Here is a 72,089-nt window from a genome sequence, read left to right as displayed (position 1 = left end):
TTTATGCTTGCTGAGGATCCAATGTCCTTTACAACACATAGGATTTATCAGAACAACAGGATCAAAGCCAGAAGGCACAAAGTCACCAAAGTCTAATTTCTCTGGACTCTGCTCTAGCTAGCTTAGTCAATAACCTGTGCTCCTTATTGCATGAAAGTGAGCACAAAGCATAGCTTTAGAGCACAGATGTTTCCTTAGTCATTCGCTAAACAGGTCTCTTTCAGATGAATGTCACAGTTATCTATATATTTTCTGTACCTAACAAATTGCACTTCATTTCTCCAAGGTTCCCCTCTCTAGCCACCTTGTAAAAAATATGAAAAGTAACTGAGAATGATAGTTCAGGTTATTGGTTCGATGCTGTCATGCCTTTGTGCTCAGTGTTTATCATGCTGAAATATTAAGTCCAGACTCTCTGATGTGCATTTTTAATCCCTGCTGCAGTGAAGACAGATGGCAGTCAGAGGAGTCTGGAAAACAGATAATGTGGAATCAGAGAAAGCCAAATGCATGACACTGATGCAGACTTAAACAGTTTCCAAGTTGGGGAAAAGAACCAAGTCTATGACAATAGAATCTCATCAAGATCTGTGCCAGGTGTGTCATTAATGAAACTGGAGTGGATGGTGTTTTTAGACCCAGCACTGAGAAATAAGAGCTGAAAAAGCAAATAAAGTTCTTTGAAAAACTACTTTGATACTACAAAATCCAGCCCATGACTGGTATGTCAGTACCATTTAACAGCCATTTTGTGGTCTGTCTGAATTAGGCTTATGATGACAGCCAATTCCTAGCCCAGAAACCACACTAACTAACATTAATTAGAACTTTTGTTGTCACCTCAGCAGTGGTGTGGCTATGTGAATAAGTTGAAGAGGTTCAAGTGTCCTCTAAGGTCTCTCCAGGGCAGGCTTGAGGCATGGTGATGGTAGAAGATAAAGGAAGCTTCCAGTGCTGCTGCCCCTGCTCTCCCTACACCCTGGATAAAAGCCCCAAGGCTGTCTGTCTAGAATAGAGGCTCCCAGGTTTTTACTGTCAATGCCCCACTTACAGTCGGATAACATTTTGTGAGGCAAAGCACAAATTACTGCTATCCACGTGTCTGCAATTGAGAGGGACAAAAGATTCTCTGCACTTCACCTACTCCACAGTAATTGCTTCTGTGTCTGTTCTTACCTTACTAGGATACCCAAACCAAGGCCAAATGAAACAGGGTCAAATTGTCCTCATTTAGTTTTTATGCTAGGGTAAATAAAGGCACAGAGTAGCTCAGGTGCAACATGGGTAATTAAATGCTGGGACCTACACTGAATCACAACCCCTATGCTGGGAACCACTGATCTGCAGCCTTTAATTATTGCTGACTCCATTAAAAATGTAGCATGGATAAAAAGAAAGGAAAGAAATCAGATGCAGAAATGATTAGCTTGTTATGAAGTCTATAGTTGAACCCAGTCTTGCAGTTCTTAGTTACTCCCATTCCACTCCACAAAAGAAGGGTTCCCCACAGCTTTGGATGACTGGTGCAGAACCAGGGAGCTGCAAGTATGTGTGGGCTTCCTCCATATCTGATAGTCCTGTTCCCTCATACCAGGGATAATCTAAGGCTCGTGCAAGTCAGTGGAAAGATGCCTACTGAAGTCAAGCTTTGGGTCAAGAGAATCGGGTGACATGACGAGCTGAGTCCTGAATTAGGCAAATTCAAAACACTGACATGGCCTTTAAGTATTTCTATAGCACTGTTTGCAATAGGTTTGCATGGCACTCAGCAAGACAGAGAGTCGCTATCCTAGATCCCTTATATCAATGTGAGATATAACCAAAAAAAGAGAGGACTGGATGAAGGGCAAGGAGCAGGCGGCCCCAGCACTGGAACTTAACTCTGCATGACAGAAGGGAGTTTTGACTAGAGTTATGGAAGTGGGAAAGATTGTTGCCAGCCCGATGGGAAAGCTAGATGCAATACTGTTTGGTCCCCAAGCTAAGGATTCCTGGGAAGAGACCCATGAAGAATTGATTTCATATATACTGGGCCAGGCTCCCCCTGTCTCCCATAATAAAACCTGGGGATGGAGTAAGATGGAACAAATGACTATGAGCTTTCTTCTAGGGGAGATTGTTCTATATTGCTTCATCCCCACAGGACTTGCTATACTATATTGGAGCATGAAGATGATTAGAATGAGATGATTCATGCTATATATTTTCTTGTCTGATGAGTGGCTCAGTTTTCTGGGTCAATGTGTGCTCATCAGGAACAGGCCTGAACCAAAATTTACACTCTGAACATCCCCAAACTTTGGACCTGGATCTTGCTCTCAGTTGTGCAGCTTGGGCACTATGTCTGTAGTATCAGAACCAAAACCCTAGATTCAATCTCATGCACTCACTCAGAGAAACCCACATGTTCAAGTCCATAAATGAAGGTTATAACTTCTGTCCATTTCTTCTGCTTGCTTGTGTGATGGGCTAGCTGGCAGTGACCTAGCCCAGGGGTTACAAAAGGGCAAAAGATTGGAGGACTTGGGATTCCCTTTCCGCAGCAATCAGGCCCCAGAGACTCACCCCCCACCCATGTCCCGATTGGCCCCTTGGGAGGGGGATAAAAGGGGCAGCATGGACTGATGCAAGGAAGAGACCAGTGAGGGACAGCAAGGAAGGCGCTTCACAGAGCTGAGCCAGGAGGGGAGGAGCAGTGCCCCGGAAGAGCCTGAAAGAGCAGGACCCGCAGGCAGCAGTGGGACCCTCAGCAGCGCGGCGTGTGGCCGGCAGGAGAGGCTCCCCGCTGGGCTCCAGGATCCCCTGGGAGAGGCTGCAGCCAGCAGGAGAGGCTCCCCCTGCTCCAGGAAGGATCTGAGCAGCGACCTGAGAGGTTCCCAGCTCTGCCTCCAGCTCCTCCAATCAGATGCCAGGCAGCTGGATGTGAGGCCGGGGCTCTGGGAAGGTCAAGTCCCCTAGCAGGCTGGAGTAGGGGCACCAGTGGTAGTGGCTGTGTGGTAGTGTCCATGCCTACCACATAGGAAATCTGGGTTTAAGTCCAAGCTGGGGTGAGTGAGATAACAAGAAGCAAATCTTTTTGCAGTGGAAAAGGGCCATTGTGTTCCCCACCCCCCTTTCTCCCCCTCCAGGTACTAAGGCCCTATATTTCCTCATCATTTGACATTTTGCATTTTGTGCCTTTTTATATTTCATCAACCCGTATCATTTGTTCTGCTGTTTGTGTCTTATATTTTGTTAACCCTGTTTTTTGTCAATGATTGTAAGTGTCTAACCTTTGTTGAATCCTTCCCCCTTGGGGCACTGTAGTGTCCACTATACCCTCTGATTTATGCCTGTTATGTTCCCAGTATTAAAAGGAATATGGTTAAGTCCCCATTGGTGGTCTGGCTCTGCTCTATAGGGGAAGAGACTCCCTACACCTCCCACAGCGCTTGTGCACCTGCTTTGATCCCTTCATTTGGAGAGGGGGTACCTCTTGGCGTACTGCCTGGATTACATTTGGGATGTATGAAAAAGCATTTCCCTTCTGTTCATATTCAGTTCTCTTCTCCTTATTTATGACCCTTCCTCTATGCAAGCATCTTCCTTGCTTTGTTCCCTTATGTTCTCCTGTGTCTCAGTTTTCTTTGGTCTGGGGCTGAGAATTCTTAGCACAGACTGAGAAAGCTAAATCAACATAAGCAGCTGGCTCCTTTTCACTTGGCATATCTCCTACTTTCTAAGGCAGGAATTTGATAGGCGAGGCTGTCTTTTTAATTTGTAGAGTTATTTGGGATATTATCTCCAATTCTTGAATCATTTATTGTTTCCAAAACTGCCTTGGTCGTCACGTTGCTGAGTGTACTGGATTGTAAGGTTGTTCTAGAGAACTTTACAAAAGAGCATGCCTCAGATTGTTGGAAGATTCTCTTCTCTTCCCCTTTCTTCTCCTCTGTTCTTGGCATAGTGAATTTTGGGTTAATGTGACCTTCCTCTATATGTGTCCATATTCTCTTCTAAGTCCCTCACAGTTTAGGAGGGCAAGTTACACTGAGATGTATTCTTCAGCCCAGTGACTTATTCAAGATATGCACTGTGACCCCATACCTGTGAACTAATGCCCTGATCCTGGAAAGACTTACTCATCTGTTTGTGTTGTGAGAATTTACCTTCATACAATGTGTAAAACTAAGCAAATAAATAAGTGAATAGGGCCTAAAACAGTACTGGAGTTAAATTCCCACTAAAATCAGTGAAAGGGACCTGGTTAACATCTATACAAGTCAGTTTCATAATAGCATTTTTTTTTGGGAGCCTGGAGGCCTCCTAAGTGTTTTTTGGAAAATCTATGGTCTAGAATGATCTACAGTATAGGTTCAGTTACCACAATCTTTATAGGGGTTTTATGATCGCTTGAGAGAATCTTATCGGCATATTACTTATATTTGTGGGGTGTCTCCAGTCACTTCAAATAAGTTCTTTTGTATAACAGAGAATGTGACCCCCCATAATGTGTACTGTTTATTTTGGAATGGCCTTCATCTGTTTAAGGACTCAGTTCTGCCATCCTTCCTCATACAGAGTAACAACTCAGACCAGATCCTCAAAGGAATTTAGGCACCTGATTCATATGTGGGTAAGGTTCTTTGGGTAAATGTGATATATTTTATTAGACCAACTAAATAGTTGGAAAAAAGTTCTTTGCAAGCTTTTGGGCACAAACACCCTTCTTCAGGCATTGGGAAACTGCTGCTGTTATGAGGTTTCCAAGGTAGAAAAGAAGCTAGAGTAAATGAGAAGGCTGCGAAGGTGCAATTGAGTGGACGTTTGGAAGACAAAGGGTAGAGATAGGAGGCAGGAGAGGAGGGAGGGAAACGTGAAGGAATGCATGTGGGCAGCTAAAGGCAGTGCCTGGCTGTGGCAGGGCACTGTTGGTGCCTGCCACTTTAAGAGCTGAGACAAGCAGGCAGCAGGTGCTTGATTGTGGTAGCCATTTTAGATCTCTGGCTACCTATATAAAGAGAGCAGTTCACTACTGGCAGGCTAGGCAAAAATATTGCCTGTCTACAGTATCTTGGTGGTAAGGGCAGGAGCTTAAGGGTATGATTTGGAGGCTCTTGGTTCTAGGCATGACTTAAAACTGCACCCTGCTGGGAGTAGGTGGCCTAATGGGGCTCCCAGTGGCACAGGAATCCCCAGAAAATACTGGGCCAGTTACCACCCTGGTGAAAGGCAGGTTGGGATGCCTTAACCTCTAGCCCTCAACACTGTGGGTGAAAGGGGGGCCAGGCATGGCTGTGGCCACCTGAGCCCAACCAGGGAGGGAAACCCTGGCGCCTCAGTGAGGGGATGGTGATGTGGAGCTCAGTGTGTGAGTGAATGTATATAAAGTTGTGCCCAGTGAGGGGCCTGGGGCAGAATTAGCCCAGGGTTTAGCACAAGGCTGAACCATGCAGAGTAGGGGAACTTGCAAGAACTGATGGGACTGTGTGGTGAGGCCAGCGTGTGAGTAGCAAAGCCTGATGGCCTAGAGGAGTCACTCAAGGAGGAGCAGGGTGGTGAAGTGTGGCCTGGTAATGGGTGGTATGCCAGAGGCCCTAGTGAGAGAGGTGTGGAGTGAAAGCCCTGCTGTGAGAAGGGAGGTGGTATGGATGTCCACATGTGTGTAGTCCAACTTTGGACTTGGCTTACTCTGGTCTCAGGCTGGGAGTCATATTAACCTGGATGCTACCTGTGAGGCTTGGGCTGCAGGGTAGGGGAGGAATGAAGCCGCAGATAGCATACCCTGGCATTGGGGCAAAAATGGGCAACCTCCCACCTAATTAACACCATGCATCATCCAGGTGTGGCAGGAAAGGAGGTGGGTGTTTGGCCTAGAAACAGGTGAGTGGGCCAATAGCAGACCAACCCTGAGAAACCCTACCTGAAGTATGACACACCAGTGTAACAGGGGGCTAATGTGTTGTATATCCAATGTCTATATTAAGTCCACCCTTTTTTTTTTTTTTGTATTCAGTAGATTTATGAAGTGAAATTCATAGGCTCGTCTATGAAAGGTATTTTGTAAGTTCCCTTTAAGCATTAGAACTGAGAGATTTGGAGAGGGAGTGATAGTCTTGTGAGAAGTATGCACCCACGTGCAATTGGATATTTTAGCCTGTGATGGATTTTTCAATGTGCGTTCATTACAGTACACAGTTATTTGGCTCCTACATATTTTCTGTGCACTGGATGAGATGTAAGATCCAGGAATGGTGATGATTCTGTTGTGTAGTTATTGTGGGACTGATGGAGGTGTGTTGGTAGGTTTAACATTTGTTGTCCTGGTCTGGATCCATTTGGTGTGGCTTGGGTCATAAGAAGCTTTGCAATACTAGTGACACCCAAAGGTTTGAGAGGAGACTTTACCTCTGGTTACCTTTTTAAACCCTTTTAAAAGAATATGCAGAATTTAAATGATTGAGGTTGTCAGTCCTCTCAACTTAAAATTTTATTATAAAGATGACTTGTGCAGCCCTCACTTTAGAAACCTCTCACTGATAAAGGTGGGAGTTTTTGCCCTTGTCCTCCCAGTGCATAGAGTTGGGGGCTTCTAAATGTTTGCAAAGCCCTATGCAAACACAGAGGGCAGTCCAGAGATACCGATGAATAAACTAAATTAATATCCTCTTGTGTAACTGTACTTTCTCACCAGAGGTAAATCCAGGCCCAGACGATTCCTTTCCAGCTCTGTAACTATCAGCAGAGCTCCTTCTGCCTGTTGCTTCACCCAACAGCTCTGGCATAAACCTGCAGTACCAGCAGATGTGGGATTCTCTGATTACAGACTGTATGGCAGCCTTAAAGGGAACAGTCACTTTACAGTAACTTATGGCTGATGTGAGAAACATGGGTTTAAAATAAGGTTTTTAAAAACAGAAAGGGATCTGATGACTGTGAATAAGGGTCAAGGCCTCGGTCATTCACATAGCTTCTCTAGGAAGCCAACTGATGTCCTGCCAATGCTATTCTTCCTACCATGGTCTGGTTTCCCTTCAGCTGCATTGGCATCTCTCTGCTTGGAGGAAGCTATGACTCTGCCAGGGTTATCTCGCATTACGAAATCCTGAGCACTGAACTAAGAGGGTTTTGTTCCTCCTTCATCTTCCAAGAAATGTGCTTCATTTCAACATCACTTCTTGAATGTAGTGCGAGTTATTCTGTTTTATTTTTAAATGTGTACAGCATTGGCAACTCACATTAAAAATATCTTGATGATCAGTTTGTGAATGTTGCTTAACTCGCATAACTCTTCTTTTCATAAACAATCTCAGCTTTTGTTTTAAAAAGTAGGTTTCAATACTTCATGGCTGTAGAGCAGTAGTGCTCAATGTTTTCCTTGTCTGGGCTGGATGAGTGGCTCAGGGCCACTCTACAGGCTGGATTAGACCCATGAGCCTGCCCTGTGCCAGCTCCCTTTAGCTCTATGGTATCATGGTACTTCCTGGGGCTGGTGTCTCTAGCCCCAGATCAGGCCCTGAGATACCTAGGCATGAGAATCCAGTGTGCTATCCAGCCCTTCTGGCTCCCTACAAGTCTAGAAATTTAGCAGCAGGAAAGTGGCAGCTGCTGCTGCTTCTCCCCCTCTGCCAAACTTTCAGACCTGAGAATCCCCGTGGGCTAGATAGCAAGCTCCTGTAGGCCAGATCTGGCCTGTGGACCAGGGGTTGAGCACCCTTGCTGGGGGTGGGGGACCCACCCTTGAAAATGGGCTCTAGAGAAATGAACCCAACTGATTATTTTAATGATCTTCCTACATGGGGCACAACTTTGACTTTTTACACTTTCCCCTCTCTCTCCTCTCTCTCCCAAACCTACCACACAAGCAAAACAGTTTAAAAGATTTTCTTGTTTCTCATTGAAGTGCTCCCTTGGCTTTTGTGTTTTTTAACATTTGAAGCAACAGGAATATAGGGCACTTTTAACACATGCTCTGGGGGTGGGGAGGCTGGGGTGACACTTTAATTTGAGCTGCTTGGAGAGTCGCTATAATTAAAGCACTACCATGTCTCCTGTATCTGAGTCCTGGCACTTAAATAGTGATGGGGGCACTTGCACTAAAGATCATTGCATGCTCCAACACACTGGATTTAATCAAGTCTGCTCTCACACACTGTAATTCCAGCATGTTGGAGCAGCCTTAGTGCCTGTGTATAGGTACCCATAAAGTCCAGTCTCCCCCAGTTTCACTAGGGGACTTACTGTTTCTGTAGCCTGTGCACTTTCTCATCCCTTAGCTGAAAGGACAGAATGGCATTGGATCTTTAACATGCAGGACTCTTCTAAAATGTTTGATTTCAAGTATTTATTAACCTTATGAACTGACCTGGACTTCAGTGCCACACTGGACTTGAGCTTGCTCTGTGGGCCAGCAGGTGACACTTCATGGGTAAGAGCTGCAGAATTTGCCCCACTTGGTGATTCTGTTCCTTCTCTTGCTTACCTAGAGTGCATCCAGCAAGGGCAATCATGTAGTATGGGGTACTGCAAACACATTTGCAATGCCACATACCACACAGTCCAGTGTTCTCTGTGTTGCAAGGGCATGCTGCCCGTGCAAGCGCTGCTCCAGGGCTTTTTCCTTTTCTGACCCCTGAACATCCATGGGGTCAGAAAAAAGGGCAGGAAAAAAACTGGCTGGAATGCGCTGCTGGAAAGCAGAGCCAGGCTACCCAGAGCTGTGCTGTGGCTGCCAGCTAGGCTCTGCTTGGTAGGATTGCCATGGCTGCAGCCTTGGGAGGTCCCCAGGATCCCTAGTAAGGCTGCTAGAGTCAGCATAATGCTGGCCCCCGCCTCCTACTGCTTCAGGGTAACTTGTCATGTGCCAAAGCATGTGTGGTACTGGCATTCCCTGAGGACAAGTAGCCATGGCACAAAGTGCACTACTGCTAGCTGTTCCCAGTGAGCCAAGCATCCATGATTTTATACAATTGTAGCTCCATTGCCTTCACAGGGATTACTGCTGGCTTACCCTGTCAGAAGTAAGAGGAGACTCGAGCTTTCCATACCCATTAAGATCACCTTAACCCAACAAATCTTATTAGGTTAACCGGGTAAGATTTGGTTAGGACAGATTCAGAGGTTTCACTCTGAACTTGAAGCCTATCTTGCTATTTGCAGGCTTTTCTGTAGGGTTTTACAGCACCACATTTTTTTTTACTGCTGCTCCACAGCCTGATTGCTGCTTCATTTCTGCTGTCAGAGCTGGAGTCTAGCATTCTTCATTCCTGTCTTCCTGTTTTATCCCTCAAATTGGGCCCTTATCAAGACCAGCTAAGTAGAAAACATCCAGAGGTATGAAATGGGTTCTGTTCCTACAGCTACTTTTTCAGTATGCCTACTACATCCACTGCAATTGCACCTTTTTGCACTATAGACAATCTCTTTGAGAGATTAAGGAAAGCATCCATAAGCTCAGTGGGTCAGAGTGCAGGCACTTGTTCAGAGAGAGGCACCTAAATAACCCATTCCTCTCCGAGATCAAAATAACCTTGTCTTCAACCACCTACCAACAGTAGCCTTGTCATCCTTCACCCTATAATGCCACTTGGCTGTTGGGTTCCTGTCTGAAAATGAATGAATCCCTTCCCTCACTTATGGAGATAACCATTAGCCCTGCTTACCTCTTTCTCAGAGTGCTCTACACTAGCAGCTATGGTTATTACAGAGAAATGAAAAGTGCATCTCAACTATAATGGACACCAAGAAAAATAAAAGGTAATGGTGTAAGATGTGGTACAATCAGATTTTGTGTGTGCTGCTGAAGTTGTTCATCCCCTGAGCCCTTCACGCACAACATGGGGAATTATTTCTACCTCAGAGGGGAAGACAGCAGCCAGTACACTGTAAAACAGCCAGAGCAGGTCAGCTGAGTCAAAGTAATCTTGGGCCTGAAGCACTCCATTGCTGTAACGCCTTTAGCAGCTAAAGGGAGGCCTTCTATTAGGTTGAGATGAGTAGAGCTGTTTGAAACATTTTTCTCCATAGTATAAAGCTAGCAAAGGAGATCTCTTCTGACCCTGCTTGCAGTCCTAGCCTCCAGCAGGTCAAAAACATGACTATAGTGCATGGCATGAAGGTTTCTACCTGGAACCTACCAAGGAAGCTGAGGCTAATCTAGAGCACTGACCAAAATGTTTTGTTGTGTGGTCAGCCACTAAAAGTGCTCTACAGCTGTGCACAAACAGAAGTGCCTAACTGCAGAGTGTGTTTAAAAAAGTGTCTGATCACACAACAAATGAACCCTTATTACATGAAGGTTCACATGTAAAGTGCAGCACCTTCATAACTTACGTTAGTGAAGCAGCCCAGCCCTTTCCCTGGTGCTGTCTTTAGGATGGAAGGAAGAGGCAGGAGTTCCACCTGAGTTTGCACAGCCTGCTCTGAAGGGTTGGGTGGGTGGATCAGAGCCAATATCTGTTGGCTCCGAAAACTTGGTCTTGTTTAGGGGTTTTTGACCTCTTTTTAATAAGTGTATCGCCAGTGGCCAGACATGGAGCTGGGGCAGAAGGGGTGGTGCATGACTAGACATGAAGCTGGGAAGGGAGGGCAGAGTGGTGGCCGGCAGTGGCTGCTACATCGAAGCTCCCTCCCACCCTGTTGTGTCCAGATGGCTGGGCAGCCCCTGTGTAGCCCGCAGAGGGCTGTTGCTGCACCCCCCACTTGGCCCTGCTTCTGAGAAGCAGCAGTGTGGCGTGGTGGTGCCTTATCCCCACCCACCCATGTGTACCCCCTAGGGCAGGGGATGGCAATTATTTTGAGCAGAAGGCTGCTTACTGAGTTTTGGCAAGCTGAGGGCTGCATGAGTAGTTCCACCCCTTGACAAGTGCCCCACCCTTGGTCACCATCTTGGAACCAAAAGTCCCCCTAACCCCCCACCTTTGCCCCTGGAAATACTCCTTTCAGCAAGGGGTTTTGCCATCTCGGAGCCAGAAAAACACCAAACTATATTCTAAAAGTCAAACATCTACAGCATTCATTAATTTGATTTCAAAAAATACTTTTGTCCTGATTTACATGGATTTGTGTAGTGTACATAGAGGTGATCATACAATAGTTTAAAACGAAGTTTTATTCTTGTATACTGTGGGAGTGTGGGGGGCATGAGAAGGTGGATGTTTGTGGGGGTGGATGGGGGTGTGTGTGTGGGGAAGGGAGCATGTAGATATGAGGTTGGGGGGCCTGGGGTATGTGAGTGTGTGGGCATCTGCATGTATGGCAGTGTTGTTAGAAATATTGTTAGAACTGCACAATTTGCATCTTGTACCTGATAAGCAAAAACACTGCCAAGGACATTCCTCTCCCTTGGCCATTGCTAGCTTTTCTAATGCTAAATTACTCTCTACCCCCACACTCCCCCTGACTTTCACATGCAGATTACAGAAGCTGGAATTCAACTGACTGTGTCCTTGAAAGTGGGGGGGATTTCAACTCTTGAAGACCTAGAGAGCTTTCTGAGCGTGCGTAATTAGCTGATGCATATTTGCCTATCCGCCCCGCATACTTAAGTAGTTAATTATAATATACATGCGACGGATGAAGTGACGTAGTCACATATATGTTTGTATGAACCGGAAACGAGCTGTAAGTGTTCCTGTTTCTGCACACGTGCCCAGGAGGAAAGAGATAAAAACCCAGTTAAGAATTTCCTCAGTGGGCGGAGTAATCTGAAGTCCTCTGACTCTGCTCCGACCCTATTTGCAAATACACCTTTTGTGCTGCTAATAGTGTGTGCCTGAGAATTATTATTTGCGAGCCTCCAAAAGAAACGAACTGCAATATTTTGCATCAGTGTGGTGGGGTGCATGTATATAGTGGGGGTGTTTGTGGAACTCACCCTATGAACACACACACACTCTTCCTCCTTCATTATATACATCCACATGCTGTGTGCTTTGCTCACTAGATGCACGCTGTCTCTGTCTTTGTTTCCCCCCCACCCCATTGCACAGATGCACGTACACGATCCCCCCTTCCTCTCCTGGCCCTGGGGTACCAGTGTGCCCCTGCTTCTGTGGTCCAGCAATACAGCCATGGCCATGTTGTGTTGGAGCAGCCACGTGCAGAGAAAACTCCAGCAAGCAGAAACTTCTGGTATGGGGGTGGGGCCAGGCTGGCCTTTCTCTTAACTCCTTCCCCTAGGCCTACTGCCTCTGTCTCCTGTCAGCTTTGATGGGGAGCCAGGAGCAGATTAATATTAATCTTCTAAATGTTGTATGTATTCCGTGGGCCAGACTGAGCCCGCAGGCTAGATTTTGCCCACGCCTGCCCTGGGGCATACAGATTTAACAACCCCCGATTTAACTTGTGGCTTTTTCTGTGAAGCACTATAAATTAGACCGGAGACCTGCATGTTTATCCGGCACCCTTAGAGTACCCGTCAGGCTGCCTAAAGTTATACCTGAGGCTAGGTGGGCCTGTGCATAGCCCCAAATTACAGGTCTTTGTCTACCTCAGTGGTGCTATGCTGATTTACTGGAAGTGAGGAGCTGGGCTTCACGGTGTGCAGGTGGCTAAAAGCCTTTATAATTAATGGAGGGCTGAGCAAGACCCAGGAAAGATTAGAAACAAGTCCTTAGGTGTGACTATTTCATACCACTGTGTCATTCCATCAAGCCTAGAGAACAGGTTTTTCCAAAATCATTGTTAGGATTGTTGCAGCTCTCTGACATGTGTAAATTTGTTCCAAAATACATTGGGCTTGAACAACACAATGGTTATTTTGTGTAGGACCAATCCCAGGTAGAGTTTGGGGCATAGGACATTGTGCCACTCAGAGTCAGCCCTGCACACCCCTCATGTTGGCTCTGATCCCATGGTTCTTTGCACTGTAGGAAATTGAGTCATTGTATGAGTTCTTTCCCAATGAATTGTGGGTAAGGTTGTCTGTGCTTTCTGAGTATATATTAAAATATCATAAGAGAGCGTTGGAGGACTAGGGATACTCAAGGGGAGCTAGATGGTGACTATGTTCTCATTGTTTGTTTTTCACAGCTGATGAGTTGCCCTTATTTGAGCTGTAGTTCATATGCTCTCTAATGACAACAAGCTTGAATAAAGAGCACCACTGCACTTGAGTTATGTTTCTGTGTGGATGGGACTCAATTTGAAGGCAATTCCACTATTACAATTTGAGTTTAATTCTGTACTCAACAGAAGTCATTTGCCACCTGTCCAGGTGTGGGAGGCTGAGATTGGTCAAGGACTTATAGAATACTAAGGCATTAGCTCAAAAGAAGACCTTGGTCCAGAACTCAGAGCTGGAGCATGAGTAGAGGGGAGGCCAAACTTAGCACAGACCCACGGTGTGCTTACCATGGCTGAGAGCAGAGGGAAGCTGGAGGTAAGGCTGAGTGGCATTGTAGGGTGAAGGATGACAAGGCAACTGTTGGTAGATGGTTGAAGACATGATTATTTTGATCTCTGAGTAAGAGAAATGGGTTATTCAGGTGCCTTTTGAACAAACGCCTACCCTCTGACCCACTGAGCTTATGGATGCTTCCCATGTCTCTCTACCAAAGGCTATGTCTACAATGCAATAGGAGGTATGATTGTAGTGCATGTAGCCATATTGAAAATAGCTGTAATCCAGGTAACTCAGGGGCCAGTTGTTGTGCAGCTGCTGCAGTAGCCTGGCTTCAACTTGATGTATATTAACTCTTACAGGATTTTGAATGCATATTCAGTAAGTAGCCTGTGACCATGCTGCAACCAAAAGTGATACCTGTGCTGCAACCAAACACCTCCTAAGGTCTCTCCCCTGTAAAGGAATCCTCCTTGCCTACCAGAAAGATGCCTCTGTGTTTGACTTCTGAACCAAAGCTTGACATGTAAGGCATAAGAGGAGGCATCTCTGCACATTCCTGCCATTTCTAAGGTATTTCCTCTGTACTCAGGAGAATACTAACTGTGTTCATAATTTATCTGTTATCCTTGGGAAGTTGGCTAGGACAAGCTGTTAGTGACTCAGTTCTTTGTACCATGTCATTAGTGAATAGAGAAGAAAATCAGCTGCAAGGCAGTAGTATGAAGAGGCAACATCTCTGAATTGTGCTGTGAAGTTCCCTCCTCAAATAGCTTCATCCATCTCCAGCAACTGCATGTTCACAAACTGTGTGATTGAAAAAATATTTTGGATGTCAGTAACTCTCCTTCCAGCTGTCCAAGTGCTTGGCAGATGCCTAAATATTTGTCTCAGAACCCTTCAGTGAGGAAGGAACCATAGGGCTGATTTATCTCCATCTTTATAGCTGAGGGAAATAAAGTATGAAGGGACAGATTTGGAATGGGAATTCAGTGTCTACTCAATATAGACATTGGACTTGGGACACTATAACCTGCCTGACATCTGATTCCCCAGGTACCTCTCTCCACTTTTACCTGCTATATCCCCTGTCACCCTGTCTCTCTCACGCCCTGATGCCTGAATTTTACATTTTCACTGACTAGCTTCTTTTGCCGGCATTACATCCCAACCTCTGGCTTCACTATTCCTTCCATCCAGGAAAAGTGCACGTGCAGACCAACTAGATGCTTCCTTAGCCTGACAGAGGGTTTTAAACCCGAAAGCCCATGCCTCGCGCACAACATCCCAGGCAGCTAAGTTCACCTAGAGCCTTACAACTCCACTGCAACCAGCAAGCCTCCAACCTCTTGAAGATCTTGGGGGTCTGGGCTTTCCCTAGCCAGGACTGTGTGAGGGAGTATGGTGGCTGGAGGCTATAAGGCACCTCCTACCTGCCTTCCATCAGGGAGGTCCTGGCATTTCCTAGGCTAGGGGCTGAGGCACTGCCAGCAGTCCTACCAGGCTTCCCAATCCTGGCAGGGTGCAGTTTTAGGTCATACCCAGGACCTGGGCCCTCCTCCTTCCCCGTAGCCCCAGATTATCCTTCCAAATTCATCCTGGCATGGAGAGAAGGGCATTAAAAGGTTTTTAAAAAAAATTAAAAAGGAAATGGGTGTGGATGGAGTGAGGAGGGTGGCATTCACCCTGTCAGCACCTGAAGCTTGGGGAACCCCAGTAGCAGGAGGTCTACCTTGAACACCAGCTGCTCCACTGAACCAGGATCCAAGGAGGTGTGGTGGGGTGTGACAACATTTGCAGCAATTCTGAACACCCTCTTGCTTGGAACACTGGTCTGTGGACAGGACAGGTGGTCCCAGATAACCATGGCCAGATCTTGCCACATCTGACTGCAGGTTGCCTAATAGGCGAAAGGGCCATAGTCTAGTGGCTCCACATCCTTGGTGAGATAAATAGTCACCAAGGCCTCTACACTACCTGCCTGATGCTGGGGTCTGGTGCCTCTGGACCCCACCATTAAAGCCATGCCCTTGGCCCAAAATGGCAGCATCTGTCATAGAGGAGACTGGCTGCTGCTGGGAGTGCTGGCACAGGAAAATGTCCCCCCTGCTGTGCCCTTCCGCCTCCCAGACTCTGTTCACCAGCACCTCCATCTAGTGACCCAGGGTTTGGCTTGAGCACATGTTCCTCTTCACCCTCAGGTTGTACATGGCTGCCAGCATGTGGACTATACTGGACCACAATGGATCCAGCCATTTCTTGATGTTCTTCCTCAGTTACTTCACCACTGCCTGCACCTCTGGTGACAGTGGCTTGCCCCAGCCAGGAACATTGATCACCTGGAACTTCTGTTTTTCAAGTTCCCTCACTATGGGGATCACCTGGCTAAAGCTGGCATCACCAGTGCTGATTGTCTCGGTGGCCTTGAGGAACGAGGACCACCAACCAACATCTGGGAAATGTTTGTTTGTTTGGGCCACTGATCCCAATCTCCCCAAGCAAGGTCATCTCATGGATGGTCTTCTGTTGCTCCGCCAGCCTTTCTAGCATGAGGTATGTTGAGTTCCACTAAATCTCCACAGCTTGGATGATTTTGTGCTGTGACACTCAGCTCTGCTTGTTTTTCCCACAGCATCTTGCCTGCCTTATTGCTCTGGTGGAAGTAGTCCACCACCTTCTTGAACCTTGAAATGAGCTGGCCGGTTGTGATGACACCATTGCTAGCAGCCCTGTCCCCCTTGTCCTTGAATACAAGATGGAACTTGTGTGCCACACAGCAGATATCAATAAAGTTGACCTTGACCATGTTGACCCATTGTCAGTGACCATGATCCTGTGGGTGAGCTCACCCTGCCCAGTGAGCCACCCCTGCACCAAGCATGGGGGCCTTCATGATCTCTATTGCCATTAGGGACTCATCCGTCACCTTGGCTTGAAGGAGAGCCTGCTGGTGGCCTGACTGATTGCACCAGTGCTCTGTGCGGGAGAGGTAGGCATGATTTCCACCCTGGCTGTTCCAGATGTCTGAGATGAAGTGGAAGGCCACCTGTGGACCTGTCTTATGCAGCTCCTCCCTCAAGTACTCCCTGCATGCTTCTACAGGGAAGGCACCACTATCCTGCTGAAGGTAGTGCATGCGGGCACTTGGTAGGATGGGGCATGAGTGCCATGAGCTGGCTGCACCCTGGCCACTCAACTAGGGAGAAGGACTGCCCATCCAAAGCAAGCATCTCCCTGATGCTCTGGGTGATCTTGCTCGCTTTTGCAATGTGCCCCTCTTTTGTCTGCCTTGCCCCAGTGTTCCAGGGTGGCCTGCCTCTGCTTTGCAGGGACAGGGGCTTCAGAGTGAGAAGGGGACTTCTTTTGGGGCACATTCCCACTGGTGCCAGGCTCAGGAAGAGCAAGGACAAGGGGGTGGCACATCCTGAGATGCATCAGCATCCCTGTAGTGCTGAAGTGTTTCTCCTCCTTGCCCTGGCTGGTCATTCTTTTGGCAGTGTAAGCAGACAGCATATGTGAGATCATCTGATACCTCAAAATGATCCCACACCACACTACCCCCCTTTTTGGGGGGGGGGTGCAGATCCTGCCTGATTCCCCCTTAGAAGGCAGAGGCACAACAACAGGAGTTGCTGACTCAGCAGAGCCACTTGCCTACACAACTTCAACATCAACCTCCTTTGACCTGGCTCTAGGGGAACTTGAAGGGGAGTGGAGCACAAACCTTTCCTTAATCCCTAGAATTTTGTTAGGGCACTTGGGTCCCCTGCTTCCAAATCCAGCTTCTCCTCTGACACTGGAAGGTTCAGGCTGGGAACTGAAATGGGGGGTGGAGGAGACTACCATACCGGTGCTGCTTGTGGTGCTGGGGTTTTATTATGGCTGGTATTATTGGAGGGGGTGCATATACAGGCACTGGTCCCACCTCTTTGCTGCCACTAACACCATAAGCCTCATACCTGCTAGTGCTAGGGAAGAGACTGCGTCTAAGTTTGGGGAGGGTAGAACATATAGCTCTCCCTCTGGCCCTTCTCTCTCCCTGGCTGGAAGACCTAGCACCTGCCTTTCCAGCACGCTTTGTATTTCTTGGAAAAAAATTGGCATCTGGGTGAATGTGTATGTAATAAATGTACATGCACTGAGTGCTTTCCTTCAGTGCACTGTGATGAAACGCTGTCAGGCAAGCCACTGCATTCTTTTTCTTGGAGGGAAGGTGGAATAAGAAGAGCAAATAACACAGATGCAGCTACAAAATGGCAGAGAGCAGTTCACAAACTGCCTCTTATGGTGCTTCTCTGTCCCTCCCCCAGAGCCCTGGGATTGGAAGGGACCTCAGGGACAGATTGCTGTCACTGGCCAGCTACAGATGTCAATATCAGAGCAGTCCTCCCCCCACCCTTCCCCTCCCTCTTAGTTTCTCTTTCCCTGCAAGCTCACCTCCAAAACAGCTTTGAAATATTTCAGAAACATCTGAATCATTTTGAAACATTTTTGAAATGTTTGGGATGGTCCCGTTTCATTTTGGAGCTGTTTCATAGCTTTGTGTTTTGTTTTGGATTTGGTGTTTCAGCCTTCGAAATGCCTGAATCCAAAATTAAATGAAACACCCACCAAAATTTCAAAGAGCCCTAATACACACACAAGCTTGGTGGAGTCCTCAAACATAGTGCATACTCGATTGTCGGTGTTACCAGATCTTCTGCTGCCATCACTATGCCACCAGGCTTATGTCAGCTCTATGTGGTTTCACCACAGTATGAGGTGTGCCTGAGAAAGCACTAGATACTCTATGGAACATAGAGCCAGTAGAATGGTTGGGAGTGTCTGCACATGCTTTCAAGCATGTGTTCAGAAAGCTTTGTGCAGCTCAGCAGAGGTAGAGGAGCTCTACTGGCAGAGCAGGTGGTCCTGCTAATGCAGAGAGAATTTGTAGGGTAGATGGAGCCAGCCAGAGATGGTCCACGTCCCATGTAGTTTACGGTCTAAATAGGCTAAGTGAGAGGAAAAAGAAGCAGGACATAATTGAGTGGCAGGTGTCTATCAAGAGGAGGTGTTCCTACAGAGAACCAAAAATCCTATGAATTTAATTAAACTACATTTCCTCTCCCATTGCTGCTGGTGGTGCAACCTACTCTGTAGCTCCTGCTTATTGGAACTTCCTCACTTCTCCACCTCTGCTAATGTCAGTAAGAAACTTCTCTCTTTCCTGTGTCTCCTAATTTCTCCCTCCCTTTGGTCTTCTTTGTCTCCATAACTGACTGAAACAGAACCTTACTAATTATTGTGACACCCACTGCAAATGACTGAGCTTTTAGCAAATTAATGAGTAAAGTGAACAATTGTTTTAAAAAAAGAAAAAACAAGGCTAAAGCATTGGAAAATGTATTGAATTCATTTATTTCACCAGTGTGGTCTGAAGGATAACAGTTGATAGTATGTTAATAGATAGTCAAGCAAGGAGGGATGCTTGGAAGAGGGAAATTGACAATTACCAGTTGCTCTTAGAATTTTACTTTGATGAATGCTTTCATTATAAGCCTGATCTTATGTCAATGGGAAGTGGGCCATTGACTTCCTTGGGTGAAGGAAAGCCATGAATGCTTGCAAATGCACAATGTGCCAAACATAACCTACCGGAGGAGGTTATCATTCTTCCTTATTGGGCTGCAGCTGTGCGAGTGCCATCTTGAATGATTAAAGGTCCAAGGTGAGTTTGAAGGTTAACACTTCCAAACATCAAACTAAGCCACCAAAAGGACCTCACATCTCTTGGTTTACAACAACTGTCTGGACTTTTTTAAGGCATACATGTTGGGAACAAGACTTCTAAACTGGAAAAATTAAGTTCACTCAAGGTCACTGTTTTTATTGAGCCGATGTGAGCCATGGATGTTGTCAATGGTGATAGCCGAGTTCACCTGAAGAGTGGACTTCTGATAACAATATATGGCAAAGGCAGTGTGTTTAGTGAGTAATGGACACCTCCTTTACTCTGGGGATCTGCCCTGATTTCATCTGTCAGAGAAGCAGGACTTGTGAGGTAATATCTTTTATTGGATCAACTCCATAGTTGCAAGGAATGCTAAAGAAGCTTTTGGGTAGGGACACATCATATGAAATGAAATTAAAAAATCTTTCTTCTTGCATATTCCCTGGACCATTACAGTAACAATGCTCTTACAGCAATTAATGCAGCTCTGCTGAAACTTCTAGGCATATTACTATACCAAAAGGTGCAGTGAGCTGGTATTACAGTCCAAAGCACTAAGATGCAAATAAGAATATAAAGGGGCCGTAGTGAAAAGGAGAATTGGTCTCCAAATGTAGATGGGTGAAGCTACTATTTGCTTTTTCCTTCGGTTCTCATCGGGGTAACATTTCCTCTTGTGCAAATAGTGTTATTACCCTATATACCCTGGCATTAGAAAAAATGAGCTTACACTGATAGCTGTCTCCAGGGCTTATCCCCAGTATTACAGAGAATGCCAGAGTCTTGTTTAGGCAGTGCTGCAACTCATAAATGCTGATAGCAATCACAGGAATTTGTGTGCACAGAGGTGTGAAAAATTAGTGAGGTATGCACTAGATGGCTCTTCTTGCATTTGAACCATGTGGGTATTGATCAGGAATACAAAGCATTTTGTACAGAGATACTAGGCAATGCAAAATAAAGTGTTGTGAGGTCAGAGTGGCTAGATATGAAAGAGTAGCTGTTAATAAAAATGTGTTGCATATTATAAGCATTTTAACAGGGAGATGAAGCCACAAAGAAAAATGAAGAGAATCCTCCAAAGGTGCAGTTATAAGCACGCTACTAGACCAGAGGGTGCATTGAGTTGGTCTTGAAGTTAAACAGCTCCAAGAGACAAAAAAGATCTGTAACATCAGCAGGAAGCTGATGATTTGGATGCTCTCTTTGTGAGTTTGCTTGTCCTTTTTCCTTTATTCCTCCTCCCCTCCCTCCCTCCCCAAGTTTGATAGAGTCACTATGTTTAAGCATTCTCAAACTGACAGTTGAAATCTGTCATCCGGCAGACGATGAACTTCCACTGGCGATCCCTGTATGGGAAGAAAAAGGAGAAATGGACATCAGTGAGGCAAGGGAAACACCAGAGGCCACATTTTATATAAAAAGGGTTCTTCAGAAAGAAAATACTTCCTGTCTGCTTCATACTAGAGTATTATGTTCTCTTCTATTGTGAAAGGCAGGTCAGTGTTTCCTTAAGATCAAGGGCATCAGAACTTCTAGTTCATCAGAAGGTAATGACTCTTGACTGTGATCAAGCCTGAGTCAGCTGCAAAGTAGTGACCTAAAGAAGAGCCAGGCTTGTTCTCATCCATGGTCATTGCCATGTGATGTGTTGCTAAGTAATGTGAAATGAATGGATAGGTTTCAGCCCAGTTCTCAGTATCTCACTGAATTCACTCCTATATTGGGCATTATTTGATATACATGCTAATAAGTTCATCAAAGAGGCAAAAGAATGAGGAAGTCAGAGATGCTGAACACCCTTGTCATTCTAAGTAGTGGTGTCTTCAGCCATGCAGTACTTGGTCACTTGTAAAATATTATCAAATGGCAGTTTTTCACAGGGGTTGAAGATGTCAAAAGTTTAAAATACAGGTAATTGTCCAGCCTTGAATCTGTGACACTGGGCTGGTCATACTGCAAGAAGGGCTGAAATGGGACATTTTTCTACAAGAGTCATCTTCCATCAGTAGGCTCCCCACAGATGATGCAGCTGTATGTCCTGTCTGTAGGTGCTGCTATGTGGAACTGAGGCATATTTTGCTCTTGCTTATACTGCTATGTACCTCCATGGACTATTCTTGATTTACAATGGTGTAAGTGAGAGAAGAATTTCATTCCTGGAGTCTAGACTGGCCAAAGCCTTTTCAGTTCAACTTTCATTGTCTGTTTGCTTCATTCAGTCTGTTTTGAGATGCTACTCATTTTTTACTAACAATGAGGAGCAGCATCTGCCTCATGTTAGGTTTAAAGTTGTGTGGGGTGAAAGTGGAGATATTGCCTGGCTGGCTATATTTGACTGTCATTTGCTTGGGCAAGTGGCTCAGTGCAGTACAAATCATATTTTTAGTTTAATTTTAAGATATTATCATCAGTGATGCATGTAGCAGGTCACAGGCATTTACTACCCTTTCTATCTCTCAGGCCTCCAAAACTACAGACAACCTGGATTGAATAAGGTTTTGCAATTCAAAATTATGGCCCATTAAATTAGCAGCTGTTTTGGTGGAGGTTTTCCATTCAAAAGCTGAGATCTAATCAATAGCAATAGGCAGGAGGCAAGTGGGGCACTAACCCTGGCAAACAGCTTATAGGGGATGCCAGTATGCCCCGTGTCTCCAGGAGTCTTTGCCACAGAAAGTGCTGCCCAGCCTAGGAACTGGGCAGGTGTGGCCCCATGACCCAATAGTGTGTCTGTAGGGGGTGGGGGAAGGTGATGGAAAAATTCCCCCCCAAGACGAGACTGCCATGGGATACATAGCCCTTGGCCCAGGGGTGGGGAAATAGACAGAGCACTAGATGCAGCCCCAGGAGGCCATGATACTGCCTGTCCTTCAGCTGCAGCAGCACAAGCCTACAGTGCTACAGTAGCAGCTGTTTCCCCAATGAGGAGAGCTGAGGCAGGTAAGCTTCTACTCCCCCTTCCTTTTTCTCATTCCTCCTCCCCCTGCTCTCCAGTAGTCAGCATTATTCTCCCCCACCCCACCTTTGCCCCAGGTGGTTTTTTTGTCCTTGGATCTAATCATTTTTTTTCCATAAAGGGACATTGCTAGATAAGAATCAGACCTATGTAAAATAATGTTTTACTTGCGTGTACTAGTAATACCATATATTAAGGTTTTTAAAAATGGAAAGACTCCTGTCATGTTAATGAGGGTCTTGATCTTGCAAACACTTAAGCATACAGACATGTGTTTCATTTTAACGTATTTGAATAAGTATTGTGTTTTAAAGTTTAAGCGTAAATGTATATGCAAGTCTTCACAGGACCAGGGACATATTTTGCAACACTGAAGCTATTTAATTTATCTCATAAAAACATCTGTGAGCTTGAACAAAGCAACTTGACTTTTACTTTCACTCTGCAGTTTTCATATGCCTGGTAGTGATGTTGTCTGGGTTTCTAACCTTGCAGGGAAATCAGAGAAATTCTTCAATCCCTACATAATCTATTTCCTATTAAGTTTTTGGGGGGTTTTTTGGTCTGGTGAAACCTAATGAGAGGCCTAAAATACCTGACATGTTTGCATCCAGTGATCTGTCTAGAGGTTTTTGTGCAGCTTACCCTGATGAGTCTCACAGTAGTTAAGAAACTGTTCACTGTGTATAACACCACGTATACAATATCATTAATCTTCAGTTAGATGTGCACCAGAAAACCTGCAGCTGGCATTGACTTCTGTGTCCCATTACTTTATCTTCCAAAATCTTTTGGGTTTGGCCCAAAGGCTGTGGCTGCCAACAAATGTATAGAAGCAAGTTTTGTGAGGTGAGGGAATATAAAATGCCCTTCCTCTGGTCACCAGCTGTGAGTTTGTCCAATAAATTCTATTATCCCATATCACAAAACCTGTTTCTTGCATATTCCCTGAACCTTCACAGCTACAACAGGATGCACCCAGTAAGTGGCAGTTTTTCTGTCCTTATTATACCATTTACTGGGTGCATCTACAAGTTCATCAATATGCCTTAGTTACTGCGTGGGCATGTCTACACGTGCATTTACACTATCTTAAATTTACTGTGCAGTACACTACTGCAAAGTAGCCAGGAATAGGCCGGCATCTACACATGCAGGCATTTAAGTGAATTAACTCTGTGTATGGACTGACTTGGGACTAAAGTTAGTCCTAAGTCAGTCCACACACACAGTGTTACTGTGCAATAAGGTGTCTACATGTGTGTTACTGCTCAGTAACTACTTGGGTGTAACTTTGATACCTGCATGATGCACATGTCAAATTTGTGGTCAAGTTGGCATAAGCCACCATACTTACTGTGCAGTACGGGTGTGCACGTGTAGATATGCACCTGTCCTGCACAGTAGTTTTGGTTACTTTGCAGTAAATGCACATGTCTAGATGTACCCCACACTTAGTTTAGTATTTGCTTAATGACATACTACCTAAATGTACAGTAACTAAAGTTACTGCACAGTAGCACCACCACACAGTTATTTTGTGATGCTTACTGTGCATTAGCCTAATAACACTGCACAGTAGGCTATTAGCACAGTTTTTAACGGTCATGCTACTGTGCAGTGTTATTAAGGTAATGCACAGTAAGCATCTTGTGTAGACATGTCCACTTGGTCAGACCACTGGTCCATCTTGCCCATATCCTGTGTCAAACAGATGCTGAAAGGTGGAGTGTACAGGGTATGACCTAACCCAGAGAAGCCCTAGTGATCCTAGCAGATGACTGGGCAGGTCACAGTGGCCAATATACTTCTCCTCTCCTCCCTCTGAGTCAGGGATGCAGTCACACCCTTGAGTGGATGGGGTGGGTATTTGACTCTTCACCAAGCCATTCTTGGAAGGAGCTAGCTGAGCCGGTGCACCCAAACTCACTATCTACATCAGTAATGATGGCTTCACCAGTTAACCTGATGTCTCTGATAAACTGAACAGCAATGCAACAGCTAACTGCTGTGACATGTGCAGTGTCATTATTACGTTTCACATTCAGCTCCCCACACAGTTTAATCTGAGCATCTCACAGTCTTCTCAGACCCCCCTGTTTCAGGCCATCTGCAGATTCAAGCAAGTAGTGCTGCACTGATTTCCATTTGATTCACATGTTTGAGATTAGTAATTTTTCTTTCTTTCTTTCTTTTTTGCAGTAAAAATTTTGGAGCATAATGAGAGAAACTTCAAAAACAGAGCAATTGCACATCCATTGGCATGACATTGCATGATCACATTATACACAGGACCCTACTTATGCAGCAGTAACAAATGCTAATGATAGATAATGGTCAGGCCTGAAATAGGTAAAGCAATTAACTCTTACTTCTTATAAAGGAACACGTGTATTCCAGTAACCTGAATTATCTGTGCCTGTCTTTCCCCCAGCAGGCTTAGCAATACAGGGCTACTCTGCTATACCCAGAGTTATACAGCAGTGTAATACCACTGATGCTCTGGAAGTGTGGCCATGTAAAAGAGGCAAGAGCCTCAGGAGAATCATATAGGTAAAGTTTCTCATTTGAAATCTTCCCTTTTTAGTCTAACACAGCATCAAGGATCCTGCCTTACTCATCATCCAGAAAACTAATAGTTTCATCTTTCTGTATGACTCCTCCTGCCTGAAACCCAGCTTCCCATTCAGGAAATTGTTACTCAAGCAGTTATTGCTATACTAGTTTACCATCTTGTTCCATAATATAGAACATTCACTGGTGTTTGGTGTAATCCAGTTTTAAGTAACTGCAACAATGTGATGATGAAAACTGTACTCTTGCTTTTGTGCGCTCCGTGTAAACTTGGAAAAGCTTTCCCTGCCAAAGGTAGCCAAATTTTCACTACATTAGTGTAGTTGACACCAGACCAACTTCAGCCTCTGTATGTTGGAGAGAGAATGTAGCAGGGAGTCACTTCAGGGGTGGCCGTGAAGCCCATGGAGTTCCTACAGCTCTCACTTTTTGGGCAATCCCCCCTTCAGTTTCCTGCCATGCCTTGATGTCTTACTTTGATATGAAGAAGGCTGCTCCAGGGCTTCCCAAATTGCTTTCAAATGACTAGCAGATGCCAGTCGCCTCTGCCTTACAGGCTAATTGCATGGCTCCATTCCTTCCCTACATAATGCCCCATGCCTCACAAATGGCATCCTTGTTGCTGTTTTCTTCACTTATCCCTCCTCTGGGGTTCTTGGACCCTCACACTGTTCCCACACTCTCAGCCTCTCACAAGGCTTCTGGACCCTCTCTGGTCCCATACAGTCAGCCCCTCAGTCTGGGCTCTAGACTCCTCTCTGGGTGCCAAGGAACCTCCTCCTTTCCTTAGTTCCCTCCCAAACCTCCAAACTGCTTTAGGCATTACTGTCCAAGTTGACCTTCTGGAGCTGCAGTCATTCTGCTGAGGTGGTAGTCTCTCAGCAGGCTCCAAGATGTTACTGCTGGGTTCTTTTGGGGCCTGGCCTTATACCTGCTCTAAGCCCAGCCCTCCTCTGGAGTCAGGTGACTCCCTCTACCCAGCTTAGCCTTACTTGCTGGCTCTGAGTCAGCTAACTCTCAATTATCCCTGGCCCACACCTGCTGGCAGCTTTGCAGATTTCCTAACCAAGTGCCCTGCCACACAGAGGTCTGCCCAACCTGCAGTAAAGTGGCTTAGGAGGTTTGTATCATGGGGGTCAGGAATCCACACTGGTAAAGATTCCTCATTTGTTAAGAAGTAAAACTGTGTGATAACAGAGCAACTGCTGTTGGTGTACATAGGCTGAGCCTGTACTTAAGTAGGAGAGACAGTAAACACACCACAACCACTCTGGCAGCCAGTAGCAGGGCACTAGTCCTGGGCCTCACCTTTTGGGAGAAAGCTGCCAAGGGAACCAAAGGTGCCCAGGGCACAGCGCTGCCCTGTTATGCCTCTGCTGGCAGTCCTGTGTTCCCTGAGGAAAACACCAAGCAAAGGTTGGCTACAATAAAGCCCTTTGTCCTTCCGCATGACAGTTTACCCAGACTGGATTGTTAAAGGGATACATACCTTGATAAAGGTCTAGACCCCAAAAAAATGTTAGATCCAAACACAACTTAATTTGGTTGAAGCTTGTATTCCAGGTGAGCTTTCTACCCAAGACCCATAACTAATGACATATTAGAAGAGTTTGTTGTGGGCTTTGGTCTTGCATGTGAAGAAACAGATATTAGTCCCTGAGCCCTACCAGTTAGCTGCCGCAACTCATGAAGCAATAGTTAAATCCAGTACAGCAGATGTTTTATTCTAGATACGTATAGTTGGTTGCTGCAAGAAGGGAAGTCCATTTATGCCCCTTGGAACAACAGAACAAAGCAAAAGGCAAACCTGTCCACAGCAGAGAAAGTTGTAGTGGCCCCTCGGATGTAATGATCATAAGTATACAGCATCATGTCCACATCTTCCCCATAGTGTCCTGGATATTCTGTTGTTAACCTTTACGGGAATGAAAAAATAAACAGAATTTACTGTCTGAAAGAAAAGTGGAACAAAACTGCATTTACTGGATGCAGATCCAACAGTAGAATTTTTGCTTTTTATTCTTTAGCAACAGCAAGCTGCAGAGACCTCCATGTAATGTTATTTTGTTTCTCCTCTAGGCAATTAGTTCTTCAGTCCCTTGGATAATTTTAGTGCACTTAGCATTACTTAGAGCATGCTTGAGTATTATATATATATAGTAGGAAGAAAATGATTTGAAAAAAGAATTGAAAGAGCTGAAAGTCTTATTTCTTCTGACTCTTTTCAAGCATATTCACTTGCCGTTTTCTGTTTTGTTTGATTTGCCCCATAACACTGTAAATATTGCCAAGCCAAACAAATACCAGCATTTATCCATTTATGAATTATACTGACATAACATCTAATGCAATCTGTTTTCTTCTTTTCATTTTCCTTCCAGTTTGTAATTAAAGAAACAATGACTCAGATCACAGTTGTACAGCATAAGTTATCTAAGGATCTCAAAGTGCTTCTGCAAACGTTAATTAAATGATAGTTACAATCTCCTCAGAAAGTAGGAAAACTATTATTATTATTACTCCTGTTTTACAGTTGAATAAACAAAATTACCAAGAAGGCTTGGAGCTTGACCAATATCACATGTCAAAAGGCGGAGGTTAGGAAGAGAAACCAGCTGTCTTATTCATCACTGCATTACATCAATTGTAGGGAGGTGCTAATGAAATTACATCAGTGGAGATATAGAGAGGCAACAACACTCTAACCCCACTGTAAATGTGGAGTAACTGATGCATGATGAGTCTTTTTCCTGGGGTGAGCCCCATGGCCCCACTCCCCTTCCTCCCCCCCCACCCCGCCCCTTCCAGCTGTGGGAGAGGCTGGAAGGCTCTGCCAAAAAAAACCAAAAAAAAGGATTGGGCCCCTTGCTGCTTCCATCTTCAGCAGGTTCCTGCAGCCAGCAGGATGCCTGGGGCCGGCGGGAAAGTGGCTGGCTTGCCCTTGGGGCAGTGCGGGGAGGCAGCAGGAGGGTAGCTGGTTTTGCTGGAAGCTGAAAAGACAGCAGGGATGGTGCACAGGGCGCTGGAAGCCCGGGAGGGCTCTGGGAAGTGGTGGAGTCAGGTGCCACCCAGGTTTCCAGCATCCCATGTGCTGTCTCAGCCACTTTTTCCAGCTGCCAGCAAACCCAGCTGCCCTTCTACCACCTTCCTGCACTGCCCTTAGCTAGTAATAACTAATATTCACTATCAACTTGATCCGTCTTTCAGCAAAAAAAAGATGTCTCTGTGTTCAGTTCTAATAATCTAAGACAGAGGTGTCAAACTGTCTTTACACACTGGGCCAGATCTAAAATGTGGGGCTCCTCAGAGGCTAGATCTTACCAAAAGGAGCCTCATGGAACCCCCTCCAGTGGCGGGATGAGTGGTGGCATTAACCACACTGCCACCACCAAATCACATCCCCAGTGAGGCTCTGTAATCCAGAATTTGGTGGTAGGCCCTATTCCCACTCCCTCCAGGGTCCCTATGGGCTAGATGACATGGCTTCATGGGTTGGATCCACCCTGCAAGCCATATTGTTGTCACCCCTACCCTAAGGCATTAGACCGTGTTGAGAGACTTCTAGGTGCTTACTTACAAAGCATCTCTTCTTTTTGTGAGCAAACCCTAAGGACTGAAACTCCCCAGTAATAAACTCTGTCTCTTCATATATTTTGTCAGATTTGGCCCTCAAACTGCCAGCAGGGGTGAATGAGGTGAATTCTCTGATGAAAATGCCTCTGTGTGTGGCTTAATGGTGCCACACTGTATGCATGCAAGAGTTTTGGGGGGTTTAAATCCCAATGTAGTTCAGTTTGCAACATTTAAATTGCAACAATGCAGCTCCTGCAGCTGGCAGGATGCCTGGGGTCTCCAGGGAACAGGCTGGGTATTAAATGGCCTGAATGAGATGAATTTGTGGTTTCCATCAGGTTCTAGTGACCAGGTATAAACAAGTGAAATATTTTTGGGAATAAATTTCAGAGATAAAGCCAGCATCTGAACAAAAATATAAAATCAAGTGACCATCTCTCTTCTCCTAGGATTCTCTCTAAATTTTAGAAACATTGGCAGAATAGTTTGAAGGAAGCTTGCTCTCTTGTAACCGCTTTGCAGGGAGACAGATTTCCATTACAGAAGACAGTATTTTGTAGCAGATTTTCTATTTCACCTCTTTTACTAGCACTGATTTTTTTTCCCTTGAGTTGGTTTTAGATTTTGCTTTGCTTTGTTCTGTTTTATGTTTGGCTTGATTTAGGGGTTTGTTTTCTGGGGGTTTTGGGGTTTTTTGAAGTGTCATGAAATAATTCAACAAAAATCTGCTGGCAGGAGGAAATATATTGCTAAAAGATATTCATAAAATCTCTGAATCCTTAATAAGATTTTTTTTTAGTTTGGATGTAGTAGTGATTGTTTTGTTTGGTCTCCCTGTGGAAAAAATATCACCTTAGGAATTAATAATAAATACAATTACAACATCCAGGGAAGGATGTTGTAATAACAGCCACTAAATAGTGGCACTTCCAACCCACAGATCTTTTCCATGTGGGTAAATAATACTATACCCATTTCATAGCTGAGGAAACTTTTTTCCCTTTTTTTTTTTTTTTTTAATCGTGTTCCCCTCCTATGGTGCTGGAGAAAGTGGCCAGAAGGAGAGCTCCTCTTCTGGAAGGTCTCAGCAGCCCTGATCCTGAGGAGCCAGGGCAGGGTAGGAACCCAAAGGAAGGGTTTTTCATTTTGTTTTTGATGAGTTGATTTATTCTTAAAGGGACTGACCTGAACTGATTAACACAGGAACCTGGGAGGCACTGATTTCATTTGCTTTGATTAAATATTTAATTATTTGATTGTATCCTTCAGGGACTGAGATAAGCCAATTAACCCAGGAACTGGGGATGCACTAAGTTCATTTTTATCCACGTGAGTATCTGATTGTGTCCTTAAAGCGGACACCTGGACTGATTAGCCCAGAAGCCTGGGCAGAATTGATTTGGGACTGTATGCCTTTGGAGAAGGGGTAAGCAGCCAACAGTGGTGAAAGAACAGGTTAGGGACTATTTTAAGAACCTGGACATATACAAGTCCTTGGGGCTGGATGGGAGGCACCCAAGGGTGCTGAGCGAGTTGACTGACATGATTTCAGAGCTTCTGGCCATCAACTTTGAAAACTCATGGTTATCAGAAGAGGTCCCAGATAACTGGAAAAGGGCAAACATAATGCCCATATTTAAGAAAGGGAAAAAGGAGGATCCAGGGAATTACAGAGCAGTTAGCCTCACCTCAGTCCCTGGAAAAATCATGGAGCAGATCCTCAAGGAATCCATTTCTAAGCATTTGGAAGAAAAAAGGGTGATTAGGAACAGGCAGCATAGATTCACCAGAGGCAAGTCATGCCTGACCACCCTGATTGCCTAATATGCTGAGGTGACTGGCTCTGTGGATGTGGGAAGACCTGTGGATGTGGTGTACCTGGATTTTAGCAAGGTTTTTTTTATATGGTTTCCCACAACATTCTCGCAGGCAAGCTAAGGAAGTATGGGGTGGATGAATGGACTGTAAGGTGGATAGAAAACTGGCTGGATCACTGGGCTCAGAGGGTAGTAATCAATGGCTTGATTTTGAGTTGACAGCCGGTATCAAGTGGAGTGCCGCAGGGGTCGGTCCTGAGGCTGGTTTTGTTCAATATCTTCATCAATCACCTGGAAGATGGCATAGAGTGTACCCTCAGCAAGTCTTCAGATGACACCAAGCTAGGGGGAGTAGTACATATGCTGGAGGGCAAGGTTAGGATTCAGAGTGACCTAGACAAATTGGAGGATTGGGCCAAAAGGAATCTCATGAGGTTCAACAAGGATAAGTGCAAAGTCCTGCACTTAGAACAGAACAGTCCCATGTACCAGTACAGGCTTGGGGAGCTGACTGGCTTGGCAGAAACTCTGCAGAAAAGGATCTGGGGATTACAGTAAACAATAAGCTGAATTTGAGCCAGCAGTATGCCTTTGTTGTCACGAAAGCTAATGGCATAGTGGGCTGCATTGGTGGGAGTGTTGCCAGCAGATCAAGGGAAGTGATTACTTTCCTCTGTTCAGCACTGGTGAGGCCACATCTGGAGTACTGTGTCCAGTTTTGAGCCCCCTGCTACAGAAAGGATGTGGACAAATTGGAGAGTCCAGCAGAGAGCAATGAAAATTGTTTAGGTGCTGGGGCACGTGACTTCTGGAGAGAGGACGAGGGAACTAGGCTTATTTAGCCTAGAGAAGACAAAACTGAGAGAGGATTTAATAGCAGCCTTCAACTACCTGAAGGGGGTTTGAAAGAGGATGGAGCTAGGCTATTCTCAGTGGTGGCAGATGACAGAACAAGGAACAATGGTCTCATGTTGCATTAAGGGAAGTTTAGCTTAGATATTAGGGGGAAAATCTCACTAGGAGGTTAGTAAAAGACTGGAACAGACTACCCACAGAGATTCTGGAATCTCCATCCTTGGAAGTTTCTAAGACCCGGCTAGAAAAAGCCTTGGCTGAGTTGATATATAGTCCTGCTTTGAGCAGGGGGTTGGACCAGATGTGACTTCCTGAGGTCCCTTCCAACCCTAATTGTCTATGATTCTATGACCTCAGACAGACTGATCTCAGCTGATGAATCAATGAACCAAGGAAAGACTGATGTAAAAATGACCCCAGGGCACCTGAATGAATGGGTTTAGACTCCCAGAGAGTCATTTGACAAGTCAGTGCCTAGTTGCCAGCCATATCAGGGTGATACAAGACCCATACCCTGTAGGGTATCATCCAGAAAGTGGCGTGGGGTGAAGTGTGAGGGGAGGTGAAGCCCCACAAAGAAACCACTCTGAGAGGACCTATCAGGATCACCACCAACCTACACATTCAGCTCCCAAGAGTTAGAGTACATGAAGACATGGTGGGCAAGAGAATTATAGCAGAGACTGATGGTGGAGATGCTGTCCAGTTCCCCAACAGCATACACTGGTAAGACATTGGGTAGGCTTTGGTTGTGGCCATACTGCACCTATCTCCAACAGGTTCTTCAGGAGGACTATACGTCCAGACCAGATTCGATGGGAAGCTTTCTAATCTAACTCATCTCAAAGCAAAAACAAAAACCCAAGAAATTCTTGTCCATGAAATACTTTTTGTCAATGATGCAGTGATTGTTAGTCATTTAGAAGCAGGACTGCAAAATCTCATGGATTACTCTTCTCATGCTTGTGATGATTTCAGTCTGACCATTAGCCTGAAGAAGACAGTAGTCATGGATCAACAAGTTGATCGCCCTCCTGAAGTTAGAATAAATGATGAAAGCCTAGAAGTGGTTGAAAACTTCATTTACTTGGGCTCCATCTCACCAAATCTTGGCTTGGGAACCAAATTTAATGCTCGCATTGGAAAGACAAGCAATGCCGGGGTAAACTTCAAAAGAGAGTTTGGAAAAACAGAGCACTCACTCTATCAACAAAGATGTCCATCTACAGCACTTGCATACTTAGCTGTTGTATGGAAGTGTGTAGCAGACACTAGGGTGCCTGCTACTGGCAACAGTGATGCAGGCTTAGCTGTCAGTCAACAGGGCAGCACAGCTGGGGGTTGCTAAGGCGACTGATTGGGTCAGATGACCAGAAGGGGGCAGGGCCTGGCCCTTTATAAGCAGTCAGGCTGAGGCCAGGAGTCAGTTCCATCTGACAGCCTGAGCAGCAGGAAGCTCTGCTGCAGAGCAGAGCCGAGGTGAGCAGCCTGACCACCCTAGCGTCGGCATTATGATACAGGGTGGAGAGAACCCTGACAGGGAGATGGAGAATGGCCAGGGTGGCACTGAACGTATGTTATAGCCAGGAGGCTTATTTTGTGTTACAGCCGGTTGGCTTATGGCTTGGTGTTCTGTTGGGTTGTCTGTGTAAGACACTGGAGGACCAGGCGAGGCTGTAGGGGTGGAGGGAGCCTTAGGGGAGCTCCCCAGCAGTGGGGGGGGGGGGATTCCTAGCGCCGCAGGGGGCGCTGCGTTTTGGGGTGTCCCGACCCTGGCCCCAGTGTGGACAATTATCGGGACGAGCCCAGTGGGCGTGGGACCCAAGGAGGGGTCTGGGAGCCAGGTAAGGCTAAGGCCGCCTGAGCCCCAATTGGGAGAAGCCCGAGTCGGGCACAAGACCCAAGAAAGGGGTCTGGGGGGCCAGGTAAGGCTAAGGCCACCTGAGCCCTGAGCACGAGAAGCATGGGCATAGGCCCCCGAGTGCGGGCGGGAGCGCGAGAAGCATGGGCATAGGCCCCGAGTGCGGGCGGGAGCGCGAGAAGCGCGGGCATAGGCCCCAAGTGCGGGCGGGAGCGCGAGAAGCATGGGCATAGGCCCTGAGTATGGGCGGGAGCATGTGGACGCCCCAGTGTGAGCAAGAGAGCGGGAGGCAGGCCCCGGTGTGGCGAGGGCCACGAGAGAAACGAGGGGGCACCCATTACATCAAGAGGCCCCAGAGTTTGGGGGCAGTGAGGAGTCCAGAGCCAAAGGAAGGGGGCCAGGGAGGAGCCCCGGAGTTAGGGGGCAGTGAGGGCCCCAGAGTTGGCACAGGTGAGAAGTCCCGAAACAGGCAGTGTGGAATTAGCCAGAGGACGTCCGTGCAGCAGGGCAATTGCACGGAGCCCTGGTACAGCAAGAGAACTGTGCCAGAGAGGGAAGAAGGCAGCCTCCCTTTGAACAATATACCAGCAAGACGTGGCAGGTGAGATAGAGGGTGCGTTCGGGACGCCAGTTTGGCACAGTAGGTAGGGGCGCTAGGGGAGGTCACAGCACCCCTAAGGTCGTCCCGGCACACAGTGAAACATGAACTCTTTATGCCGAGGAAAAAAGAAAACTGAACAGTTTCCATCTTCAATGTCTCCACCTATCCTAGGCGTAACATGGCATGACAAACTCTCCAACTTTGCTGTTCTGGAATGGGCCAGGTTACCCAGTATGTTCATGTACCTGAGACAGTGATGCTTCCATTAGTTAAGGCATGTGAATCGTATGAGCAATGGCTAAATCCCCAAGGACATACTGACACTATAATAAGCTGGCCACTGGCAAATACCAACTTGGACAGCCCAAACTCCATTTTTTTTTGATATCTCAAGAGAACCCTTTGGGAGCTGCACATTGATGGCCAATGCTGGGAATCAGTCGTTTCAGACTGCTGAGAGTAGAAAGCTGCTATGAAGCAGGGCCTACATCACTTTGAGATGGGGCAGGTCGATGGTGAGGTAGAGAAGAGGCATCAGAGGCAAGTAAGACAAGACAGTCTTGCCAATAATATTAAGATTGATTAATATTAATTATTGGCAAGACAACCCAAGTGAGGGCTCCTCCTTGTAATGTCTTTGTGGAGGCTGCTTCAGCCTGGGGTTCTAGCCATGCTCTAACAGAGCAATGCACCAAGGAACAATAGATAACTGCAGAATGCCTGGTTCATACTAGGGGGACAAGCTGGATTAGCAAGTAGGATGCTGGTCTGGGTCTCAGAAAGCCTGGGTTCTACCCCTCCCCCCGATTTTCCATAATGTTGCCATGTGACCCAAAGCAAGTGTCTTCATCTCTTGTCTAGTTACACTGTAACTTCTTTGTATACCATTAATATGTACATAGTGTCCTACACAATGGAACCCCCATCTCTGGCAGGCACAAGTTTGATACAAATAATAACACTCGTGAACTTGGGAAACTGTTCTCCACTTTGCAAGACGGAAGGCCTGAAAGAATATGTGGTCATTCTTGGGTGCTGAGTGGCTTTAGTTATTTTGCAAGGTGCCAGTCTCCCAGCCTTGGAGACTGAAGGCTGAGTTCACAGTGAGAGAGTTGAATACACAGATAACCTTTGCACTGGGAACGTGTAGTGAGTGCTGATTTGGACCTCTAGTGTCAACACTGCTGAGTTATTTATATGATTCTGTAACTGCCCTCCTCCTGTAGTATCTGCTGCCCTGCTCATAGTATCTGATCCATCATAAATGTCATGTATTTTAGTATAATTGTGGTGACACTTCAGATGAAGGAAATAAACGCTTCCTTGAAGCCTCCCTAAACCATAAACTCTTAGAAAATGTTGTTTTTGCCTGGACAGTTTAACTGTGACAGAAAGCAGCTGCAACACAAGACAGACCTCCTGGCACTAAGCAGCATCAGTTGTTTGTAGAGGGGAAACAATCATAAACAGTCTGTGCAGACTTTCGGCTGCTCTGGTGACATGTTTTGCTTTTGAGAGCAGCAAGTCAAACTTTTCAATTTCCTTGCAACAAGAAAAATATGAGGTCAAATGGGATTATTTAGTAATGATGTGTCCACATCTGTAAGGAATTTGCTGCCTTTCCAAGTCAATTACATTTTGGTTCCAACCAGAAAGATATAGGCCATCTGGTCTCCCACCACAAAACTTATTTTACTTCTGTAGCATTTCCCAGATAGGTAAATTATTCTGAGTTTTTCAGTCTCCTGTGAGGAACCCAATTATTTAAACTATGGTATAAATGTAGGGAATCCCAAAACAAGGCTTATTGGTACAGGAAAAGAAAAAAACCTCAAGCATTCGTTTAAAAAAAAAAAGAAATAAGCATGTACATGTAATATGTTAGAATAGATTTTGACTATTGTTATGACTCATAGAGTCAGGGCATAATGATGAACTATGCTGGAAGCGAGTGGTAAGAGGTAGAAACTAGGGGACAGAATTCCTGGGTTTTTAAATAGGAATGTAGGTCCCAGTTCAGCAAAGAATTTCTGCAGGAGCTCAGCTTTAAGCATGTGTTTCAGGTTCATTTCTGTTCAGAAAGGAACTTAAGCATGGGTCTTAATACTACCTTAAAAAGATATTTTACAAAGTAGCAAATGTGAGTTAAAAATGAAAGGTAAATAGTAGGCCTGTGCAAAGCTTCGGGCCCTGATTCAATTCAGTGGAGATTTGGGCCGATTCTCTGAATCTGAATGGAATCAGAGGACTCTTTAATCTCTTGCAGTTGAACTGGAACCCTCCACATTGATTCAGAGAGATTCAGAAAGATTTGGAGATTTGGACATAGACCCGACTTAAAATGTTTTTTTCTACATACCTCTAAGTAGCAGGCAGCTGGTAAATGCTGTGATGCTGGGGTGCATGGAGCATCCCACAGAAGCACGGAAGGGGTCCCCAGCACGCTTGGCAGCAGACCCGGAAGTGGACAAGAAGCACTTCCGGTACACCTCCAGGTCTTCTGGGGAGCTCATGGGACACCCCCCCCCCACCACCACCACCACCACCATTCCCCTGGGTCAGCAACTGGTGCCTCCTAGGTCGGGGGGGCATCCAGAGTCCCCTCATGGCTCATTGCAAAGCTGGTAGCGTGCTCTCCGGCAGACCCAGAAGTAGACTAGAAGTACTTCAGGTCCACTTCCAGATTGGCCACCAAGCTTCTGGAGAGCCCCACCCCCCACACACACACATACTTCTGTGGGATGCTCTATCTGCCCCACCATCACAGTGTTCACAAGCTGCACTGGTACCTTGAGGTAATTAGAAAAAACATTTAAAGCTGTGTCTATGTCTGAATCGCTGATTCTCTGAATCAGCATCAAATCTTCAGATTTGGATTTAGCGAAATCGAATTAGGGACAGTGATCCAGATCAACTAATCAAATCACTGTCCCTGATTCAGGCCAAATCTAAATCTGAACTGAATAGGGCTCGCTTTGCACACCCCTAGTAAATAGTCTTATGCACAGTCTGAAAAGCACCACCTCTGTGACTGCCCATTGTATATTGGGAAAAGTCCGTCTTTCTTTCTTTTAGGAAGGATCTTTTGTCCTCTGAAGGAACATTTGCTTTTTTCTGCACACAAATGCATAGAATACAAAGTCAAACCCCAAAATGTTAGCAATAGTCCTATTTCTCATGGACTTGTAAAAGAAGATGCTAGATGCTAGGTGAAGATGCTAGGCTCTGAGAAGGTAAGGGTAAAATAAAGGAGATAGGGAAACACTAATGCCCAGTGAATCTTCACAAAGATATCCATCTTTGTGCTCAGATCTCCAGCCCAATCACTGGAGAATCTGAGATAAGGCAAGACAGACGTGCATCTTATAGGCCAGCTTTCATGAGCCACAATTCACTACATCAGATGCAATGAAAGGATATGCAGAGAATCTGAGGCAAAGCAAAGGGAAGTACAGCATCCAAGACCTAGTCCATGGACCGAAGATCAGAATTTTCCCATCTATAATAGAATTACTTTGTTTTTTCTGAAATGCTCCCTCCCAATGTGCCTGTTGGGACACAGCATCTGTTTAACAGTGCGTGAGGATAGGAAATGAAGAATGTTGTATTTTCTTGAAACAGAAAGGCAGAATACAGGCCTGTATATAGCGCGGGCGAAAGTACACAAGACAATAATTTGAAGCAGGCTCATTACATTCGAAGTTGCAGAGCATGGCCATGTGACAGCAATACCAGCATTGTCAGGACAACAAAATGAATGAAAGATTTGGCCACAAATAAAAAAAAGAGTGATGTTAATAGTCTCACATGCACGATGCCTTGTGTTCAAACAGGCAGAGATTTTAAGAAACTGCCTAAATCTGAGATTCAAAGAATGATAGAAAATCATGGATTCAAACAGAGCAAGTCTCCCTCACCTGAAAAGAGATGTAGCAGATACAACTACAAATGTGGAACATCTGCAGACAGCAAAGCAGACTGAGGAATATTCAAACATGTGGCACTAACTCCTATAACACAGGCTTTCAAAAATCTAAAAGGTCTTGCCTTTGCCTCCTGCCAGCAAGGAAATCAATATGCTGCTGTTGCATTTGGCTGGTAGCAGGTCAGACTAAGAATAAGACCAGCAGGCATGTAAATATCTTGCATGCATCTCTGTGGAGAGTTCACTTCAAGACCGACTTCTGGTCAAAAAAACTGGAGTATGACTTTTCCTAAGCAAAACTGTAGGAGAATCACTTTTTGTGGCAGTTGGAGGAGCTGGATTAACAGCTCTGGAAGCTGAAGTCTTCAGTTTAGCCACAGAGCAATCAGGAGAAATCAAATTTGCCCTACTCTGGGTTATAGGATCCCTCCTGAATTTAGAAAAATGGCATCTAAGGACAGCCAGGAAGCTCAGTAGTCATTAGGCCTGTGTGAAGTGGCTAGTATTCACTTCGGATTTGGATTTGAGTGATTCAGGGGACAGTAATTCAATTTGGTGATTCAAATCACTGTCCTGCATCAGTTCAGCAAAACGTGATTCGGAGATCCGGCAATCAGCCAGGCCCATCCCTCCCAACCCAGCAATGGCTGCCTCACCTGCCCCAGCTCCTGGCACTTCAAAAAAAACCTGTCCTGTCTCAGCGGGTGCTGCTGGGAGGGAGCGGCAATTCCTGCTGCCCCCCACTGCATGGGGGGCTCTTCCATGAGCCTCCCGAAGCCCCAAGGCTGCTGCAGAAGTGGTGAGTCCCGGGGCTTTTCTCCATTTTTTTTTTCTTAAAATGCCAGAGCCAAGGCAGGTGGGGCACCTGTGAAGGAGGCTGGGGGAGCAAGGCGGAGGTCGGGGGGCTCTTCGCAGAGCCCCCCATGCAGTGGGGAGCAGCAAGGATTGCCCCTGTCCGGCAGCACCCGGTGAGCACCAGAGCTTTTCTTTAAAAGGCTGGGAGCTGGAGCAGGCAAGGCAGCCATGGGGGGCTGGAGAATTGGGTGGGGCTTGGAGGGTCTGGGAGAGTAGGCAGGGGATGGGGCCTGGCAGGGGTCCCCCCATGGTCCCCTCTCCCCTCCCCCAGTCCCTCCTCCGCTGCCCCTAGCATTTACCAGCTCCGAGTCTGGCCGCAGCTCCCTGCTGCAGTGGGTGGGGACTACCCAAATCAGCAAAGCTCTCTGAATCTTTTCTGAAGATTTGGAAAGCTTTGAATTGATTCGGACCTTTTAATTGGTCCCCTGATTCAATTTGGATTGGAGATTCAGCCACTGAATCAAGCCAAATCTCCTCCAAATCGAATCACCACCCAAAGCTTCACACAGCCCTAGTAGTCATGACCCACCGAGTCCTTCACTTCCATGATGCCAAGAAGCGAGACCAATGAGCCAACTGTAATACTGCTTTCTAAGAGGCTGCCATCTCTTTGTTAGGTCAGTTCTTTTCCACAATGAATACAAATGGCCTACAAATGGGAACAACATTTCAGTACTACAAAAAAAGCCTAGAGAGTGATTTGTCAGAGATGAAATGTTCTTACTGTGCAATGCAGTACTATGCAAGGATACCTGAGCTAGTTCCTTCAGAGGTATCAGGAGCTGCCTAGTGATGTTAACATGAAGAGCCCTTCAGGCTATTTACCCTGGTTTCTCAGTGCAGCACGGTTGCCTCTGGTACCCAAGCTAGGTCTAAATAAGCAATGCTGGGAATCTCCATGCTGCATTGCACAGTGCTGTATAGATATACTCTTACTCTGTTCCCTGAGCCATGCAGATGCCATTCCAAGATGCTGGAATTGTCCAAAAACGACATATATCTGGTTTGGCCCCTTAAAGAATTAGCTTGTTCTCTTTATGTAAGACAACAGTGCAGTGAATGTCATGGTCAGTTGTTTGGGGAGGACATGCTTAGTAAGCTCTGCACAGAGCAACACATGGAGTTAGTATAGCTGCTTGAACTCACCAACATGAGTATGAGCATCTCCGGCTGTAGCGGCAGCAGTAAAATTGCCATTCCCGATCCAGCACTGAGGGAAAATACTGACTCTGGAACCCAGCCACAAGGCCATTATTTGAGCAGGTCTGATACCTGAGAAAAGGAAACAACAAGACACAGAGACACATTAGTTTTCTGTTGGTCAGTTAGTTGCCAGGGGTATCAATTCAGCTTTGTGGGGCACATGAGGAGTGTGGGGCCAGTTTGGCAGCTGAATTGGGTCTACAGACTGGCCCTGTACTCTGGAGCCAGAAAACAAGACTGGCCTGGTGCTGACACTGCATGAAGGGCCAATGCATGGGGCTGACCTGAGACACGCAGGCAGCAATACAAGCCAGATGATAAGGTTCAGATGACCATATCTGTCTTAAGAACTTTTCAAAACAGCATTAGAAATTCTAGGTCAGGGATAATGCTAAGTGATTAGCCCTACATCTAAAAACACGTGGGTACGCTAATTGTCCATTATTATGCAATCATTTAGGTAAGAAAGCAGGTGAAATTAAACAAGCAACACATTCTAGTTATGGGGCAGCGTACAGTTTTAAAGCACCATACAAATATGCAATCCATTACACATTGCCTCAGCTGATAAGCATTACTAACCCCCAATCTTCAAAAAGCAAGAGAGAGACTTTAAAATGTTCTCCCAATGCCTTTTCCATTTTCCATTGGGTATTTGAGGCCGTTTCTAGACATGCTCACCATTTTCTAAACCATGTTTTAACTGATTCGCATCACACAGAATCAAATTTTAGTTCAAATTAAGGGTTACTAGACATAGGGGTTTTCCCCCTTCTTCACAGACAAGTAGCCCATGTGTCTGGATAGTAGGGGTGTACAATATGAGTTGTATTCAATTTGGATTTTGCCTGAATTTGGGACAGTGATTCAATGTGTTGATTCAGATCACTGTCCCCAATTCGATTTGGCTGAATCCAAATCTGAAGATTCGATGCTGATTTGGAGAATCAGCAATTTGGCCATAGACCCAGCTTTAAATGTTTTTTCTACACAGCTTGACGTACCAGGCGTGGCTTGTGAATGTTGCGATGCTAGGGTGGATGGAGCACCCCACAGGAGCACAGGGGGGCCCCTGTGTGCTTGGAGGTGAACCTGGAAGTGGACCAGAAGTACTTCCGGCCCACTTCGGGTCCACCAGGGAGCACACAGGGGCCCCTTCCTATGCCTCCTCAGCTTGACACTCAGCCACGGGAGGACCCTGGGTGCCCCCTTAGACCCAGGAGGCACCAGTTGCTGAGCCAGGGAGGTGTGGGGGGGCCCTGCACACTCCCTGGCGGACCCAGAAGTGGACCTAAAGTACTTCTTCCTAAATCTCTCCAAATAGAATCGGAAACTTCTGATTCAATTTGGAGAGATTAAAGGGTCTCCTAATTTGATTCAGATTCAGAGATTCAGCCACCGAATCGGGCCAAATCTCCACCGAATCAATCAGGGACCAAAGTTTTGCACAGGCCTACTGGACAGGCCTGGTGGCTTAGCCAGGATACTGATACTTAGTTATGGTGAGGTGGTGTTAGCACATTTGACTTTGTAGAGGTGTTACTCTGTGCCTGACAGCCTCTGTTACATTGCAGAAAGCCAATTAAGTTTCCCTTGAGGGGACTGACATTTGCAACATTTATCTGCATTCCTAAGGAATGCTTATCTGAGTTCCTAAGGACTGTTTCTTCTAAAAGCAACACCTCATATATATGTTAAGTGCAGTTTAAATTGCCTAATTTGGACTGCCCTTGTCTGCATTATCTTTAATCCTCCTTTAGTAAAGATTTGTTAATTCAGACTGGAGCTAATTTTAATTCAGACTACAGATGTCCATGTGTATAAAGTGACAGCTGTAGTCTAGATTAAATCTAGAAAACATAACATCTATAAATGACCTGAGTGTTTTGGGTTCATCCCAATTACATTTTTAAGTCTTTCTCTACAACCGTCAAGGTAGGAAACTTAAAATAAAAGCCTGGGATTGTAGTGGATTCGTGTGTCTGCAAGAGATAGACCTTTAAGAAAAATATCACATATTACAAGATATGTGATAAAATCATGAGATCCTAGTAAAGCTATATATTGTTTTGCATGTGGTAAAACTGAGTCTCTGTCTATATAAGGAGAGTGTAAGATTTGCCAAAGATTTTAGGAGTGTATTTGCAAAACAAGAATCTCATCAAGGTTAATCAAATTGTAGCTATCTGGTACATGCTATCTATGCTCTGGAAATTAACTGCCAACAAATACGTCTGTGCACTTTCTGAAGAATGTACAGACTCTCTAAATATACAGACACAGCTCTGCAACCCTGAAGTAGTCGGACATAAAATCTAGACGTGGATAAAGTGCTAATACTACTGTAAGGAGCTTGCTTTTTGGGGGGCAAAAATTGCTAGGGGCAACAGTATGGCACTGAACCGACATAGTATGGCTCTGGGCTTGTATTCATGGGACTCAATGGCATCTCTGCAACTTTCAGTATGTACTGGATCAAGCCCAGAGAAAAGCAACCTTGAAGTCAATGAACTAGACAAGTGTAAGCAGAACTGGTCCACACAGTATCTGGTAGCAACTCTTGAGTGCTCCCCCATTCAATTAAAGCATTCTTTTAACCTCATTCTTTCTTTAGACAGTATTATTATGAGCGCTTACTTTCTTCCATTTCCTGTCTCTTTTTGAAGAAACAAACTTCAGCTCTGTCTGCAGCCAGGAAGGCTGGCAGTCAAGCTCTCTTACAAGCCTTCACACTCATGCCAAAAACAGATATACACTCACAACACAGCCAAAAGACACTTTCAGAGATTGGCTTTAATGTAACAGATGTGAAAACATTTCTTTGGGTTCATTTACAACTTAATTGGGAGAGCCTGGCATTCCCATGGGAATGGCAAGTCATCAAAATGTGTTTTACATTTGGCAAGGCTGTCACCTGTTTATGCAGGTGACATGGTGTGGAAACTAGATGCATGAGTGTTTGCATGTGTCTAGTTTTGGAAAACTAGGCTCACTAAAGCCAGGGTTTTTAGTCTGCCCTCCATATTTAAGCGCTCACAAAGGGGAATATCACCAGAAATAGGGAAGTAACCTGGAAAACAGCAACATGCTTTGACCAACATGATTCAGTAGGAGTGGTGAGTGTTTAGCATCTCAGAAAAATCAGGCCTCTTTTATACCCACGGGGTGCCTCTCTTTTAGGTGGTACTGCCTAACTTCTAGATGTCTGAGTTCGAAAGCCAGGGGATATGCCTTTCCCACGGAGTTTTGGTGTGTAACCATGGCTTTTTGTATTGATTGGTTTGCCCCTGACGCATGCCGCATTGCCCTAAGCCAGGGGTGTCCAAACTTTCTGAATGTGGGGCCAGATCATGAACTTTTTATCACCCAGTAGGCCAACAAGCTTTATTCAAAGATCTCACAGGAAGTGGTATCACATCAGGAAGTGATGTCACATGACCTTTGACACCAATGAAGCTGCAGGAAGTGACAATGAAATGGGTCTAACCAGTTCAAAACTCTTCCTCTATAGCATCCACTTCTGCCATTGTTCAGGACAGGCTGCTGAGCTAGATGGACCGTGGGGCTGACCAAGCTTGGCACTTTTTATGCTCTTTTGTTTAGAAGCTCTTACATGCTTTGGCTGAGCTTCCCAACTATGGCTGAGATTTGCAAAAAGGGGTAGATAGGCGTGTTACAAAGTTGTCATAAAAGATTTGGAGTCCTCTAAATCCCATTCATTTTAATGGAAGTTGGCCTTTTGACTCAGCTTTGAAAATCTCAGCCCAAGGTGCCAACCAAATCAGTCAAAATATATTTTGCATTTCTATGCAGTGCATCTATGTGGGGTTCTCCAAGCATTTTACAAACATGAAACGAACCTCAGGATGAGCCCAGCCAGAGCAGCAGGGGCTCAGCTGCACTTTCCCCCTACCCGCGCTGGTCGGTCCCGAGCGGCACACGGCTCCACAGCCACTTCTGCTGGCTGGTGCTGACCAGGGTGGGTCTGTCCCATCCAGAGTAGCATGCAGCTGAAGCTGGCTTCCCACGTGCTGGTGGGGACAGGAGGAGCCCGAGCGGGTCAGCACCAGCCAGCAGAAGTGGTGGCGGAGCTGTGTGCTGCTCGGGACAGGATGAGCCTGGCAAGAGCAGCAGGGGCTGAGCTGCATTTTCCCCCTGCCTGCACCAGTCAGTCCTGAGAAGCACATGGCTCTGCCGCTGCTTCTGCTAGCCAATGCCAGCCGGGCCAGGCACCTCCTGTCCCCAGCAGCACGTGGGAAGCTGGCTCAGCTGTGTGCTGCTCCAGATGGGACAGACCTGCCCGGGTCGGCACCAGCCAACAGAAGTGACGGTGGAGCCGTGTGCTGCTCGGGACTGACTGGCACAGGTAGGGAAAGTGCAGCTGAGCCCCCTGCTGCTCCAGCCGGGCTTATCCTGTCCCAGGAGGCACATGGCTACTCCCCTTCCCACACACACTGCATCGGCAACGTCAAGCTGACACGGTGCATGTGGGAATCGTGTTCCTTCCCCAGCACTTCAGCAGCCATTAGGAAGCTGCTGAGGGGCTGGGGGAGGGACAAGGGGTGGGAACAAAAGTACCCTAAGCCATTTTGTATACCTATACTTTAGAGAATACTTTCAAAGTCCTTCTGCAGCAAGGGCTGTCACTTGCTTGCCATCCCTCCAAGTTAGGGGTTTTGGCCACTATTCAGGGAGTTTCACAAGTACTTGGAGAGAAAGTTGCTGTTTTTTGCTACAGAGGACATGGAAACATATGACTAATACATCGTATAAAACACTGGGCAGCTTCAAATGAACAGTGCTCTCTAAATTAAGGAGCGATGTTAACATTCAGAAACAAAAGGGAGGGCTCACTTGTGCCTACTGTTGCAGTTAAAAGTGGGCTTTTAAACCTAGTGCAGTTACAGATTGACACGACATCTCATTTGATTAGTAGTAGAAAGGCTTTAATAACAATACCACAAACAAACTATAACACTAAATGACAGAAAAAAAGAGACTCTTATTCAATATTCAAAAAGTGAGCTATCACCAAAGTCCAAGTATATGTTTAGCTGCAAGAGTGTTTTCTCACCAATGCAGGCCAGGAAGCAGTTTCATTACAGCTTTCACTGAGCAGGATATTTTCTCATGAAGAACTGGGTGCGATGTAGTGATGTATCTCTGTTTCTCTTGGAGCTCACACCTTACTGGCAATTCTGTTTTGCTCTTATACTGTTTAATTGTATAGCTTCAAAGCATTTTTTGTGACGGTTAGTTGATTAAAGTCCGAACAAAACAGGGAGGAAGAGGGAATTAACACGTTACAGTTGTTAACTGCTTAAATCCTGTTTTTGGATTTGTCCGGGTGTGAAACTTGTTTTTTCTTGCAGTTTCTGACCAGTCCAGAGGTTGTAAGTCAATCAAATGTGATGGGTCTTGATTGGCTAAATGGGATACCGAAGATTACAGGACCTGTTTTGGGGTATTTGTTTAACAAAGGGGTAAATTTGCAATAACTTGCACCGGTGATGGTCTATTTACAAAACCCCAGACAAATATTGCATGATTGAGACATTTGCAACACTTCATGCAGACTTTGAATGATTGAGACATTTGAGAAATATTAGGCTGTATTAACAAGGCACATGTAGCATGCATGCCCATGCATTTATCACATACAGGACACATTTCCTGTATTCAGTGTACCTTTTACAGGTTCTGTTTCGAAATGAAGTCACACTTTACAGCTAGCCCGCTATACTGCAATGGGTTGAAGCAAAATCATAGAGCTTAACGCTCCCATAAACATATCTGTATACTTCTATGCCAAACTTTGGGGAAGTTTTGATTCTGATCCAAACTTGGGAACACACCTCATAAAAATATGATTGGAAACCAAGATCAAGAGAATTTCTCTTGCCATGTTCTTTGGATCCCACTGGAAAAATCTACTGGGTGTAGATTTGGAACAGAGCTAGAAATCTTTCATTTGATAATTGTATTTGCATTAGTCTTTAAAGCCAAATGAAGAAAAATTTGTTCTAGGAAACCTGAAAAAATGTTTCCAACAAAAAAACCTCACTATAAGTCCCAGGGTTCTGCCATTGGCCCTGTGTGAACAGGTTGGTTTCTTCCAGTTCTGCTGCAAACATGAAAGCCATCGAAGAAGGAAGGGGAAAGCTGAAAATGGGGTGTTTTTCTTCATCTCTCAAGTCATATAAACATTTAGGTCTCTTTCATTCTTGCTAGTTTCCTTAGTTGAAATCCACATATTCTTCCAAAGAGGAAAAGAGAATCTCCTCAACCTGGCATGAGTATTTGTGAGCTTATCTAAAGTCTCTCTGAGTTTGTTTCTCTTCCCAGCTAGCCATTTTTCTACAATCACAAAATATCTCACCAAGGGAAAACAAAAATAAACTCTTATTTGGCCTGCTGATTTTAAGTGTTAATATTGAAAACAAGCCTGAATTTTGGAGGGCTTTTCTCCTCTCTGATGTATTCATTAGTCTTGTAACAAATCCAGCAAAACAAATGCAGTGAATAAAAACAACCACCCAGGGCCTCTGTTTTATTGCTTCTCTGGAAGAAGACCGTCTTTTTCATTTGCATGACATCCTTTAGCACCACTTGATAGCACCATTGCTGTACAAGGCATTTCAGAACAGAGCCCTGGCACAGCACGGGGACCTGATACCCAGTGAAACATGGGGGTAACTAAAATAAGAGATCTGGGTATCTTTCAGAAGGAGGTTCTTGAAGGTTGTAGGAAGCTGGCTGGGGTTGTGTGGGATTACAATATATAGTCAAGTGTGTTTGTGTTTTTACTTAGCCCAAATATTCTGCAGCTGGAGCTGTTTTTTTAGATCTGGTGTTTGGGCAACAGAAGGAAGGGTGGAGCTCCACTGGCCAGTAGAAGAAGGACTGGGGAACTGCCAGGATGGCAAAGGCAGGGGACTTCAGGCATCTGAGTTCATTGTCTCTCAGAATGGCTCCAGCTGAGGGGCCTGATTCTCAGGTACATCACCCTTGCACTGTGAAGGAATAAAGGCACTCAAGCATAGCTGAGAATCAGAGCCTTAAAGCTTAGCTTTTGTATATTTTTACTATGAATTTGCCTCTTGGTTGAATATATTGCAAGCCATCCCTTGTTTTGTTCTGTATATAGTGCCAGGTGTTTAAAACAACATGCTTGTTCTTCTGATTTAAAGTATTTTATCACTTCACCTTTCCCTTTTAAATAACCAAAGACTGTAATGAAAGCAAGTTACCTCCCTACACTCACCCTCTAAGTCAGGAGTGTCAAGCTCATCTGACCCATGGACCCTCCTCTTCCACACCCATGCCAGATTCACCATACATGGTGCGTGCTCCAAGATCTGCTCCATGGATTGTGCCCACCCTCTCACCCCACTGGCCTGAGATCTGTGCCACATATGGTGCCCTCTCCGGCTGGTCCACGACCAGCACTACATGCAGTGCCCAAGCCTCTGAACTGGACTGGTGTGGGACTCAGAGTGCATTGCTTCTCCTGTTGTATGCCTACTTAAGTATGCATGTCCTTTGTGACTTCTGTCTTTCAGAATCATTATGGGATTAACACCCAGGTCACTGGACAGTACCAGGCCCAGTCCATGGAGGATATGAGCCTGTTACAAGCCAGCAGACAAGGCATGTTTTTCTCCCTAAAGCCATAGCAGTACATGTTTGCAGTTCCAGAGATCTTTCCATTCAATCCTTGGCATGCTGGTAAAGAGAGCAGCCAGTCACAACAGCCCACTATCATGCAAATCAATGCTGTTAAGGAACATGGCAGATGTAGACACATAGTTGTGCCCTGTTAAAAGATGCTGTTTGAACGCAATTTTCCTGAGTCATGTGAGAGTGTCAGCACCTGTGCTTACAAAAGCAAAACATGCTTTAATTTCAGTGCACATATCACCCGGAAAGCCTGAAAGGAGTACCTGCTGCAACATTCCTTCCTCAGAGCACATTTGAAATGATGGAGGTTGCATATCCTGTAGCCACCAGGCACAACAAGCTGACCTGGTAGGCATTGTACTATATTTGCAATCACCAAACCCACTTCCTGGTGCACCCTTGAGGTTCCAAGGGATGAGGAGGCCTGACCCTGCTCAGTATATGAGGTTATGGCCCAGAAAAATAGAGATGCTGCCTAAGAAGAGCAAACAAAATCATTCCTTCTCAGAGGAAAAAGAAAGGCCTCAGCTAATCAAGTATCAAGCACACTATTTTTCCAGGAACAAAAGGATTGGCCTAAGCACCCTTGTTTTCCCATAAATCTCTCTTCTGCTGCAACACTTCCCAAAGATCTACTATTTCTAATATCCAAAGCTAAAGTTTCTCCAAGAGTAGCAACAGCTACTGTCCACAGGCCCAAATTATGTTTTGTAGACCAAATTATGTTCTGTTTTACATAAATCCATTATTTAAGCAATAAAACCCAACATAATGATCCTTTATCAGTCCATTAAGGACAAGTGGGGATAGATTAAGTGCTTGAGGGAAAGATGAGGGCACTCAAAGTACTTCAGCTCAGACTAAGGGAATCTCACCGGGTCCATTTCCAGTGAATGGAAGCTAGTCCCTAAAGGCCACTTCTGCCCAGGCTACAGGAGATCTTGCTGCCCGCTTCCTGGGATCCATGTCACCCACTTCTCCAAGGCTCTGAGCAGCCCTGCTGTCCTCTTCTGCTGCTGCTGTTTCACTATTTGAGTATTTCCCTCAGAAGCTAAATAATCATTGGGGAGTCTGGAAGTGACTCTCTCTTTCCATATTCTTTCACTGCCTTTTGGGGAGGCAATCCCTTCCCCACGGCTTCACTCTTTTTTGAGAATAGCTACTAAGGCCAGCACACCCACATAAGCAACCCTGTTACCATTTAAGTCTATAGAAATATTCTCCCTGGCTTCAGTCCACTGCATCTGTATTAAAAATATGCCATACTCTGTCTTTCATATAAACTAAGAACTGAGAGAAAAGTAACTTGTTTGTGTCAGATAGCACAAATGGGAACATTTTAAAGGGCACTTTAAACAGCATGTAGCCTGATTACCAGGTTTGTATAATGCATCCACAGACTTGAGACTCTGCGTTAGTCAGACATTCAGTACCTAAAAGAGTTATCCACAGATGTACAGGGATACACTGCCAAAATTAACAGGCAGCTTCTACAAATAATTTCTTCCTTAGCCTGTGCAATAGTCTGGGCAGTGGTGTTGCGTGAGCTCGCAGTGTGTACATGTGCACTTGCAATGCATATGTGTATTACAAAGAGAGAGAAAAAAAGAGAAGCGAGGAATCTATGCATCTGTTTTTCTCTTTCTCATCCAAACACTTTCTCAAATTACTAACCAAAGAAAAGAGGAATCAAGTCTACATTTAGACAGCACTTTCCTAAAAACATTTGTACTTTGTGCTTAGAATCATAGAAAATTAGGGTTGGAAGAGACCTCAGGAGGTCATGTAATCCAACCACCTGGTCAAAGCAGGACCATCCCCAGCAATATCATCCCAGCCACAGCTATGTCTAGCCAGGTCTAAAAAACCTCCAAGGATGGAGAGTCCACAACCTCTCTGGGAAACCTGTTCCAGTCTCACTTTCCTAGTGAGAAATTTCTTCCTAATATCTAACCTAAATTTCCCTTGCTGCAATATGAGAACACTGCTCCTTGTTCTGTCATCTACCACCACTGAGAACAGTCTAGTTCCGTCCTCTTTACAACCACCTTCAGGTAGCTGAAGGCTGCTATTAAGTCCCCTCTGAGTCTCCTCTTCTCTAGACTAGATAAACCCAGTTCCCTCAGCCTTTCCTCAGAAGTCATGTGCCCCAGCCCCCTAATCATTTCCGCTGTCTTCTGCTGGACTCTGCAATATCTCTCCATCCTTTCTGTAGTGGTGGCCCAAAACTGGACACAAACTCCTGATATGGCCTCACCAGTGCTGAATAGAGGGGAATAATCACTTTCCTTGATCTGTGGGTAAAACTTCTATCAATGCAGCCCACTATGCCATTAGCCTTCTTGGCAACAGGAGCACATTGTTGGCTCATATTCAGTGTCTACTGTAACCCCCAGGTCCTTTTCTGCAGAGCTGCTGCCCAACCAGTCAATCCCCAGCCTGTACTGGTGCATGGGATTGTTCCATCCAAAGTGCAGGACTTTGCACTTATCCTTATTGAACTTCATGAGGTTTCTTTTGGTCTAATCCTCCAATTTGTCAAGGACACTCAGAATCCTAGCCCTACCCTCCAGCATACTTGCTACTACCCACAACTTGATGTCATCTGCAGACTTGCTGTGGGTGCACTCTATGCCATCTTCCAGGTCATTGATGAAGACATTGAACAAAACCAGCCTAGGACCGACCCCAGGGGCACTCCACTTGGTACTGGCTGCCAACCAGACATTGAGCCATTGATCACTATCCATTGAGCCTGATGATCCAGCAAGCTTTCTATCCACCTTACAGTCCATTAATCCAACTCATACTTTGTAAGCTTGCTTGTAAGAATGCTGTGGGAGATCATATCAAAAGCCAAAAGTCAAGGTACACCACATCTACTGGTCTCCACACATCCAGAGTTAATCATGTCATCATAGAAGGCAATCAGGTTGGTCAGGCATGACTTGTCCTTGGTACATCCATGCTGACTGTTCCTAAACACCTTCTTCTCCTCCAAATGCTTAGAAATGGATTCCTTAAGGATCTGCTCCATAATTTTTCTGGACAGTTAGGCAAGGCTAAGTGGTCTGTAGTTCCCTGTATTCTCCTTACCTTTCTTAAAGATGGGCACTATATTTACCTTTTTCCAGTTGTCCAGGACCTCCTTTGGTCAGCACAAGTTTTCAAAGATAATGGCCAGTGCCTCTGCAATCACATCAGCCAATTCCTTCAGCAACCTTGGGTGCATTGCATCCAGTCCCATAGACTTGTCCACATCCAGCTTTTCTAAATAGTCCCTAACCTATTCTTTCACCACTGAGGGCTGCTCACCTTCTCCTGAGACTGTGCTCCCAGGTAGTCAAAACTAAATGAAATATATTGAGGATATCACACAGCATTCAGCTGACATTATCTGATGAGGGGCTGAAGGGGGCTGTCCTTTATGTTTGTTTATGTGCTTTTTTGCAGTCTTGCTATGGTTGCTTCTACACATGCATATAAATCTGATGCAATAAACTCCAGTGCATATCATGCCGGAGTTTATTGTTCCCAGGCACTGTATTTACATGTGCCCCCAGGACTGCAGCATGTTGAGATGGGTCAGAGCAGCCCCTGGTGGCAGCGGGCCCAAGGGGTCAGCCTACCAGCCCAGGACTGCTCCAACCTGGCTCAACATGCTGTGGAGGGGCTGTCTGGGGCATGAGGGTGCTCCAGTGCAGGGCAAGCCAGCAGACAGCCACCCCACTGAAGCACCCTCATGCCCCAGCCAGTTGGGTCAGCAACTACCCATGCAGTGCTACACACAGAAAAACACTGCAGCAGGATAGTACTTGTATTTACAAGTACTATCCTGCTGCAGAGTTTATTAGTTGCCTGGAGCCTAATAGCACCACATGTATAGATGCCAAGACATTTATTGAGCTAATTAGGCAACTGCAGTAAACATCTTGTGTAGATGCACCCTGTTGGATGCAATCTGCTCCTTTCCAAGGAGAAGAAAATATCTTCTCATAAATATTTTTTAAATAGTCTTTAATGGGCCATTGCACAGAACCTGAAGAAAAGGTAAATTTCATCCAGAGGAAGAGAAATCAATCAAGCCTTTCTCTAGGGGGAGAGTAAAATTTTACTTTGGGTCCCTGGTAGCCCCCTCCAGCATAAATGGAACTGGATAGATGTATCCTGTTTTTGCATTGTGTATCTCTCTTTCTAAAGGCATTGTTCCTTAGCTGCCACAATGGAGAAGTACTTAACAGGGATTGGGCTAATACTTATTAGCACCTGACAGTATCCCCTGGAACTCTCACTTACTTGCTTTCCCTCCTCCCCTCCCCTCCCCCTGCCCCAAGTGTTACAATCTGCTTCTCACTACTAGATGCCCCACTGGCAGATTGGGACAGGGAGCTGGGACCTGCCCCACCCCTGCAGCACTTTCCAAGTCCTGTGCCTTTATCACCTAAGCAGGGCAAGGGTCTGGGATCTGCCCCTGACCAGGACAGTTCCCAGCCCCTGCTTCGTGCTCATGGGGCAGGGGCTAGAGAGTTGATTCCTTGCTCAGCTCATGATCGCTGAGCTGGATGGGGAACAGGCTGTGTCGCCGTCTCCCAGCTCCCCAGTCCCTGATTGCAATGGCAAAGCAGAGGCTGGGAAATAAGGCTCTCCCAGCCCCCACTCCCCAGTCACTAACTTGGAGTGGGAGGCTTGTAGCTCCCTGCTGCCAGGGCAAGAGGAGCCCCTACCTGGCCTCCAGTGGCACAGCCCACCCTCACAGCAGGCAGCTCCTAGGGGCAGGGAGCAATCTCCTACCCCTGGTGGCCAGCTGACCAGGAGCATATTTACTCCCGGTCAGGCATCTACATAAGTGCTACTGCACAGTTAGTAATAGCAAGTAATTTTGCTACTTACATTTGCAGGTAGTAAATTTACTCATGATTAGAGAGGCTGGTTTACTGTGCAGTAATCATGTACATGTGTAGATGCGCATGCCTACTGAACAGTAAACTATACTACTTCACAGTAAAGCATCTCATGTAGACACACTTGGGATCTTGTTCGCCAAACAATCTCATAGAAGCCAACAGACTGTAGAGTCAGAATCTGTCCCTTAAATCTAAGCTTTGATTTAGCCAAGCCCTTTAGCCCATGCTTAACTTTAAAGGAGTTAACAGCTATCCCAACCGTAGATGTTCCCAACGATTGATCCAATAAAAGATATCATTGATAAGAATTCTTGCCTCTTGCATAATTCCCGGACCATCACAGCAACAACATCGCTTCAACACTACCTCAACTTTAGGTACATTAATAGAGCTTCCTAGAGTTTCTGAAGGGATAAGTAATCACCTAGTTATCCAACTCTGGCATAACACAGGAGACTGAACTGCCCCCCTGTTAGTCCTGTATTGGGACTACATGTTGATATCTATCCCTATTTGGCAATGCATATGAGCATATGTGTAAAGCCTTCTCCATTCCTTACACAAAGCAAACATATGCCTGATTTCAAGCATTTGCTCCTTCTTTTTAAGCAAAACATGTCCTGAAACATCCTTTTTTTAAACAATTAGGCCCGTAATAGTGAAAGATAAGTACGGAGAAGGGGGTAAAATGTCTTCCTGTTGGCATTGAATTCCAACTTCAGGTTTCTCCATCCAGGTATTTTTTTCAAAGAATGTCTCCTGGGTTTTTCTCTGCTGTGCAAACTTCACAATAGATGAGGGAAGCACTTTATTAAAAACACTCAGTGAGGCCATAACAGAAGTGACTGGTCAAAGGTTGCCTTCTGTTGTTTCTGAGGTATATTTGAGAAAGGAGTTAGAAAGTGGAGGAAACTCAAAATAGAGCTGTAAATATGATGAAAGGCTTTGGAAATTGGGACTTCCAAGGAAAGGTGAAAAGAAAGGAGGCGTGTTCAGGCAGAAAGCTGAGAAGCCCAGGTGGCAGGGAGCAGCGCAACCATCTGATAATATGTCAAAGGAATGTGACAGAGAGAGCATTAAACTTATTCTCACTGGTCAGTGAAGGCAGGGCAGGAAATGAAAGAAATCAACTCCAGCAAGCAAAATGCAGACTCAATATTAGGAAGGACTTTGCAGTTCATTGCTTCTCAATAGAGCAGGCTGTCACTGGGTGCTGTGGGATCTCCCTTACTGATGATCAGAAAGGTGAAGCCAGATTGTCAGCTATCAAAACTGATGTCCTAATGGTGAAAAGTCAACCTGAGCCTAGCAGCCTATTGAACTAGTATTGTCAAGGCAGGGCAGCCTCTGCAGCCAAGGACACATAAGGGATTGCTGTGGCCAGTATCACATCTGTCTGCCTTTGACTCCCCAGCTTCAATAACCAGGGATTCATTTATAGCTGAGTCAGCTACAGGAAGCCTCAGCACAATCCTGGGAATGAGTAGTGAAACTTCACTTTACCACAGTGATGCTGAGATTGGCAGAGGGATAATAAAATCCATCCTGCCATGAGGAGTAATGTACTAGGTCATCCAAAGAAGATCATTGCCAACTGACATGGATCCAGCTCAGAAAACTAAGGGAAACAGAGATGGCCATACAGGGACCCAATAATCCAGATTATGATCCATACTGGGACTAATTTTTTTAATGGTAATTTTTAAGATACCACAGTGCTAAGCACAATAGAGAACTAGAAACAAGAAGCACCTGAGATAGATAGTTTGGGACAAGTACAATAGGAAGATGAGGAACTAAGAGACTTAGAAGCACAAGTGCTACCAAATTTCAGTGGCTGTTTTTGAAAACCCCACTTGAAATCAACAGGGAAGCAAAAGTGATCACTATATCTATAAAATAGAATAGGTTGATAAAAGAGTTAGGAAAGCTGAGTTAATAGAGAAATACTTAAAATAGATGAGACAGGCTGATAGAAAAGCCGGTTAAATAGAAATACCTCATAGAAACAGGAGATGAGAAGGTCAATAAAGTCAGAAAACAGAAATATCTAATATAGGTAATAGACAGAAATGGCATAGAAGAGAGAGAGACAAAAGAGATTGGGAAAAGGGATAGAAAAAAAGTGGAAAGCTCTCAGAAATAAGCAAGAAATGAGATGAGCAATATATTGAGGATACAGGCTTCTAAAGTACATGTAGCTCTGGTGACGATTGTTGCTACATGATTCAGATAACAAAACTTATTTTTGTGTAGAACTGCACAGCATCTTATTTGTCAGAGATGTCAAGGATTTTTTGAGACAGACAAATAGTTTCAATTTTAAACCATAGGAGGAACTCATTCAAAAATTATTACACAATAAATACAAATTGCATTAAAGTTTGAAAAGGACTGGCCAATGCAGTATTAACATTATGTCTTCCTGGTTATCTTTATGCCCCTGTCTACTTTCCAACCCTCCCTTTTTCTTTCTGGTCTTCTTCCAAAGTGAAGTTTAGAATGATTTTTTTTCTTAGCAATTGCATCAGCCATAGGAAATTATAACATGGGACTAGAGGAGCAAGGATAATTTAGAACAAAATGCAAATCCCTAGAAGATCAAGGGTTTCATATTTCATTCGTAATTGTTGACAATGCTCCTGTTTTTGGAAAATCCTGCAATTCAAAATTTTTTGAACAAAATTTTAAAATACGTTTGAACTTTGTGAATAGGAAATGGATAAACTGAATTAACTACAAGAATATTTTTAGAACTTATTTCATGAAAAGACCATAAGAAAAGAACTGTTCAGGTCACATAATAACCAGGAATAGAATGCCATAAGTATTCCCAAGGAATTTTATCTTCCCTCTCCCCCACAAAAAAACACAATCAATTTTGCAGATTTTAATTCTTACAAGCACAGAAGAATGTATACACTGAACTGAAGCTAATGCTATTGGCCATTAATCAGATCTTTCCATTACATGCTCAGTCATTATCAGAGAAATATTCACTACCATCATCACACATTAGCATGAATTTTTGGTCCCTGTAATACAGATGTGACTAGTAAGCAGCCCTGTACTAGGCACAAGCCAGAGTTCCTAGCAACAAAAGTAAAGATAGAAAAACCACTACTGTACTGGAAAGAAGCTCAGCAGGAGACTTGTAATTGGGAGTGTTGGATTCTCTTCCCAGCTCAGTCACTGATTCCAGTTCAACCCTGAGTAAATCACTTTCCCTTTCAGTGCCTCAGTTTCCCCATCTGTAACATGACAACAGAACTATCAAGCCAACTCACAGATGGAATATGAAGCACAATTAATAAATGTTTGTAAAATGCTATGAGATGCTCTAGAGGAAAAGTGCTATAGAAATGCAAAGTATGATACTTGTAAAAACTTCTGAGTGCATCATTTCTATAACTAGGAAAGTCATTTGTAATCATTGTTAGACCAGCAGTAATGTCCCATTTCTAACAGTGCTAATACCCATGCTCCACCCTCAGGCACTGCAATATCTCCTTTGCAAGATCATTTTAGCAGTGTCCTACCATTCTGTTCCAGCTCTGTTGATCTCTTCCCACCAGCATTCAGTTGGCTCCCCCAGGCTCTGGGGGGTTGGCATGCACGCATAGTTCCATAGTCTGTCAGAGCCTTCCTCCTTGCTGAATGTGCTTCTTACCGCCACTATCACCTGCCCAGGGGGGCACTGGAAGTTGAAGCCCTGGCGATACACATTAACCCACTCATCATTATCCCCATAGTTATATTGTGGATAGTAATAGTCTGAGTGCCCTTCCCAAGCCACTGTCACCAGTGGCAGGAACACACAGAGAAGAACAAACTCCATGTTGTCTATGTTCCTGGCTTAGAAATGCCCCACCAGTTTGTTGTGTTGGTCTTTTTATATTGCTGCTAACATTTGGCTTCCAGATGTTGTATGTCTAGATCCAAGTGCAATGTGTCACTGCTTAGCAAAACTTCTCTGAACTGAAATACTGGCTACAGGCTCTTCCAATTACATTTAAGGTGGAATTCTACAAGTACAGTAATTCTGCAGCCCAGAGGCACTGGGGTTTCCCAAGAATGTAAACCTCCTATAACCCTTTATTGTAAAACAACTGTGTATGATGTTGGTACATACTTTATCCATCATAAATGGATAATATGCATGATTCAGCAACTGACCAGACAGTAGTTAAACATGAAAAACCACTTCATTCAAAATGAAATCTCTATTTACATGAGTGTAACCTGGAGAAACACTGACCTTTCAGGTTAAAATTCTCCATCCTTGGCTTTTACTCATGTATTTAAAAAAAACCCCAAACCCTCAAGCAAAAATATTTCCACAAATTTTAACAAGCAGATAGTTGGGGGAGGGGAGAGGCAAGACTTTTCCCATTGTAAATATATCCTTTTCATTTTTCCTTTTTGGAGCCTGGAGGGATGAGCTTTGAGCGTTCCAAGCTCACTTTTGTTGAAGAGGGGAAGATGGCACATTTTCCCCAGAGGAGACTATGTTTTGTTATGAGCAAGTGTTGAGCCTTGGAAAACTGCCCCCCACCACCCAACATGCTCAAGAGATGTTTGTGCTAAGGTTACTAAATATTCTCATAGACCCTTGTTCAAGAAACCATCCCTGTCTGAGGACAGCACCTGTTTTAAGTATGTGCCAAAGTCCCATACAGGTCAAGGCGGCTTAAGTACTTTCCCGAGTGAAGGCCCCATGGAAAGACATTATGTCTGAGTGCAGGCCTTTAAGCTGAAACTGCAGTCAACTGACTACTCTTCAGGACAACTCCAGAATCATTGTCAGTAGCACCTGAGCACATGTTGTCTATACATGTACTCTAAGGTGTGTGTGTGGTCGGGGGGCGTAATTAGAGTGGCTCCCAGAAAGCCACTGTAATTAGAGCACTACAGCATCATGTGTATTCAGCACCCCAAGTTTCAAAATGGCAATGGGAGTGCTTTAACTAAAGCTCATTTGAAGAGCCTTAAAGTGCCCCACCAACATTTTTAAATGTGGGATGCTGAATACACATGATGGTGAGGCTTTTTGAAGCCTTCTAATTAGAATGGTCCCGTGCACTCAACTAATCAAGTCTGCTCTGATTCTTTCTAATTAGAATGTGTGGGAGCAGCTGTATAGGCACTCTTAGTCTCTGGGTTAAGCAGACAAGCATGGATCCCAGTGGCAGACATCTCCACTGGCACCTGCCCTGCCGTTCACTGCCCATCCTATACAGCTTGAAATGTCCATGTCTTTCTTCCTGCCAATCTATCCCCACGCTCTGCAATTAGGCAGCCCTGCCAAGCTAGAGGGGTGGGCTCGCTGAAAGAGGAATGTACCCCACACAGCTCGAGGTTCCATCCATCTGGGGTTGTTGCTCAGATGGAGCTGCACAAGGTAAGTGCCTTTACCAGGTAATTCTGGATCTCAGAAACTCCACAGGAAAATGACACCCAACTTTAAAATGGAGGGCTCCTGGCTCTGGGCCTTAAGCCTTCTTCAGCTCTCAGGAACATGGGTGACTAGGGCCTTAGAAGACTGGTAAAAGACAGGGAGGGAGAAGAAAGGCCCACCATATATAACATGGTATACTAGCTTAGAACTTCTGTACACACTTAGACATGTGTTCAACAACTTGGAGTGTTGTGCATATTTCTCAGATTGGGTAAATGAATAGCGGATAGTAAACTACATGCATTTACAGTGCATGTGCATCTCAATTTACAGTGCATGTGCAGTTCAATTTACAGCTCGTGTTAATGACTGTGGCTTGATAGATTACAGCAGAACTTTGCCAAATTATATCACTGGAGGATTTGGTCCATGACATACTGTTAGGTTAACAATAATTTGGATTATTGAGGAGCATTGGATTTGCAGCTGAATATGAGGCATGACTTGTGGCTTAGCAGACCTGCTGACCACAAGGCAGAATGGTAGCTAAGCCAGCCATTTGCTTATGCTAAGTACCATCTTAAATGTGTTAACCATTTTTCTGGAATGAGCAGCAAGTAAGTCTGTGTGCTGTGAACCAGCTACAGCAAGGAACAAGATAAAGGGTGGGGATGGCACAATTTAGGACAGAAAAATAGATTGGAATGTGGAAGATAACATGTAACCAAGATGAACATATGCAAAAGAGTGGATGGTAGTTGGTAAAGAAAGCTTCAAAGTCCGCCTATTGACCAAAAGAAAGGGTTCATGGCCTTAGACACGTGCTCATAGCAAAAAGGCATGTAAATTAATAGAATACATAGGCAATTCCATGCTAATGAAACAAACAGTAAACAGAGGCAGAGCTTAAGGTAGGAGGAGAAATGGGTGGAACATAGGAGGGGCGATGGTAGAATAAATGTTAATGAGTATAAACCAAAGTGTATAAATGTGAGAAAAAAGTATTGTTCACTGCAGGTTCCCCATCTGTTGTTTTTTGGGAACCTTGTCTGAAGCTGTCTCCATTCTGAATTTCATAGATTTCATAGACATTAGGGCTGGAAGGGACCTCGGAAGATCATCGAGTCCAGCCCCCTGCCCAAATAAAGCTGTTGTGAGCAATGTGTGCTGGTGTTTGCTCCCTGCTTGCTCTGCATAATGAGTAACAGGATCCATGGGCAATTAGATCATCATCTTCCTAGTCGTTGGGCACCGCATGGAGTCAGGGTCTAACACATACATCATACAACAGTAGTAAAAGGTACTCTCCAGAGGCTTGGATTAACGTCCAAAATTAAATTCTTTCAATGAATTATTAAGTGGTACTTCATTAATGCCTGTAAATACACAGTCACAGCAAGAGGCTGTCACAGGATGTCTATTAGCTATATTCCTGAGACTAAACCTGTAAACCAGCCTCATTCATATCATAATTCAATTAACCAAAGCCCCAACCTAATCTGTTTCCCACAAAAATCCCCACACCCCCCATTCTCCCCCAGCAATTCTAGGTGTATGTCACCTGGAAGATTTTCAGTGTTCTAAGCCAATGTTTCACACCCTTTTCCATATCAAGACACTCCAAGGTCCCTCTCTTTTCCCAGGGTATAGTTCAGTATCCTGACCCCAGTTAGCAACACAAGGAAGGCAGTATTGATTGCCCATGCAGCATGTGATGCTTAGCCATTCAAAGTGTCACAGTCCACTGGAACATCCAAACTAGTGGGTGGAGACAGGAGTAGAACCAGGGATGCTAGGATGGAGTTCAGAAGCCTAGCCAGCCTAAGGACGACCTAGAATTAGGGGGCTAGGAAGCAAGATGAGGTCAATCTGAAGTCCAAGGTACTAGATGCACAACCAGGGAAGACAGAGAAGAAGCCAGAGAAGTTACCAGGACAGGTACCAGAAGTTACTAGCCCTGTTAATCAAGCTTCAGGGCAGGAGCCTCAGCCTTATTCTTGTGTTGGGCCAGTAGGGGGTACTCCTGTGTTGAGCCACCCACCTCAGTGCACCCAACCACCTTCCAGGCTCCGAGTGCCTCTCTGGGGGCGCCTCACGTCTGGTCGACCCCCTTCCTGGAGCACACCCACTAGACTGGGGGTAACACTGCCACCACCCAGGGATGGGCTTGATTCTGGCTCTGTGCACCCTGGGAAACACAGGCCTAGTAACTCTTGAGGGTACTTGATTCACTTCAAGAACTTGGGGTGCTTCCCTCAGTCGGAAGCACAAGTAGAGGTCTCCTTTAGTCAGCTGAACTAAGGGGACCCCAAAGCATAATCCAGACCCACTCCCAATAAGTCTCCCACGTTAGGTACAAAGGAGAACTTTATTGGTTACAAGGGGTAGGGTTAGAATAGGATACAGGGTAGAGCAATATCAGAGAAATCCCAAAAAGCAAACTGGCATGGCTGGGTAGCCTTTGATCACGCATCTGAGTTACTGCAAGCTATATATCTAGTTAGATCTCAGGTAGCTTACTCACAAGTATCATTCAGAGGCAGTTCCTTGATCATGAGTTTTGAGAGAGAGAGCAAGTTTCAGATGGTCCAGCTCTTGTCTCTCTCTGAGTCTTCCTCATGGCTGCTGTCCCCTCCTCCTGGGCAGTCCTTAACTTATATAGCCCTTATGACCTCATTTACCTGGTCCAATGGAGGCCAGCACTTGTTGGCTGTCAGGCAACCAATTTGAAATGCATCACTAGGTGCTGGGTAGACTGGCAGTTCCCAGCTCCCCCGGGAGCCCAAGCTCCTCATCCAGGTATGTGATGCTAGTCACGTAGGCAGAGGGAGCAGGTTTCCCCTCTCCCTGAGGAATGTATCTAGCTCAGGTTAACTAAAGAGGTAGAGTAAGGTGTGTACCCTCTGCAGGGCCCATCTTAACCAAATTGTCACAGAGCAGAATTTTTGGGGAGAAGCAGAGATGGCCTTCTGCCACAATCCTTATACAAAGAGATCAGTGTCTTATAGGAGATATGGTCTGACTGGGGATTAGGACCTATAGGAGAGAATATAGCCATGAGGCATATGGGAACTATGACACCCTTGAGGCACCATGGCAGCTTGAGCAGACATACAGGTTAATGGCCACCCAAAAGGAGCATGTTTCAGTATCGCCAAATCAACCTTTATATTTACATTCTGTTAAACAAATGTTTGAAACAGGCTTGGACAGACTGCATGGTATGTGTACAGCATCAAGGGTCCTGTTAAAATCTGTCCCTTTGGGAAATTACTTGCCTTTTACTTTTACTTTGAAAAAGTCAACTCCTAGCCTTACAGCTTGCTATTCTCATACTCAAAGTATAAGTATACTCATCACAAAGTAGCAAACAGAAAGCATTAAGGTGGCAAAAAGGAGGTTCTCAGGCTACTTATTAATGGTTCTTTCATTAACACTGTCGACAGTACACATTAATTCATAACATTTTCTATCACAGCTTCAAAATGATACATCAGTCCATTTAAAAAGTGTAATAGTTGCTACCTTCTACTGTGGTTGCCCCCAAGCATTGCAGTAACACTGTTGTACACTGTATTGTACTGCATCAGTATTTCAAAATACCAAAGGATATTATAAAGTATTCTAGACCACACTGTTACATTTCCCTTAACAGTTTAGACCACCCCTATAAAATACATAAGAATTATGTTAGCATTAAGTATCATTACTATAGTTTTGCTGTTAATTATTTAAAGCAAATTTATGACGTACTAGATTTTGCATTGGAATGTTTGGAAAAATGAAAGCTCTATTTACTGCTTGTCAAAAAACAGAGGTACTAGACCAGTGGCAGGACTATTTAGGATGCCAACTTGTTCATCTGCAGACACACCAAGGCTCTAATTCTGCAAAATTTTACTCAGGGGAGTAGCACTATTGACTAGGCAGATGACCACAGTTAAGTCCTAGTTATGATTTAAACATAAAGGGAACCCAATGCTTCTTCTAGATAGGAATGAATTTTACTCTGTGTGAATAAAGGTAAAGCTTTGAATTTAATGCTGGTGAAGACAGATTGATAGTCCTGGATGAAGTCATCTCTCCTTGGAAACAGGCAACAGTTGGGGATCTTTTCCCCAAACATTCCTGTTGCTAATCTACTTTGGCCATTATGTCACCTCGCAAAGCAAAAAGGGAGTTGTGTTTCCATGGCCATTTCATTGTGCGGCAGAGTCATACCTTTTGATCATGTTTTCCACTTTTAGTTACATGTCGGAGGACATAGTTGGGATGTCTAATAAAGCAGAGTTGTTTAGGTGAGTCAGAAACTGCTGTCCGTGAGTTGGGAACTTACATTGAATTTGATTGCCAATTATACCATCAATCCATCTTGTACTAGTCCTTTTTTTCTTTTTCACAAGGGCCTGGTATTGCTGCATTTTATACCAGCTCAAAGATTTCTGCTAGTTCTGGAAATGTGGTTGGAGACCTCTCAGTGCTGTGAAGAAAGATGAAGCCACTAGAAAACCATAGATAGAAACTGTTTGTCAAGGCTTCCTCAGTATAACAGCACTTTCTAATACCACTGTCCTGAAGTGCTTTGATTAAGTCTCACAACCACTTCAAGAGGCAGAGAAGCGTTCTCATCCTGGCTTTACAGATCAGGTGTCATGACCTGATTGTTGTTAAGCTGTGGCTCAGTGGCAGTAGGGGGGTCCAACTGCCACAATGACCATAGCAGAAGGGCCCGGTCAGATCCGAAGAAATCTGCAAATTCTGCTAAATGCCTGCCATCTACAAATCTCAGACAGGACATGAAAAGATGAAATGGCAGTACTAGAAGCCCTGCAGTTCTGTTGTCATTACCTTTAATCTTTACGAACCACTGCCTCCTCAAAATTGACTTGCACACAGATAGAGGTAACTTGCTCAACTTGGGGTCAGCTTCCCCAGGCACAGCAGGGGTTAGCTGGTCTGAGAGGAACTTACAAACAGTTATGAGGAAACATCAAGGTAGATAAATAAGAGGAAATATGTACATAGAGCTCTGTTGTGCTCACCCATTGCATGTTGTGTACCTGTGGGGGAAAGACAAGGCAGTGCTTCATTTGCAGATTTTGTTTCAATGTTGTTGAAAACTTTATTATTAGTAGTACTTATTTTTCTTGCCTGGGACCTGCAATTATAGACCCTAGTGTTCAAGGTTCTGTAAAAACACAGAGCCAGAAAGATGGCCCCTGCCCCATATTGCTTACAACCCAAGAAAAAGACAATTGCAGCAGACGGTTACAGGCAGATGGTTGGAGGAGTATGAGGAAACAATGAGACAATATTAGTCAGCATGATAGACAGTGGTCTCAGCAGCCTAGCAGTTAATTTTTTTTTGTGGGCATTGTGGCAAAGGAGAATTTTAAGGAGGAATTTGGATTAAAACACAGAGTGAGTTCTGTGGATGTTTACTAGGGTGCCTCCCAAACATTAGAAGCAGCTTGGGAGAAACTATAAAGGTATAATCTAAGAGGGCTGACATCATAGGCTGCTTTAAGTGTCAGCCTTTGGTAATGTGGGGTTAGGCCATTAAGGGTCTTGAAAGTGAAGGGTATTTGATAACAAAGGGAAAACTAGTGGAGGGATTCAAAGAGAGGTTTGGCCAGGTCAAAGCAACAGGCAAAGAGAATTATCTTTAGCGCAGAATCCTGGGTGCATGTGAACATGACAAGGCTGCATTAGTCAAGGTTAGAAAAAGTCATTGCTGCAGTCAGGATGCAAGATGGCAACAGCCTGGAAAAGGGTTTTATCTGGCTGGACAGAGGGGAAATGCTATGTTCTCAGAGGGGTAATGGAGAGAGAATATGCAGAACTTTGACCCTGCCTGAGTGTCAAAGTGAGCCTCACAAAACAAAACTCTTACAGGTGCCAACCTCCATCCGGCCTAGTGCAAGACTGGGTCTAGCACCCAGAGCTCCAGTTGCAGAGGGATTACACAGCCTGGTTCCACCTGGAGAGGGGTGAAGGTACTAAGCCCTACCCCTGCAGGGATGCAGGCAAGGGCTAGAAGGAGAGTAAACCTGGCTCACCCTTTTCCCACAGCAACAGCATGCAGATCTGGACACTTTAGTGTCCAGTCACATTAATAATGTGAAAGAGGTTTGTGGAAGAAGTGCAGAAAAGCTTTGGGAATCGATTGGATTGACTTAGCTTGAATCAGAAGACTTGAATACATGAAGCTTCTCTAAAAGATGACTCAGTTTGGGAGCATCTTAAGAACAGACTGTAAATATCTGAAGAGCTTAACCTTTGGGAAGGAAGAGGAGTTAGTTCTTGGGGTAAGTGGGGGGATAACAAAGGATCATGAAGGGAAATTAAGCAAGTGAAAATGTAGACTGCATCACACGTAGAACATCCTGACAGTGAAATGTGTCAGGGTCTGACACAAACCTACTGAAGTCAGTAGGTGTCTTTCCATTAACTCCAATGGGTTTGGATTAGTCATTAGATTGTAGAACAGGCTTGCAAAAGATGTGAAGCAATTCTCAATGCTTTAAACAGTCTGCAGGAGACTGAAATACACTAGTAAGAATATAAATGGATAAAACTTGCAGTGGCAGAAAATAAACTTAATGACAAAATAATAGGGCCGTGCAAAGCTTTGGGTGCTGATTCAATTCGGAGGAGATTTGGCCTGATTCAGCAGCCAAATCTATGAATCCGAATCGAATCAGGAGACCAATTAATTTTTCAGTTTGGAAAAGATTCCACCTCCCCTACACCCCTTCCATAGGCCAGGCTCCAACAGGCCACCTGATCTTGATGCAGCTTGCCCTCTGGTCTTGTTGGTTCTTACTTTTCGTGCCCTTTTTGGTAACTGGTTTTATTTTCTTACTATTGAACTTGGGGCCTGCTGAGTGTCCACCTCTCCTGTATGCCTCTCCAGCTCTATACCAACTGCCTGATGATTCCTGCGTGCAGCTTCTGTTTTTAGGGTATCACCCACACCCCATCAAAGTAGGGCTACAGACAATGGAAAAAGAGAAAAAGGACAAAAAGGAAACAACAAAGGAACATCCACAGTCAAAAAGGGGAAAAAGGAAGGACACAAAAGAAAAGAGGGCTGATAAGGAAGGAGAGGTCAGGCTGAATAGCCCTTCCTCACTCCCAGCCCTAGAGCCTGCGCCTGGCCACATGCCCCTACACTACCCCACTCTACACCTCTGTCAGGATCTTCCTCCACTCTCCCCCGGGTTGAATCTTCTTCTGCATGCCAGTGCTGCCTACGACCAGTGTGGAGAGCTTCTGTAGCCTCCACTGCCTTAGACGTACCCTTCCAAGCAGGATCTTCCTTTACACACCAGTACTGCCTGCAGCCAGTGTGGAGAGCCTCTGCAGCCTCCACTGTCTCCCACGCTCTCCTCTCTTCCCTGCTGGTGCTGGCTTTTATCCCAGCTGAACAGCGGTTGTTAATGACATCACCTGCCCATGCCAGCTCCAGCTGTAGATAAGCGTGGCTGATGAACTGCCCAGGCATTTCTTCCTGGCATAGTTCGTCCTGCGTCTGATGTCCTAAAGCAGGTAAATGAACCCTGATTTGGGGGGTTTTCCTCTCGGTGTGGGTTACCCCCATTCCAGGTCCCCACCGTGGGGAGGGTTTCTTGCTCCCCCATGATTGTACCCCTGGAACAGCCAGGTATACTATGTTTGTGGTCTAGATGTGGTCCACATTACTGAGCAATCCTGGAAGTAAAAGTTAAGTTCAAGAATTCTTCCATGCACAGAGATCTGAAGGGAAGGTCCAGGGACAAATTGCATAAATATAGCCAAGTGAATCTTAAATGTTCCTAGAGACTTCCATGCTACTGATAGGTTTTTTTAGCCATCATATGCAGTATTGCCAACTGTCATGATTTTGGCATTGTTCTTAAAGTCTATGCTTTAGGAATGTGAAAAACGTAATTCTTTCATTCATATATATATACATATAATTAATAAATATTAATACATATTATATATAAATAAAAGAAAGAACTAAGTTTTTCACATTCCTGAAGTGAAGACTTTAAGAACAATGCCAAAATTCATGAGAGTTGGTAACACTGCATATACCATCTAACTCTATTTCTTAGGATGGCTAAAACTTCAATAGGAATGTTGTCATTTTCTAACTACTTCCTTAGGACATTTCCCAGAAGTCATTTTAAGTTGAATATTAGGGAATATTTGAATACTTGGATGAGTTACATTCACCCAGGCAGGGAGTGGAGTAGTTCCAAATGACCTGAAAATCATTAAGTAGATAAGGAGATCAGAAGTAACTCTCAGCCATTGCTTAAAATGAAACTGAAGCTAAACAAATGTGAGGCTTACACTCTGGAAAAGTACACTGCTCTTAGTTTGGGTGAAGGCAGGCAGGGGGTGTTCTCAATAAATCACATATTAGTTGCTCCCCTCCAGTGCAAAGGACTAACAAAGGAGTTAGGGAACCTGTAACAAGGTGCATAGCTCAGGAGCTGAAGCCCAGCCATAGGGGATTAGAGGTTAATAACCTAGGAGTGCTAGGCCAGATGACAGAGATGATTGGCTGGCCCTGGAGGAAGTTAAAAGCTCCCAGAGAGATAATGCTGGGGAGGAGGGAAGCTGAGTGGGAAGGCAATACTGAAGCACTGTGATGAAGCCTTTGCCCTGGATGGGGATGGGAATGGGGATGGCAATGACGATATTTTGTTTGTTCTGTTTAGTTTCAGGTAGGAAAGGGATAAGACTGGCTCCTGGGCCTGGCTGATGAAGTAACCACCCCCTACAGGACTTGTACTCTGAACCATGAAGAAGGTAGCAATAATAACAATAAAGACTTGTATGAGCAGCAGTATAACTGCCCCAGGCAGGCTGTCAGTGCTACCCTGAGGCTGCCAGTATAAATTAATTGTATCTAACTCAGAAAGCTGGTTCAAGTACAGTAAATCTTCCACAGTAGTTACAGTGAAAAAACTCAGCCTGATGAAACCTCACAATTAAGGTTTCAGATGTCAGGACAGAGTGTAGTACTTTCCAATTACATATAATTACTACAAAGTCCTTTATTCTGGTGCTGTTATGAAAATACAACTTTAAAAAAATTACTTTCATTATGTTATTTAGCATGCTTGACTAGGGTCCATAGCATATCTCAATCTACGGTTCCATCAGATCTAAACAGGGTAAGGCAGTATGTAGTACTTGAATGGAAAACTTCTTCAAAGGGGCTTCAGTGACTCAACAGGAAGTTGCATGCTTCCTTCTGAATCAATAATGAGTCTGTGCATTGGGTTAGGGGCACTGTTCTACTGGAGAAGCCATATTTTAAATGAGTTGTAAAGCTGATTTCTCCATTTCAGTGTATTTTTTCTGACATTTTCTCTAGATAAGGTTGTTAGAGCTACTGTCTCAGCCATACTGAAACTTGACTACATCTGTGCTACCTTCTTTTTAATGGACTTCTTGAAGAACAAGCAAAGTGGATTGCAAACTCTATTTGAAAGTGTGTTGGATTTTTCTCCTAGAGTTCTTCTCCGAACTATTTATAAAGGGTGCTTGTACACCTGAGGGGAGGTTAGTCCTTAGAGTTGCATTTTGTGCCCCCTAAATTGAAACAATGGGTTTTTAACTGAAACCCGCCATTTCAATTTAGGGATTGCCATCACTGTTACAGTGAGGGGCCCAACCCTTTTTTTTTTGGCAGAGCTTGCCCACGGCCAGGGGGCAAGCTGCCAACAAGTCAAGCAGCCTCTAAGCTGCAAGGGGTCTGGTCCTTCCCTCTGAGGTGGCAGCAGGTAGGCTGCTAATAGGCCAGGTGCTGCCCGAGTTCAGAGTCAGCATCCAGCCTGATCCAAGTTTTCCCCAACCCTGAGCTGAGGCAGCACCTAACCCACTAGCAGCCTACTCGGGTGGCCCCAAGGGGCACTGCTGCTGTGAAGGGAAGGACTGGGGCCCTTTGCAGCTCAGGGGCCACTCAGCCTGCCAGCAGCTCACCCTCCAGCCACAGGAGAGATGGGTAGGCTCTGCCAGAAAAAAAAAAAAAAGGATTTGGCCCCTTGCCACTTCTGCCTTCAGCAGGCACTGGCCAAAGACAGGAGCCCAGTTCTTTTTATCTGCAGAGTCTGGCTGCCCTTCCCTTGGCCGGTGGGGTGAGCTGACTAATAGCTGCAACACATCATTGCAAACTAAACTATATCAGGATGTAGTTTAGTTTTCAACAATGCAAACTTATTTTAAACCCCCAAAACTCCTGCACGTCTGCAGTGTGATGCCATTAAGCCACACAAAGTGACATTTTCATCATGTGTGCATGGTAATGGCATCAGGTGTACAAGCGTCCAAAATGTTTGAGTGAAATTCATATTACAACACATAAAGAACAAAAGAGTTTTAAATAGATTAAAAATGCTTCCCCTCTCAATTATTCAAATTTCTGTCTCAAACTATTTCTGATCTCATTTAAACTCCTGCTGACTCTCTAAGCATCCAGAGGGTCTGGTAACTCAAACACACAAAATGAGATTTTAATTTCAAATGCAAGATGTACTAAAATCTCCACAACCTTCAGGCTCTTTTGACATTGGAAAAAAGAACAACAGGGACATAAGCCCAGTTTTCTTTGCCTCTGTAGATCAAATCCTGGTATCCCCCCCATGGGTAAGCTACAGAAATTTACCTTGTAATCTATGGAAAACTTTTTTAAAAAGAGCCATAGCAGTTATCAAAGTTCACAAACACGCTACCAACACATGGTTTAAGATGTCCCATTTTCCAGGGCCAAGCCATCAAAATGAATAGGTTTAAGAGGTCAGTTATCTTCAATGTTTGCCAAGAAAACAAATCCATGCAGACAGTGTGCAGAAGCTTTTCCAGAATGAGGATTTCATATAAAACTTTTCACACGCTCTCCCTGATTTATACCATGACCCAGAGATCATAATATCACTGCAAAATGCTGCAGGGGTAATTCTGACTTAATCACTTTTAATAACTCTGCACAGCCATGCAAGGGTAAATCTAAGGTCAGCACCAGATTCATCTTTGATGTTAAAATGGCAGGAGCTTTAATTCTCGGATTGGCCATGGGAATGAGATTGAACTGAAACTAGGTATAATGTGACTTCACGAATAAGTCTGTCAGTTTTAACTAGTCAAAGGAGTTTTAATTATTCAAAGGAGCTAATCTTTGTACTTGTTTGTACCAGCACCAAGCAAGTGCTGAGTGGGTGTGAAATGCTGCTGTTCATAGCTGGTGCTGTCTGACTCCTATTTTGCACTCCCTTCACATGGATATTTATGACTGATGAAGAAAGTAGCATTGGTGTTTTAACTGTTAGGATTCTTGGACTGGTGAGGTGAGGTAAGATCTGATAAAGGACACTTGAAGCCCAAATGTGCGTCCCTTGCCTCTCCCAACTCCATGAGCTGATCCAAAAAAAGATACTATCTCACCTCACTAATCTGGTAATGAAGCAGCAGGCCTCAAATCTTTCACTTTGACTGTGACTGAAACTGAATTAAATTCTATGACTTGTATTGCATGAGAGATCAGATTGGATGACCACTGCGTTCTCTTTAGGTCATAAGCCCCATGAAGCTGTCAATAAAAAAGTGACTGAATATGCATTAAAATCCACTCCTAGGGTATGCCATCTTTCACTTCCATTCTAGTCACTGGACTTTTCTGTTTTTTGTGGTTCCGCAGAAGGGAAAAAAGTGAAAGAATCTAGAGAAATGATTGCTGAATTTTGGCACTGCTCTTTCCTGTTAATTGACCACCTGGCTTTTCAACCCCATTCAACCATCTATAGATTCCTGTGTGACTCTGACCTCTGACCTGGGACATCCATCAAGCCACTAACCACTGCAATTTTGCTGGTTGAAATGAAAACCTCCGAGTGGAAACTTTTTGCCAACCTAAAATTACCCCTGGGGTTTCTGATGGATTCTGCTCCAGCTCCTACCTTCAACCATGGTTCAGCATTGAGCAGCTACTTACTCCAGAAGGAGTTGCTTTTTGGCAGATGCAATGAGAGGATCACACACCTCTCTCTTGCAGTCTACCTCTCGTGTCTGTCCTGTTGTGTTCTCTCCACATCCCTTCAGTCCCTGCTGCTGTTCTCTGCACCCAGCCTCCCATTTGCATCTTGAGACCAGGGAAAGCTGTAACCATGTGTTGCAGCTTTAGAGTTTGTACAGGCAGACGGCAAAAGTGGCTTTGCAAGACTCCGCCAAATTAACTGCATAATTCATAAGAGACACTGCAGCTCTCCATGTGTCTCTCTCTCCCCACCCCCATGCCTCTGTCTGCTTCTCCCTATGTGTCTCTCTGCACACGTATTTCCAAGTCTCTCTTCATCAAGTGATCTTAACTTGTCAGAAACATCTATAAATCTTCCAATATCCGTCAGCATGAGTCTATCAGAGTCCTTCCACTACCCTCAATGAAAGAGGCTCTCTCCGTGTTACCATTAGAACTAGAATCTTTGCTTTAACATCACTCTATTTACAGCTTTTATGTAATTGAAGTTATATAGCTCCTTTCTGGGATGCAGTTCTTTTGACCCAGGGGTTGCCTAAATATCTAACTTGCGCTGTGTTGAGCATACAGTTAGCACTTAAGAAATAAAGAATCATTCAGAACATCCCCAAAGTGCTTTCCAAACTTTCAGCTATATTGGAAGCCTCAGACAAAATTATTATACAGCAACTTTGAGGGGATAACAGAACAGGGTAACAGGAATGGGAATAACCCTGTCTTGAGCAGGGGGTTGGACCAGATGATCTTCTGAAGTCCCTTCTGCTTTTCTATGATTCTTTCTGCTTGCCAGCAATGCCATTCAGGCTAGACAGGCAAAGAGCAATAAGGTACCTAGTTGCTATAGCTGGGGAAATGCTGGTAGGTAGAATGTCTACAATGGAACAGTGTTAGAACACTAGGGTGCACGTATCATAGGAAATCTAATAGGCATGGATGACTTGGGCCTAGGTTTTGTACCATGTTCAATACACATCACTTCTAGCAGCACAGATCCTGCTAAATACCTGCTGGGACTTTGACTTGGTACTAGAAAGATCACGTTAGTTATTAGTAGTTTCATTGCACAGTGGTTACTACAAGGGTTTTCAGGGCAGGGTAATGGGGTGCTAGGACTCCTGGTCTCTGTAGTGAGACTTTCTGTGACACCTCACATCAAATGTATAAAATACAGATAAATAGACAGTGAATCAGCCTGGGGCCTTTGGGTGCTCCAGCGATACTAAAAAACAAAGACAACTGATTGATAAATAAATTGGAATAGCAGACAGTCACATATGATCATGTCATGAGAAGCATCATTCTGTTCATGAGAAACTCAGGAGAGAAGCGTGTAGAGACTGAGCTAAGGACTGAAATTCTATCTTTTCTATTCAATCTTTTTGACTTCCAACAACCTGCATGACAGAACCTTTGTGCTGACATCATGCAGAAGGAAAATGAGATGCTTTACATGATGATAACTGACCTAGACTGTGGCTTTCTGAATTTTTCTAAAACGTTTGGCCCTCCCAAACTTTGCTGTAACTGTCCCAAGGGTGTGTTTGTTTTCCTTACCCCTATTCTACCACATTTGCCTCCTCTGACTTTGACTAAATCACAACATTTAAAGCCAAAGCCAGCTAAGATGGCCACGTTTTCTTTGACTTCCTCCTAAAGGCCCAAATTATCCCAGGCTTCTTGCAATCAGAAACTGGATTCTTGGGTTCTTTTTTAGAGCTTGACTCTCCCTATTCAGCTGTTTCTGAACCTGAAAATATTCTTAGTCAAGCTGTATGTCCAGGTTTGGCACTTAGAGGATGCCAGTCATCACAGCATGTATTGTCCATCCAATCCTGTACAGTATAGGCTATACTTAATGCCCACTGAAACAAATGGAGTAACTCTCATTGACTTTAATGGTATTGGACTCAGGCCAATGCCCACTGAAGTTGTCAGGCATACTCTGTCAAATGAAATGGGCAGGGCTATGTTCACCATAGGAAAGTCACTCCTGTGCCATGCCAGTCCTGTAGACCCCTTTTCCTGTGGGTGAATGAAAGCAGCAGTTTTTGCAGTGGCTAAGCAGAGCACCTGGGAGCCAGGATTTCTGGGTAGTCTAACTATCCCCATTTAAGTGAATCTGGTAGGTTACCAGATGCCCTGACATTTTACTTGGACAAGATTTTCAAGTGAAGAGGAAGAAAAAAACTGCAGTTCCAGCTACTAATTTTGACCCTAATGGCACATGAATTGAGAAGTGGATTCTGAAAACTTCCTTGGAACTACATGTGGGTGAATTCTACTAGGATCCTGACTGTCCCAATGCAAGCTCCCTCTTCTAGCAAAATTGAGGCTGTGGCTATGACAGTCAGGTGCTGTAACTGCTGTAGACCTGTCAGAAATGGAATATTGTTAGAAATGGAGTATTGTTAGAAATGCACAGCTTGCATCTTGCACCCGATAAGAAAGAAACACTGCCAAGGACTTTTTTCCTTTCCCAGCCTTGCCACAGCTTTTCTTATGCTAAATCGCAGACTCTCCCCCAGCTTCTCCCTAGCCTTTCTCATACAGATTACAGAAGCTGGAATTCAACTGACTGTGTCCTTGAAGGGGGGGGGGGTGGAGTTTGAACTCTTGGGGACCTATAGTAGTCTCTGAGCATGCTTAATTAGCTGATGCATATTTACCTCTCCGCCCTGCATACTTAAGTAGTTAATTATACTATACATGCGATGTATGTAGTGATGTAACCACATGTATGCTTGTATGAAACGGAAGTGAGCTGTAAGAGTTCCTGTTTCTGCACACGTGCCCAGGAGGGAGAAGATAAATATTCCCTGCAA

At 44.9% G+C, this 72,089-nt stretch overlaps 1 protein-coding gene and 1 long non-coding RNA gene across 2 annotated transcripts; one reads left to right on the top strand and one right to left on the bottom strand.

Moving 5' to 3' along the window:
- Nucleotides 1-18,691: 18,691 nt before the first annotated feature.
- DPT (dermatopontin) lies at nucleotides 18,692-55,762 on the bottom strand. Its single transcript, XM_019548837.1, has 4 exons — nucleotides 55,378-55,762; nucleotides 39,198-39,323; nucleotides 26,372-26,479; nucleotides 18,692-20,380 (listed from the first exon to the last, which is right to left on the bottom strand). Exons 1-4 carry the CDS (start codon nucleotides 55,674-55,676, stop codon nucleotides 20,314-20,316), a joined length of 600 nt encoding a protein of 199 aa, XP_019404382.1. The 5' UTR covers nucleotides 55,677-55,762; the 3' UTR covers nucleotides 18,692-20,313.
- An 8,902-nt stretch (nucleotides 55,763-64,664) lies between these two features.
- LOC109319152 lies at nucleotides 64,665-66,719 on the top strand. The gene is made up of 2 exons (XR_002103385.1): nucleotides 64,665-64,787; nucleotides 65,951-66,719. It is a non-coding gene; the product is annotated as an uncharacterized LOC109319152 (long non-coding RNA).
- Nucleotides 66,720-72,089: the final 5,370 nt, after the last annotated feature.

Source organism: Crocodylus porosus, unplaced genomic scaffold (genome assembly GCF_001723895.1).
Source record: "Crocodylus porosus isolate Cpor-Errol unplaced genomic scaffold, CroPor_comp1, whole genome shotgun sequence".
Taxonomy (NCBI): domain Eukaryota; kingdom Metazoa; phylum Chordata; order Crocodylia; family Crocodylidae; genus Crocodylus; species Crocodylus porosus.
This window is presented reverse-complemented; position numbering and strand designations above follow the sequence as displayed.

Bases quoted from the DNA above. Each gene is read 5' to 3' on its own strand.
- DPT (XM_019548837.1), bottom strand. From the start codon at position 55,676: ATGGAGTTTGTTCTTCTCTGTGTGTTCCTGCCACTGGTGACAGTGGCT. The intron at 39,324-55,377 runs GTAGGACACTGC...TCCTTTTCTCAG, and splicing joins AACAGAGCTGGAACAGAATG to GTATCAGACCTGCTCAAATA. The intron at 26,480-39,197 runs GTGAGTTCAAGC...ATTCCCGTAAAG, and splicing joins AGATGCTCATACTCATGTTG to GTTAACAACAGAATATCCAG.